At 45.3% G+C, this 72,089-nt stretch overlaps 1 long non-coding RNA gene across 1 annotated transcript; it reads right to left on the bottom strand.

Moving 5' to 3' along the window:
- Nucleotides 1-32,350: 32,350 nt before the first annotated feature.
- Nucleotides 32,351-53,383, bottom strand: LOC115896956. Its single transcript, XR_004056906.1, has 3 exons — nucleotides 53,318-53,383; nucleotides 37,635-37,693; nucleotides 32,351-33,364 (listed from the first exon to the last, which is right to left on the bottom strand). It is a non-coding gene; the product is annotated as an uncharacterized LOC115896956 (long non-coding RNA).
- Between the last annotated feature and the right edge of the window lie 18,706 nt (nucleotides 53,384-72,089).

The following is a 72,089-nucleotide window of genomic DNA, read 5'->3' as shown; positions in this document are numbered from 1 at the left end:
TCAATCCAAGCTTCCTGATTACAAATTTACTTTTTTTTTTTAACCACAGCTATATGTACATTAAATAATTGTTGGGTTTTTTGCTTATACAAAGTTACACTTGTATATCTGAATTATGATAAAAGTCCTCAAAGTCTTCTCAATTCTTTTTTTCTCCTCTTTGCCAAATTAAATTTTATTCTTATGCACCTCCGTGAACCTACTGGCTGGAGTGCAGTGGCACAGTCTCGGCTCACTGCAACCTCTACCTCCTGGGTTCATGCAATGCTCCTACCTCAACTTCCTGAGTAGCTGGGATTACAGGCGTGCACCACCACACCCAGCTAATTTTTGTATTTTTAGTAGAGATGGGGTTTCACCCTCTTGGCCAGGCTGGTCTCAAACTCCTGACCTCAAGGGATCAACCCACTTTGGCCTCCCAAAGTGCTGGGATTAGAGGTGAGCCACCACATCTGACCCAAATTCTTTAAGTAAGAAGACATTTTCTGCGAGACAGTGTGGGGAAAGGAGAATTTTATTCAAGGGATAAAATGTAAGAGCCCTCTTCCTAAAATGAAAACAAGACCCAGTCAATGAGGAAATGGAAGTCCACAGAATTCTGCCAACAAAGACGGAGAATGACCCTTATTGGATTCCAACAATTTACACTAACTGTGTTTCTTCATTTTCCCTTCACTTGATTTCCTCAACTGTTTATCATTTTTCTAATGATGAACAGTTTTACAAGGCAGTCTCAAGTCCTTTGTGAAATGAGACAGTTTAACAAAATGTTTCCATAGACACCCACCCTGCACACATACTGAGGTCCAGAAAACATTCCCTGCCACCTGAGGTTGAGATCTGACCTGCCACCTAACTCTACGATCAATGCCAGGCCAAGAGCATCAGCCTCACCCAGGATTGTGTCAGAAACACACACTCTCAGGCCCTGCCCCAGGCCTGTGTTGGAAACTCTGGGGACTCTGGTGCACGCTCAAGTTGGAGAACCATCACTGTAGACATTTGACTCGAACCAGAAATACCTCCCCACCTACTTCCCCATTCACGGCCTCTATACCCACCATCCTAAGGCTGTATAAAAGCAAGGGAAACATCGAAATTAGACAGGACTGTGTTCAACTCCACCTTCTAGCATTCAGGGTGACCTTGTGCAAGACTGAGTCTGGTGTCTGAGGCTGGGCTTCCCAATCTGTACAACAGAAACCTCATGGTACTTAGTGAGGCTGCTGTAAGAATTAGTAGTAGTTCTCAATTGATGGCGGCAGCGATCCCTTCTGTGTCATAACACCCTTGCCTCTCTGCAGTAATATGAAGTCACACACTGGCTTTCAATTACACAGCCTGCATCTTTCCCTCCATGGGAATTGCAATCCATTTCAGCTGACAGATGAGTCAAGAAAAAAATGGCAATAAACATGAAGATACAGAAGGAGCATAGTGAAGAAAGCAAGCAAAAGAGTTTAAGAAGGGATGAGAAGAAAGCAAAAAATAGGTGACAAAAAAGAGGAACAGGAAAAGTTTAGGAAGAGTGAAGAAGGAAAACAGTGACCAGGAAGCAGGTGGGGAAAAATAGAAAAGAAAAAGTGGGGAAAGAGAAAACAAGATGAGAAGAGAGAAAGCGTCAGTGGAAGGGAGGGAAATGAAGGAGTCCAAGTTCCACTGGGAGCCAAGCTTTCTGTCCCTCCTAGCATGAGACTCTACCTAATTACCTTGTTCCCTCCAAGCTGCTTCTCAGGCTGGAAAGTGGTCTTCTGTCTGGAAAAAGCCGTAAGCATCTTATGTACCTATGTTCCACCTAATCCCTGGCATTGCAGCCTGGGTGCCTGCAGATGGGGTCATAGGTTTGTGCCAGCTGCCAGGTGGTGTGGGCAGCTCAGGCAACTCCAGTCCTGGATACCCAGAGGCCAGAAGCTCAAGTGGCACCCCTCATCTCCCCAGACCCTGGCCAGGAGAAGGAAGAGCTTCTTCCTTTACTAATTTAAGGGCTGGAAACTAAAGAGAGTCCAGATTCTATTTCCAGTCTCCTCCCATTGCTTCCTCCCTAAGCTTTTCCTCCCAAAGCCAGCTTGGTCTGGATGGGCAAACATCCAGTTCTTTCCAGTGAAAAGATGAGAGTGAGAGGAAGAGAGGGGGAGAGAACAGAGGGACCGGGAGGAAAGGAGGGAAGAATGGAGAAGAGGAAGAAGGGAAAAGAGGAGAGGAGAGGAGGGGAGGCGAGGGGAGAAGAATGGAACCAGAAGGGGAAACTGTCCTTGCTCACTCTCTCTCACTTAAAATGTAACTCCACCTGGAAACAAAGAATTTGCCCAGAAGAGCATCACCCCCAACACAGGATTTCTTTTTCCACAAATTTTGGTTTTCCTCTTTCTTTTCTTTCTTTCTTTTTTAAAAGCAGGAATGAATTCAATCCTAGAGTCTCATGAGAAGGGATCACTCAGCCTGCTGGAAGGACCATCCTGTCTGGAATCACAGGAATTAAGAGAAACCGCAACTTTGCTCGACTCTCAGTGCAACACAAAACATGTTAGCACTTGGGAAAAGGCAGGTGAGTGACAAAGCAAAGCCCTTGCAACGAACTCCTTCCTTCCCGGTTGTCCGTCCGGGTCTGCCTGCCTCCCACCTGCCCATCTAGAGACCTCTGTCTCCACACCATCCTCTCCAGAACCCACCCCACATCCTGACCACTCCGCAAAATGATAGGTGTGATTAACCTGCCACACAGCTGAACTTAGAAAATGTGTTAAGGGAACAGGAAAGGGAGGGGAAATAATGTGAACATCAAATGTATGGTATATACCAAGTAGGTTAGCAGGGCAAGCCTTAAGTGAAATGTTAGAAAGCAGCATTCGGCTGCACAGCTGCGCTTGGGGAGTTGAGAGTTAGGCTTCATTCACCCACATTTCATTCTGCAGCAATAAAGGCTGCTAAGAAGCACCTGGAGCTTTCAAAACTGCCCAAACAGTGATGGGACGGAATAGGATGGGGTGGCAGGGAATCTTAAGATGGGGTCGGTGGATGCTCCACAGAGCAGGTGGTCTGGCACCCAAGAACACCTTATGTGTAATTCACCAGGGTTAAGCAGGGCCCCTCTCAGAATTTCACCTTGGCCCCTCCTTCACAGCCAAGATTCTAGGGCAACACCTCCAATGAGAATGGAAATGGGCTCACCTTTTGCTTTTCCCCTGACACAGTATTCAACCACTAGTGCAATGTGTGGGGAACACAGACTTTCCAGGCTTCCTGTTTAAATCTCTCCAAGGAAAGGTATTTACAACACACCAGGCTGGGATGAGTCATTCAAAACACTCAAGAATTTTCAGCTCCATTTTAAAGGCAAACAAGCCCGATCCCTTCAAAAATTGCCTTTGGGAAGGGCCAAAGAGTAGTCAGGAGACTCTATCCTGACTTCATCTGGCCATCTATGTAACAAATGATTACTCTGGTATCTCTTTACTCAGGGCCCGCTCTGCCACACACCCCTCACTCCACCTCTCCATCCAGCTAATCCTCACCATGGTGCTCTCCAGCGCATGCCCAGGCCAGCTTCCGACACCTCTACCACCTCTGACTGAGGGGAGCAGTAATTTTTTTAAAAAGAAAAAAATCCCCACTTTCTTTTCTCCTTCCTTAGGGCAGAAAATCCAGAATTATTAGATAATGATAACCTAAAGCTATACAATATAAATTACTGACAGTTTCCCCCTGGAAGACTGAAAATAAAATTACCTTAAGCCAACGGAACTCCTCAGCATACAAAGGCAAACTCTAAAATAGCAAACATGTACTGGAGCTTTGCACATTTCCAGGTAACTTTCTGTACACAAATATGGAGCAGCCCATTCCTTACTAGCAAATATTCACTTCCAGATGGAAGCCTGGGTGAGCCTTGTCAGGAAATTCTCTGTTTCTTGGAAGCAAAGAAGTCCATGATGGTAGGTTGGAGATCTATTTTTTTTTTTTTTCAGATGACAGGATCTCGCTATGTTGCCCAGGCTGGTTGCAAACTCCTAGGCTGAAGAGATCCTCCTGCCTTGGCCTCCCAAAGTGCTGGGATTACAAGCATGAGCCATCGTGCCCAGCCAAGGCTGCAGGTCTAAAGAGAGGTCCCCAGAAGTTATTTTTGAGGTCACTCATGTTCCAGGAACTCCATCTTTGTGTACGGCTTCTGGAAGCCACAGAAGGACTGTCTGCCCGAAGGACTTGGGAAGGGCCCCAGACTCCAGTGCCCCGGTACTAACAATGTCTTTCTGGTGTGCATGCACACAAAAGCCCATAACTACATTTCTCTTGAACAAAACCAGGGATAACAAATTGTGATTGTAATTTTACAGGTGTCTTTTTAAAAAATAACATAATTCATGTTTCAGAACAGTCTTAGACCTACAGAAAATGTCACAAAATATTACATAGAGTGCCCATGTACCCTAATACCTATTTTCTTCTATTATTAACATCTCACATTAGGATGGTACACTTGATAACAATTAATGAACCAGTATTGATATGCTATTATCAACTGAAGTCCATACTTTGTTCAGATTTCCTAAATTTGTGCCTTACTTTCTGTTACATTTTTTTTTTTTCCTTTCTGGGCACTGCATTACATTTAGAGATCATATCTCCTTCAGCTCCTCTTGTCTGTGATGCCTTGTGTTTGATGACTTTGGCAGTTTTGAGGAACACTGTTCAGGAATTTTGCAGAACATTCCTTGACTGGGTTTGTCTGATGCTTTTCTGATGATTAGACTAGGTTATGGGCTTTTGGGAGAAAGAGCATAGAAGTGCAGCACTATTCTGCTCATATCATGCCAAGCTTACACGCTATCGATGTGACCTGTGACTTGGTGCTGACCTTGATCACCTCACTGAGGTACTGCTGGTCAGATTTCTCCACTGTGAAGTTACCCTTTTTCCCCTTTCGCCATAAGGAAGTCACTATGTGCAGTGGACACTTAAGGAATGGAGAGCTATGTCCCACCTGCTTGAGGGTGAAGTTATCTACATAAATTCATATCTGGAATTCTTGTCTATGAGAGATTTGTAGACCTGTCCCATTTATTTAATTATAACAGTATAGACTCATGGACATTGATTTTATACTTTGCATTATAATCCAATGCTACTTTGTTTTATTGCTCATATTGTTCCGAGTTTGGCCATCGGGAGCTCTTTCCAGGCACTCTTGTGCCCCTTTGACATATTCCCATCAATTTGGGGGAAGGAAGAGAACACTTCCTTACTTTCTGGCACTACAGTATGCCTCAGACTCATTTTGTATATTTTTTTTGCCTCAGTCCTATTTCTCCAAGGAGCTCTGGGTCCTTTTAGGTGAGAATGGTGCTAGAAACCAAGATCTGGGTGCTAGGTGTACTCCTTGCTACTAGGGTGTCTTTTTATTGTTTGTTTGTTTGGTTGGTTTTTTAGGCCCTGTCAGCTGGAAGAGAAAAGAAATATTTGTTTGTATACTAACCTATATACATACATACCACATATATACACACACACACACATACATACATTTATATATATATACAAACATGCATACACCGTTTTATATATATATAATATTTCTATATGTAACCATCTCTATATTAAGTTAAACATGAGTTTTTACTGATGTTTCCAACTGTAATCTGTTACCACATGGACCATTCTAGTTTCTTTCTCTTGATTATCTGTAAATTCCGACTCCAACAGTGTGAAATCTGTCTCCTACTATCCACTATCCATGTATTTAACGTTCATTCCAGTATAGCTATGGCAATGAAAAGAATTGTTAACCTGTAACACTGTGAGAAAGAACGTTATCAGCTAAAGTACAGTGCTTGTGTGCAGTCCTTTTGCCTTTAGTCTTACATACTCTACTCATTTCCGAGAGTACTTAGATCAGTACCTTTTCTCCCACCCTCTTCAGTGAGGTTGTTCCATCCATTTTTAATACAGTTAGCCTCTCTTATTATAGTCTGCATTTCTTCCTGAGATCCCACAACCTTCTAAATGACCTTTTCTTGTTATACACTGTGTATATTAAAATATTGAAATTAAAACATATATATTGACAAATTCATAATGTCATGTATCCGCCATTATCGTACCATCCAGAATAATGTCACCACTCTAAAAACCCCTGTGCGTCATCATCTGTTCGTCCCTCCCGACTAACCCCTGCCAACCACTGATCTTTTTACTGTCTCTATGGTTTTGTCTTCTTTGGATTGTCATATAGCTGGAATCATTCAGTATGTAGGCTTTTCAGACTTGTTTATTTTACTTAATAATATGCATTTAAGGTTCCTCCATGTCTTTTTGTATCTGGTTTGTTTTTTAATTGACTCCAGGAAAGAAAAAATAAGCAGCCCAAATCTGCCACTTCACCTAATCTTCTTTCCCACCCCAAGCCAAGCCATTTCCTACACATCTGGATTCAGATATCATATGAGAAAACACGTTCCTCGACACCCATATGAAACTACAGTCCCTGGCCCTCACTCTTTCCTGGCTTTATTTTTAGCACTTTCTCATACACCTTTACTTTTATTTATTTATACTGTTTAATGTCTGTCTCCACGAGGAAAGAGGTTATTGCTATTTTAGTTTTTGTTGTTTTTCCAGCCGTTGAAATAGTGTCTGCCACATAGGGTCCTTGGTAAATATCGCATGAATAAATCAAATGGACACCCCCCAAAAAATATTTATGTGCATTTGTGTGCTTGATTCCATGGCTTGCATGTCCCTTGGCTTGAGAGGAAATCAAGAAATTAGGATGGGAAGATGGAGTGAGGAGGTGTAAGGAAGTCGTGGCTGCTCTCAGTTCTTTATCCTATCTACATGCTTGCCATGGTGCCTGACATTTCTCTCTTAGAGACTAATTTAGTTGGGGTTCTTTTCCTCTATTAGAATTTTGATTTTTGTTTTTAAATGTTTAATAGAATGGTTTTGACTGGGCGTGGTGGCTCATGCCTGTAATCCCAGCACATTGGGAGGCCAAGGTGGGTAGATTATCTGAGGTCAGGAATTCGAGACCAGCCTGGCTGACATGGTGAAACTCCATTTCTACTTAAAAAAAAAAAAAAAATATATATATATATATATATATATATATATATATATATGTATATATACACACACACACACAAAAATTAGCTGGGCCTGGTGGCAGACACCTGTAATTCCAGCTACTGGGGAGGCTGAGGCACAAGAGAATCCCATGAATCCGGGAGGCAGAAGTTGCAGTGAGCTGAGATCGCGCCACTGCACTCCAGCCTGGGAGACAGAGTGAGACTATGTCTCAAAAAATAAAATAAAGTAAAATAAAATGGCTTTAAATGGTTTTTAAAATTTCTGAATGTTTATTATAATGAGTCAAATTTTAGAGATACCCAAAGACTATTAAAGAAGAATCTTAAATCTGTTCCCCACTCCCCTCAACTGCACTTAGAGCTGGGCAGCTGGGGCCCCTGCCCTGAGCCCTCTGCATTAGAAGGCCAAGCCTTACCCATGAAACAGGAGTCTTCAGGGTCAAGAAGATATGCCCATCTGCAGTCAGTGACTCTCCTTCTAGATCACATTCCAGGTGCCCAGGATGCTAGAAGTCCCTGTCCGCCTGGCCTCAAGCCCTCTTCCAAGACCAAAGTGGGCCTCCCACTGGGTCTGTCCTCCCAATGGCAGACTGACTCAGGATGAGTGCACCCCTAGACTCCAGGAGCATTTGTATGGAGTGAATGAACTGGGGTAAGCAGTGCGGGATGCCAACAATTGTATGCACAAGGTCTCCTCAGGTGCACAAGGGACTAGAGTAAAAGGCAGGGGAGACAGGGTCCAAGTTTCCATTTGATTTTTTGCCTTAGGCGCACCACCTGCCTCACAATGTTGAGACCAGGCCAGCCTCCCCGACTATAAGTCCATCCTCCTGAGGTGACAATGGTAATGGTTTTGGTATGTAACCTTCACACCCTTCTATATGGGTTCATAAACATGTAGAAATATAAACACATATGGAAGGGGTTTTCTCTCTCAATCACTTATTTATGAAAACGGTATCCTAACACACAATATAACGTATATCATGATTCTCTCCACTGTACACTGTCTTCTTTTTATAATGTGCCACAGAATGAATGCATGTTTCCTCATGATGAGATATTCAGTGTTTCTCCTCCCACCCAGCTTCCCACCTTAAAAAACACTGAAATAGGCCGGGCGCGGTGGCTCAAGCCTGTAATCCCAGCACTTTGGGAGGCCGAAACGGGCGGATCACGAGGTCAGGAGATCGAGACCATCCTGGCTAACACGGTGAAACCCCATCTCTACTAAAAAATACAAAAAAAAAACTAGCCGGGCGACGTGGCGGGCGCCTGTAGTCCCAGCTACTTGGGAGGCTGAGGCAGGAGAATGGCGTAAACCCGGGAGGCGGAGCTTGCAGTGAGCTGAGATCCGGCCACTGCACTCCAGCCCGGGCGGCAGAGCGAGACTCCGTCTCAAAAAAAAAAAAAAAAAAAACAACACTGAAATAATCTTCATACCTACAGTCTTACGTCCTGGTGCTTTTATTTTGTTAGCTATAACTTGGATTCCTAGAAATGGGATTAGTGGTTCAGTTGAAGAATATAACATTTATTTTATAGATGCATCCAAACTACTTTGGTAAATACAGCAATCCGTACCCCCACCGGCAACGGATAACATGCCCTTTTCACCAAACCTCCCCACTTTGGATACCATAAATTGTTTTAAATTTTGAACATTGGCTAGGTAGAAACTGATGTCTGGTTAATTTCACTTCTGTTTCGCTGACTGCAGTGAGGCTCAGCAACTTTTCATATACTCTAGCCATTTGTATTTCCTCTTCTATAAATTGCCTATTGTTAGCCTTTGCACATTTTTCTGTTGAGATGTTAGCTTTCTCATATCAAATTGTAAACTTTTATTAATTAATAAACTTCTGTAGTTATAAGATTATCAACTTTTTTCCTGGCATTTATCAAATTTAAGGTACATTCTCATGTAGATAGTTCTCATTTTGGGGGAGTAGTCAAATCTGCAATCTTTTATCTTTTTAAATGTTTCCTGGGTCTCCTAGCTTATTTAACAAGGAATCTCTACCTATCCTCCTAAATGTTATTCTACTCTTTTTATTATCATGTGCTTCTGTCCTCACGTCATAATAGAACCCATTCAGGAAACAAAGGAGTCCACAGAAAGGAGAGAGTCCCTGAATTCTGTAATTGTGTATTCTTAGGTCTTTTCTTCTGCTCTGTCCATCATTAAGACTAAAATTTCTTTCTTTCTTTTTTTTTTTCTTTTTTTTTTTTGTTGTTGTTGAGACAGGATATTGCTCTGTCACCCAGACTGGAATGCAGTGGTGGGATCTCAGCTCACTGCAACCTCTGCCTCCCAGGTTCAAGTGATTCTCATGCCTCAGCCTCCCAAATAACTGGGATTACAGGCATGTGCCACCATGCCTGGCTAAATTTTGCATTTTTAGTAGAGATGGAGTTTTGTCATGTTGGCCAGGCTAGTTTCAAACTCCTGGCTTCACGTGATCTGCCCGCCTTGGCCTCCCAAAAATGCTGGAATTACAGGCATGAGCCACGGCGCCCAGCCATAAGACTAAAATTTCTTGTCTTCTAACAACCTCTTCTTAAAATGTAAGAAATCCTGCAAAAGTAACACCTCAGATACTCATCAGCAAATTAGGCTGGAATTTATGAGAGCTTTCCAAGGCAGACATGTTGGGAAAAATAAAAGGCGAAAAACAGAAAGAAGGGGGAAGAAAGCAGAGTTGTGAGGGTTCTCTGCACTCACATATTCATGTACACAGCAGGAATAAATTGAGTGTCTCCTCCACATAAGTGGGGCCTATGGAGAAAAAAGACTCAAGGGACAACATGGACCCTGTCACCCAGGGGTTTATCATTAGAGGGGAAATGAACACTACCGTCCAAGGTGGAGTATACAAGGTATGGACAAGGGCAGAGAAGATCACTTCTGGCTGGGTGACCAGGGAAGAATTCAAAGAAGTGAGTATGCGGCTGGGTGGAAGGATCATTTGAGCCCAAGAGTTAGAGGCCACTGTGTGCTATGATCGTGCCACCGCACTCTACCCCGGGCAACACAGTGAGACTTGTCTCAAAAAAAAAAAAAAAAAAAAAGGGAGTGAATATTTATTTATTTATCTATTTTTGAGACAGGGTCTCACTCTGTCACCAGATTGGAGTGCAGTGGCTCAATCTCGGCTCCCTGCAACCTCCGCCTCCTGGGTTTAAGCAAGTGTCCTGCCTCAGCCTCCCTAGTAGCTGGGATTACAGGTGCGGGACATCACACCCAGCTAATTTTTGTATTTTTAGTAGAGATGGGGTTTCACCATGTTGGCCAGGTTAGGGAGTGAATTTTAGATGAGGTTTCAAGAATGGCTAAGATTTCAACAGGCAGAAGAGGAGGACTTTCAGAAGAAAATAGCATGAGCAAGGACACAAAAGTGGGAGGGGGCAGAGCATTCTGGGGTAAGCAGCTTATCCAGACAAACAAAAGGTGCTGGTAGAAGAGCCATGAGAGATCTGCTGGAAAGGTCCATGAGTCCAGACCTCAGGAGGCAGAGCAATGGGGAACCAAGTGGCCTGCTTGGCCTCTGTGCTGGAGCTGGCCCTGAAAACAGCAGGGGTACCTCCCAGGATCCCTACTTCCCCGATCTTCAGAATCACCTGAAGCATCTTAAAAATAAAGACTGGGCGCGGTGGCTCACGCCTGTAATCCCAGCACTTTGGGAGGCCGAGACGGGCAGATCACGAGGTCAAGAGATCGAGACCATCCTGGCCAACATGCTGAAATCCCGTCTCCACTAAATATACTCATATTAGCTGGGCGTGGTGGCGGGCACCTGCAGTCCCAGCTACTTGGGAGGTTGAGGCAGGACAATCCTTTGAACCTTGGAGGTGGAGCTTGCAGTGAGCGGAGGCCGTTGCACTCCAGTCTGGTGACAGAGCGAGACTCCGTCTCAACAACAACAACAACAACAACAACAACAACAACAAAAATTCATTACACTCAGTGTGTCCCCACTCAAACCTATTAAATCTAAATGCGTCAGTAATTTTGATGGTATACCGGCTGGAAACTTCTACTTCTGGCTAAATCTGCCCCCAAGGAAGTGTCATCATATTTGTAGGATTCCTTAGAAATTATGTGTTCCTCCACTTCCTCTAGTCTGGTTTCCCTATGAAAACGCAGTGGGGTTGGTAGCAAAGGCCAGCTGCTTTGGCTGTTCAGCTTCATTATCTCGGCTTTTTCCCTGGTAACCGTCCCCGGATTCTCCGTAGGTGTTTACTTTGTGTGAGTTAACTGGCTCTGGTGTAAAGCACGTGACCTGGGTCTAAGCCAATCAGCATCTCATAAGCCCCCTGCCATGACTGGTTCAGGGATAGGACCTTGGTCCAATCAGAGACCATGAAATGCAATGAGGCTTTGCCTAGAAATGCTGAGCCAAAGAGCTTCACTTTTTATGCAGTGTTTGAAGCCAGGAGCCCCTCTTCCTGAGATCTCTTGGCAACCATCTTGCGAAAGAAGAGCCCATTGTGTAGGAAGCAGATGCTAGAGAAAAAGAGACAGCAGGGCTGGGTTTTATCATTTGAGATTTGAGTAAAGTCATCCCGAAAGCCACACTCCAGTCTGCCCTGGAAAGCTTGGTTACAACGGCCAGTAAATTCCCTTTTCTTGTATTTATTTATTTTTTTAAAGAGATGGGGGTCTTACTCTGTTTCCCAGGCTACTCTCAAACTCCTGGCCTGAAGCCCCCTGTCTCTGCCTCCCAAAGTGCTGGGATTACAGGCGTGAGCTACTGTGCTTGAATAAATTACCTTTTTGATTAAGCCTGTTTAGATTAGGTTTCTTGCCAACCTACAACTGAAAGAATTATCACTAATACAAGGTATAAAGTCCTGAAAGGTAAGCTCTTTGAAGCACAAGAAAAGCAGGAACCCTCAGTCTTCTTTATAAAGGAGATGTCCTCATGAGAGAGACACGGGCCACTGGCAACTTGAATTAATCTGGAATATTCATAAGCTTCTAGAAATGGCAAAGAAAGTGGTTGATTTGCTTGGCCAAAGGACTCTCCTGATGATGTAATAATTTCATCTCCTTGCTTCCTTGGCTGTATTGAAGATTTGACGAAGCATTAAAATGGCACATTGTAAAAAAATCTTTATATTAGGTAAGCATAAAGTGTTCTGCAAAATCAGGAAGAATTGTGCTGGTTTGGTGATTGCTGAGTCATAAAAGTAAAACATAAAAAAATAAAGTTTGTCACAAATAGCACTATAAAGGATTTAGTGAACCTAACATGAATATAAATTACCAAAAGTACAGATAGTACACAGGAAAAAAGTAAGGTTACTAGTGTATTTTAGTAAAGGAGTCAGTAAATTCATATAAGATACAAGCTGGAATGGCCCACAAAATAACTTCAGGGAAGAAAGTTTAAAAATAATGAGAAAAAAATTAAAATAACAATTGATTGCATTTGGGGGAGAAGAGGGAAGTCTTTAAAAAAAAAAATGTAACTTGCAGCCCTTTCTTGCTGTTTTTCATTTATGCATCTGTACCAGGCAGCTGATCAGAAGGACCCATTTTATCTGCCACCACATGTTTTTGGACAGTGTGGTCAGTTTGGGATGTAACTTTGGTAGGTCATGCTCAGTTGCCCTTACTTTATCATGAAATTATTAAAGGGACAACTGTCTGATTTCTATCCTAGCTGGTGGAGGGATCGCTTTCTTGTTTTACCCACATTGTATATATATTTTATTTCAGAATAGATAGATGGGAGAGAGCGTTTAAAATTCGTGTAAGTACTCATTTTAGAGATGAGAAAACAGATCTAAAGAATGATAATCAATGTGTTGCACCTTCCTCAGTACAGTAGTCTGTTAGTATACATGGGGAATTGGTTCTAGGACCCCCACGTATGCCCCAAATCTGCAGACACTCAAGTCCCACAGTCAACCCTGCAGAACCTGAGTATATGAAAAGTCAACCCTCCTTATACATGGGTTTAGCATTCCACCAATACTGTATTTTCCATCTACCTTTGGTTGAAAAAAGTTCGCATAAGTGGACCCCTGCAGTTCAAACTGCTGTTGTTCAAGAATCAACTTGGAGAACAACCATGCCCATTTCTTTATGTATTGTCTGCGACTGCTTACATGCTACAAAGGCAGAATTGTAGTAGCTTCAACAGAGACTGTATACAGCCTGCAAAGCCAAAAGTATTTACTGTGTGGCCCATTACAGAAAAAGTTTTTAAATCCCTGCTCTAGAACTCAAGTCTCCCAATTCTATGATGAATTTACTCATTTCACCCAGTATTTACAACACCTGCTGTGAGCTGGGCCTTCCAAATGGGTAAGACAGCCCCAGTACCTGCACTCCTGGAGCGCCGCTGGTATTCTTTCTACTACGCCACTAGCCTTCTCAGTTAACAATGGGAAGTGGAAAACTCGAAGTTCATTTATTTAGCAAATAGTATTAAGCACTACCATATCCCAGGCACTGTTCCAGGCTTTGGAAATCCATCCGTAAGCCATAAACATATAAATCCCTGTCTTGGTCAGGCACAGTGCCTCACGCCTGTAATCCCAGCACTCTGGGAGGCCCAGGAGGGTGGATCACCTGAGGTAAGGAGTTCGAGACCGGTCTGACCAATATAGGGAGACCCTGTCTCTACTAAAAATACAAAAACTAACCAGATGTGGTGGTGCACACCTGTAATCCCAGCTACTCAGGAGGCTGAGGCAGGAGAATTGCTTGAACTTGGGAGGCAGAGGTTGTAGTGAGCTGAGACAGCACCATTGCACTCCAGCCTGGGCAACAAGAGCAAAACTTCATCTCGAAAAATAAATAAATAAAATAAATCCCTGTCTTCATGGACTACACATTCCAGTGAGAAGAGACATAGACAGTATTTGTAATTTCTATCCCTTAGATAAATAACTGCCCAAGGTGACAGCTCATAAGGACAGAGCTGGAATTGGAGCCCAGGGCTAACTGACTAACACAGAGGTGTTTCCAAAAGATGCTTTTGCCTCTACACAGAAGAGCATGTTGTTTTTGTGGATCTCTGTCCTTCAATTCAAAATCTTGATCTGTCAGGAGAGCTGGGCCAACCCATCAGGTGGCAGGCAGGGGTCCCTGGGGATGAAGGGATGGAAAAATTCACTCCTGACCTCCCTCTCAAGGTTTGGCCTCTCATGCACCAAATTCCTCAGCACAGAACCGGGAAGTAAGATCCTCGGCGGCCCTTCCTACAGGACAGTCCTGCAGGTCCATCAGTGTATTTGATTGTTTAAATGAACATCTGTCTAGGACAGAAACTGCAAATAGGATAGGAGAAGTTTGTTTGAATTTCCCTTTAGCACCTCAAAGCAGCAGGTGAAGAGAAGGAACATTTTAAATTTTCATGTTACCAGTGAGGAAAAGTGGAAGGAGGGAAGAGAAAATCAAAAGGAGGGCTCACAAGAGCTTGTCAGAGTCAAAATCAGAAATGGACGTGAGAGTCTCTAGAATCATTTCCTTTTTTCTGGCTTCAGATAGAGACCCTACCTCTCTCTGCAGACCACCCTCCAGGAAAGCCAGCATAATAAGGTAGGTGCATAGCAACACTTTACTCCGTAAGAATTCTTCTGTCAAAAAGACTTTCATCTTTGCATTTTGATTTTAGGGTCAAGAAGTCTGATGCTTTATTAAACTGGAAAACTCACCTGCCCAAACCATTGCTTTCTTCAGTGGTTCTTCGCTACTGAAATCTCTCAGTACTTTCTGACAAACAACTAAAATGAACCCATCCTGTACTACTGTCTGACCTTTAAAGAATGTGTAGAAACCTTTTAAAGTAGTATCTGGGCCAGGATCGTGGCTCACGCCTGTAATCCCAGCACTTTGGGAGGCCAAGGGGGGCTGATCACCTGAGGTCAGGAGTTCGAGACCTGCTCTGGCCAACATGGCGAAACCTGTCTCTACTAAAAATACAAAAAATTAGCCAGGCGTGGTAGCACAGACCTGTAATCCCAGCTACTGGGGAGACTGAGGCACAGGAGAATCACTTGAACCCAGGAAGCAGAGGTTGCAGTGAGCCATGATTGTGCCACTGCACTCCAGCCTGAGCAACAGAGTGAGACTCTGTCTCAAAAAAAAAAGAAAAAGAAAAAATAGTATCTGTACTGTAAGAAAATTACCAGTGAATGTTTATTACTCCCAGGCTAATATTCAATAGCAAATTTTCCTTAAATCTATTTTCTGACATCCTGAAGGACGTCTACTAGAGCCAGAAAGTATCATTAGGTTTCCATCATTGACATCCTGACAAATCTTAGGGACTAAGGAGTCACATTTGCAGCCTGCTGGCCGTTTCAAAAGCTTCTGCCTCTACTGAGGGAGCGGAAGAAAGAAGACCACAGGACCAAAATTTAGTGAGATATTCTATAAACTCCAAATCCAACCATTTTCCATTCATTCATTCAACATATATTTATTGAGGTCCTCGTGGGTGCCAGCCACCATCTAGGCCTTGGAGACAGAGTGGAGAACAAGCCAATCAAGTCTCTGCTTCCATGGAACTTGTAGGTTCTAGGGAAGAAGAGAAATCAGTAAACAAATACATATGTAAGACAATAGTCATCAAAGAGAATTTTAGGCAGGGATAAATACTACTAAGAAAACTAAGGCAGGCCAGTCATGGTGGTTGACACATGTAATCCCAACACTTTGGCAGATCACTTAGCCCAGAAGTTCAAGACAGACAAGCCTGGGCAACATAGTGAAACCAGGTCTCTACAAAAAAAAATACAAAAATTAGCCAGTCTGGCTGGGTGCAGTGGCTCATGCCTGTAATCCCAGCACTTTGGGAGGCTGAGGTGGATCACTTGAGGTCAGGAGTTCAAGACCAGCCTGGTCAACCTGAGGAAACCCTGTCTCTACCAAAGAATACAAAAATTAGGCCAGGCATGGTGTCTCATGCCTGTAATCCCAGCACCTTGAGAGGCCGAGGTAGGTGGATCACCTGAGGTCAAGAGTTCAAGACCAGACTGGCCAACATGACAAAACTCCATCTCTACTAAAAATGCAAAAGTTAGCCAGGCGTACTGGTGTGCACCTGTCATCCCAACTACTTGGGAGACTGAGGCAGAAGAATTGCTTGAACCCAGAAGGTAGAGGTTGCAGTGAGTGGAGATTGCACTGCTACACTCCAGCCTGGGCAACAGAGTGAGACTCAGTCTCAAACAAAAGCAAAAGCAAAAACAAAAACAAAAAAAATTAGCCGGGCATAGTGGCACGTGCCTGTAGTCCCAGATACTCGGGAGGCTCAGATGGGAGGATCACTTGAACCTGAAGAGCGACAGAGTGAGACCCTTTCTCAGAAAAGCAAACAACAACAAAAATTAGCTGGGTTTGCTGACTTACACCTGTGGTCCCAGCTACCTGGGAGGCTGAGGCGGGAGGATCAAGGATCAAGGAGGTCGAGGCTGCAGTCGGCATGATTGCACTACTGAACACCAGCCTGGGCAACAGAGCAAGACCTTGTCAAAAAGAGAAGGAAAGAACGAAGGAAGAAACTAAGGCAGAATGGAAGATAGTGATGATGGGTGGGAGGGGTTGCATTCCACAGAGCAGTCAGATAATGGGAGGAAGGAGCTAGACATGGAGGGTCTGGGAAAAGCATCCCAGGATGAGGAGCCCACAGAGATCCTGTGTCGCAGGACCAGGTTTGGAAGCTGCTGGCACCATGAGGACATGAGGGCTGTGAGCTCCTAGAGTAAGCGTGCTGAGCGCTACAGGTCATGGGTCGGAGCGCGGGTTCTATTCTACTGTGGCAGGAAGCCATGCCATGAGAGGATTTCCCACAGTGAAGTCAGGTGATTTGTGTTCTTAAATGCTGCCCAGGGACTTCTGAGGAATGGAGCCTAGGGAGGGAGAGCAGAGGCAAGGGGGCCAGTCGAGCCCTGCTGGTGGGATGAGTCAGCCGGGATGAGGGGTGCTAGCTGTGGTCCTCGTCTGCCTTATTCTCAGTTGTATCCTGGCCCCCAGATGAAGCCTGGCCACAGTGTACTTGGTAAATAGTGGTTGCAGGAATGACTGAAATCCTGGCCCGAGGGAGCTCACAACTTTCCATATGAGGCAAATACGCAGATCTGTTGGTTATGACCCAGATACGTGGTGACCAGGGCAAATGTTTGTCAGAGGAGTGATGGGTGGGGACTAGAGTGTCTTCCTGGTACAGCCCTGGAGGAAAGCAGGCAGTGCAGCTGGGACATGCAGCCACTGTCCCCTGGGGCTGGCGGAAGGGTGTGGAGTGAGGGGGAGGGAGAACTGCTGATCTGGGAGCAGTGCATCCCGTTGCAGCCTTACTGGGAAGCTTGCATCCTAGAACCGACTTGCCTCACCTTTATTCAGGGATTCAGGCCCTTCCCCCTTCCCCAAAGGCTTGCTTAATTCCCCTGGCTTCCTTGAGGCATACTCAGAAATTCCTTTCAGTTCCCCTTTCTGCTGGCTGTGTGCTTGAGGCAGGGATGGGCCAAATACCCTCCCCGCCCTTGGTCCATCCAGAAGTACTGAGTCAACAGCCCTTTCCCAGAATCTCCCTCCATCTCCTTCCACACCTGCAGCCGGACTGTCCCTAGGAATGAGGTGGGGCAGGACCCCAGAGCAAAGTGTGAGCTCGTGTGTAGAACCACTCAGAGGTGGAAGGAAGCTAGAATCTAGAGTAGAGCGCCTCTGACACTTGTCCCGAACATAGATCTCCCAGGGACGACTGTGTGGGTCCGAGGTGGGATGGAAAACTTGCATTTCTTGCAGGCTGCTGGGGATGCTGGTGTTGAGGCTTCCAATCACCCTGGAGGCACGGCTCTGTATGAAGGCAGGGTGAGGCTGGCAGAGGAGAGATACATACAGTCACAATTTACTGAGTGCCAGACTCCAGGCTAAGGGCATTATGTGAATAATCTCTTTTAATCCTCACCAGCCCTGTGAGTTGGCACCATTATTATGCCTATTTAACAGATGAGATTTAGAAAGACTGGTGAACTTGCCCAAGGTCACATAGCTTGCAAGTGAGACTTGAACTCAACTGTCTGACTCCAGCACCTGAACTATTAAGAGAAATTCCAAGGGGATAAATCTTGATCATCTGACTATGATGTGTTGTAAGTGACAACTAGAGAAAAGATCAAGAAATAAAAAAAGATCCCCATACATCCAAACATGTAGCAGCAAAGAGAAGGGTATATATTGTATATGCAGCTATGACTGGACCCAGTAGAAATGCAGGATGCCTCAACTTCTGAACCAATCAAGATTAAAAATAGCTGTGACAAAAGATAAAAGATAGTGTGACATATTATCCTTTCTGCTTCAAATCTATCTCAAAATCTATATTTCAGGATAAAATTCCCTTCAGATTAAAAATTTCTCTTTTGGCCGGGCGCGGTGGTTCAAGTCTATAATCCCAGCACTTTGGGAGGCCGAGGCGGGCGGATCACGAGGTCAGGAGATCGAGACCATCCTGGCTAACACGGTGAAACCCTGTCTCTACTAAAAAATACAAAAAACTAGCCGGGCGAGGTGGCGGGCGCCTGTAGTCCCAGCTACTCGGGAGACTGAGGCAGGAGAATGGCATGAACCCGGGAGGCAGAGCTTGCAGTGAGCTGAGATCCAGCCACTGCACTCCCGCCTGGGCCACAGAGCGAGACTCCGTCTCAAAAAAAAAAAATTCTCTTTTATTTCTGTTGTTCCACTCCACCACATCCCAGGGTGTTTCATTCAAAAAATGTAGGAAGTTATTTGTCTAAATTGTCTTTGGTTTTTATTTATAAAGCATAATAGATAGGCACCTAGTATACATTATTTGAAATTACTATACCACTGTACAAGGTAAACAGGAGATATGCTGAAATGCAGTCGTGGAGTTACTGCCTGACTTGGTATGAACAGCCTTTAGGTGTTGGACAGGGAAAAAAATGTTGGACAGAATTCTCCTTGCTGGACATCGTACACACTGAAAATTAAATTACGTTGTGGAATTTAAGTATTTATAATCAGCACAACTCAAGTAAAAGCAACAATCTGGTTTAAACCCTTCACAAAAGGAAACTCAACGTTGGAACATCTGAAGGTCTTACTAGCCCAATTCTTTTCTTTCCTAGGGAGAAAGTCCCTTGGATGTTACACAGGCTTAAAGCATGACCCTGCATTTTCATCCCTTGGCTTCCTCATTTTTGTAGGTTTCAAATCAGACCCAAAAGACCATTTCATGTGGTTAAATAATGTGGTGTCTGGGTTAATGACTCCAAAATGAGACTGGAGAGAGAACAGACTGTTTCTCCTATAGACTGCCCTAACTCTCAGCCTCTGGGTCCTCCAGGCACCCCATAAACATAATCTTGTGCGCTTCTGCTCATCACACCTTGTATAAGTACTCCACGGGCTTACCGTACACATAGGCTCTTGGTGGGGAGACAGCAGTGAAACTGATAGGTTGTAATTCATGTTCCAGTGAATCCTATGCAGTAGGGGAGGAGTCTTACCGCAATAATGAGGCATTCTTTGTCTTGGCTTTGCTTTTTTAACAAGTTTCCTAAACCTTGGTGAGCTCCATGCTCAAAGGAGTTCAGGGGCATTCTATTGAAATTCTGTTTTTCCTTATAAAATCGGAATTAAAATGCTCTCATCTGCACTTGCTCCCCCAGGCCTTGGAGACTTGGTCCTGGGGACTCCCATATGTGCAGACCTTGCATGGTAACTGGTGGTACTTTTTCTCAGCTCTTCTTCTGAGTGGCAGAAGCAACGCTAAAACTCAGATTTCTTGCTTGCACTGCAGGCCTTTCTTCAGATGCTGAATGCCTTTCTACATTCACTCTGGAATTATTAATGTCTGACTGACACCCCCCTGCTTCCATCCTCAATTCTTGTACTTATGTGCCTGATGTTATCTAATGTTTTACCTTCGGGGGAAAACAAATTCTAGCTTTCCAACAGAAAGCCCGAGATTTATCAACTCTTTAAGGCGCTCTTGTATACAGCGTTTTGAATCTAGACAAAATACAGAAAGAGTTGATACCTTAATTTCCAAGAAAATTGATTATGAAAATAAGCTCTAAATGTACAGCCCAGCCCTGTCCAATAGAAATAGGATTCAAGTCATGCACATGATTTTAAATTTTCTAGTAGCCATGTTCGAAGAAAAGTAACAGATAAAATTAATTTCAACAATATATTTTATTTACCTCAATGTAACCAAAATAGCATTTGAACATATAGTCAATATTAAAACAATTGCTAATGAGCAATTTTGCCTTCCTTTTTCACTCTAAATCCTCAAAATCCAGGGTGTTAGTTACAACCACAGCATATCTCGATTGTGACAAGGCACATTTCAGGTGCTCGAGAGCCTGGCATGGCCAGTGGCTGTAGCGTTGGACAGAACTGGAGTGACCACTCACATAATAGCTGGAAAAATCTTCAATGAGTGCTTTAACTTCTCTGCCCCTTCCATGTTTTCCTTCTTGAAGATAGGCCACTGGCTCTGCCTCTCTCTGGATAGCCTACCTGTTACACATTCAATAGAAGGAAGGGAGGGAGGGAGGGAGGGAGGAAAGAAAGAAGGAAGGAAGGAAAGAAGGAAGGAAGGAAGGAAGGAAGGAAGGAAGGAAGGAAGGAAGGAAGGAAGGAAGGAAGGAAGGAAGTTTCTTTTTATGCCTCTTACATCATCCCATCTAAAAATATTAAGTATAAAGTCTATCAACACTAACATGAATTTTTTAACCAGGCATGGCACCATGCACCTGTAGTCCCAGCTATTCAGGAGGCTGTGACAGGAGGATCACTTGAACCCAGGAGTTCTAGGCTGCAGTGAGCTATGATCACACCACTGCACTCCAGCCTGGGCTAGACAGTGGGACTCTTGTCTCTTTAAAAAATAATAAGAATAATGACATGTATTTTTTTAACCTGAAATTAAACTTTCTTTCTTTCTTTTTCTTTTTTTTTTTTTTTTTTTTTTTTGGTACAGAATTTGAAGAAGGCAAAAGGAGTTTACTTTGGCAGAAGTTTCCATATGACCTTGGTCCTGCAGGATCTCGCTGAAAGCTAATGCTGCAAACTTGTCATACTTTGACTTCAAAAAGTCAATGTCAGACTGGGCTTGGTGCCTCATGCGTGTAGTCCCAGCACTTTGGGAGGCCGAGGCAGGCGGATCGCATGAGGTCAGGAGTTCAAGACCAGCCTGGAGGACGTGGTGAAACCCCGTCCCTTTTAGAAATACAAAAATTAGCAAGGCGTGGTGATGGGCGCCTGTAATCCCAGCTACTCGGGAGGCTAAGGTAGGAGGATCGTTTGAACCCGGGAGGCGGAGGTTGCAGTGAGCCGAGATTGTATCACTGCACTCCAGCCTGGGCAACAAAGTGAGACTTCATCTCAAAAAGGCAAAAAAAACAGAAAGTAAATATCACCAAGCACCCACCTGCAGCTGAAGCTAAGTTGGTTGTTCAGTAATATTTGAGACAGAGGCCTAAACTTCACAAACTCCACAAGGCGCTGACCCAGCCGCATGCCTCTGAGCAAGAGCAGGAACAGGAAGAGATTGCCCTGCAGACACAGCCCTGGGGCTACCACTCTCACACGCAGCACTGGGCCACTTTGTCTCCTTCATCGCACCAGCCTCTGAGGTGAGCAGGTGGGTCCAGCCCCTGCCCTGAGGCCACAAGTCTGAGCCCCTATCTACTTTCTGGGGATACTCTCCCCTCCCTCCTTCCCAGCCTTGCCTCAACTGCAGCTCCCACCTCCAGGACTGTTTCCCCAGTACAAGAGCCCTGCTGTTTAAATCATCAACTGAAGCCTCGTGCACTACTTCTCTGAGTGGTGTGTGCTAGGGAGGCCTTCCAGGATTTTTCTTCTTCTTCTTTTTTTTTTTTTTTTTTTTTAATATAATGATGTCCTGATCCCCTCCTAAAGGCTGAGCTGGACGATTGCGCCGCTGAACACATGGTTGTTACCTAGGTTCTGACTCACCTTCATTTGCGTGGGACTTTGAGTTCAGCCTGGATGATCTACTGCCTCCATCACTGAAATCATCCAGATCCCTTTCAGTCTGGAGAGCTGCTACCACCTCTCTACAATTAGCAATAGGAGCAGAATGAGGAGGGCAAGGCTCACACAGTCCCACCCAAACCATCCAGACACAACCCAGGGGGAGTCCAGGTCACTCATTCATTCATTCATTCATTCTAATCTGCTCTCACGGAGCTTCCAATGTAGAAGTGCTCACAGAGAAGTGAACAAGCACTTAAAAATGAAGCAACATAAGTGCCAAGTCGGGGGAAATTTTCACTGACCTTTGCTATCCGACTTTGTGAGCAGTGAGGATGGTACAGTTTGAGACAATTCACTCATTCCCTCAGTAGTCATGTGTCAGACAAGAAAGATAAAACAAGTAAAACATTATAGAATGTTAGAAATAAGGACCGTGGGGTGAATAAATTGGAGAAGGGGAATTTGCTATCTAAAGGTAAATTCTCAAAGACACTCTTTTTTCATAGTAATAATTGTAAAATACAGTTTGACCAAACAGAGCCCACCTGTAAAAGTGCTTCCTATCTTGATGAGTGTGTACAGGCAGAGAGAGGTGGCTCCAATAGAATTCTATAAAGTGAGCCTCATCTTCCTCATCTGTGAAATGGGTGCAAGTAGGGAGGACAAACTTACTGAGCGCATTAGCCCAGGTCTTTTAAGAAGTAGACTCAGAGGGCAGACTGACCCTGCAAGAGATGTCTTTAGGAAAAAAATTGTGAGAGAAAGTGAAGAGGGAACTAGAGGAGGTTGGGAGAGCCAGGAGACCAGGCAGCAGCCTGGGGACCTTGTGCAGGAGGGGGAAGGGAGGAAGGTTTGGTAGGAAGAGTCTGACGCCGCAGTACAGTTTCAGCCAAGCTGATGTAGAGCCAAAGATGTAGAGCTCTAGGGAACAGGCCTGCCTCAGTATCCCTGCTGTACTCTTCCTTGGCTGGGAGCGGCCTGTGGGAAGCCTGGCCTCACCCACCCAGAGTTACAGGGTAGATTTCAGAGCATGGGAGCCAGGGCAGGTCAGCTGGAGAAGTGACAGGTACATTTTTCTGGGCACGAAGGTCCACTCCTTGTGCCCTTGTGTATTAGTCTGCTAGGGCTGCCATGACAAAATTCCGTAACTTGGGTGCCTTCAACACCAGAAGTTCATTTTCTCACAGTTCCAGGGGCTGGAAGTCCAAGATCCAGGTGTCACAGGGTTGGTTTCTTCTGAGGCCTCTGTCCCAGGCATACAGATGCCACCTTCTCCCTGTGTCTTCACATGGCCTTCTTTCTGTGTGTGCCCGTGTCCTCACCTCCTCTTCCTATAAGGATACCAGTTCTATAGGACTAGGCCCCACCCTAATGACATCTTTTCATCTTAGTCCCCTCTTTACAGGCCCTGCCTCCAAATACAGTCACATTCTGAGGTGCTTGGGTTAGGACTTCAACATGGAAATTTTGGGGGACACAGTTCAATCCATAACATGCCATGTAACTGCTTCTCCCCACAGTTGCAAGTTGCAGCCCCCGTGGTCCCATGTATCCCTCTTCCCTAAAGAAAACCCAGAAGAAGAAAGTTAGTGAGACAAGTTACAGCCCCAAAGCTGTGGCTGACCTTGGGGCCAAACCCGTATCTGTCGTCTCCCTCCTCCACTCTCCGGTTTGAGTTCCCTTCCCCCTCAGCTCTCACCCTGGCAGGTCCTGGTTGTTTACCTGGTAGTGTGACCTTATCCGCATTCATGAATGGTCCTGATACGCTTCCTATTCTGGGGTTGCAAGGAGTGTCTAGTCATAGTTGCTATGAGGCAGAAGGTCCCAAGAAGCACCCAGGTGGATCCCTGGGTCCCACATGAATCTCTCCTTCCCATTGTTTAAAAGGAGCCCTTCCTCCTCCTGCCAATCAGGGTGGCTAATGCTTGCCTGGATGGTGACTCTTCTCACTCACTGATCCCTGGACACAAATCCAAGGTGTCCTAGTGGCAGCCATAACTTACAGTTCCTCGCTATCACCAGGACTTCTAAGCCTGTAGAGAGCTCATAGTTGTGAGAACCAGGAACACAAAATCTCCCAGTGAGTCACCAGGAGAGATGATGAGGCATTCCTGTTTCTACTCCTTCGTCCCTGGATCTGTGTTTCCGGGTCCCAAGTTTTGCCCATCAGAGCTCATAAGTTCACAGGACCTGAGCTTTCCAATGACTCTGGAGCTCAGTGACTCTAACAATCAGATTGTCAGTCTGCCCCTCAGCTGTGTCTGCTGTTCCACTGCAGGAGATCTTTGACTGGGAGCAGCCTGTGAGAAGCATGACCTCCGCACAGTCATGGTGACAGATTCCACCATGCGGTGGTGAGGACTGTCCCATCAGCCACACTCCTTCCCAGTTGAAGATCTGAAATCATGGTTGCCATGCACAGAGTCTGTGATTGCTCACTCATCATTGTTTCTATAGCATTTAAATGTGTCTGGGAACATGTTTTGGAGTCTTTTAACTCCATTGTTAACTCCATAAAATTGATTACATTTTAAGACTTACTGACTACATTTTATTCTTCTATACGATACTGAAAGCTACTGTATTAGACATTACTTTTCCAAGCTTCAGTTTCCTCATCTACAGTGCTTACATCATCAGGTCAGTGTGAGAATGAAGGAAATGATGCATGACTTTTTGTTATGGACTGAATGTGTGTGTCTCCCCAAGATTCCCACAAATTGAAACCCTAACCCTCAGCATGATGGTATTTGGAAGGGGAGCCTTTGGGAGGTTATTAGGTCATGAGAGCAGAGCCTTCATGAATGGAATTAGTGCCCTTATGGAAAAGCAATTCTAGAGCTTGCTCCTGACCTCTGCTGTCTTGGCCATATTAAGATACAATGAAGATGGCTATTTGCACACCAGGAAGTGGGCCCTCCCCAGACACCAGGTCTGCCAGCACTTTGATCTCGGGCTTCCTAGCCTTCAGAATGGTGAGAAATAAATGTTTGTTGCTTAAGTCACTCAGACTGTGCTATTCTGTTACAGCAGCCTGAGCTAAGACACGTTTTAAAAGTTAGTTTAAAAACTGGTGGAATGGGTCAAAATGATTCTAAAATTCATACAAAAGAATAGATTTTCAACAATTGCCCAGAAGTTATATAAAAAAGGTTAGTATGCAATAAGATCTTGCCCTATTGTATATTAAAATGCACTATAAAGCTGTTACAACCAAAACAATATGGTTCTTGCATAGTAAATATAAATGGATTAATGTAATAAAATAAAGAACCCCCAATAAGCTCAAGTATATATAAGAATTTAATACAGAATAAGGTTCTATTTTGGTTCAGTAGGGAAAGGATAAACAATTCAATAAATAGGAATAACTTAGGGGAAGATTAGAACCCTAGTTCTGTCCATCTATTTCTAAGCAAGCTTGCAACACAGTAGGTAATAGGACCAGGACTAAGGTGAAATAGGAGAGAGAGGCCTCCAGGGCAAAATGTGAGAAGGCGTTCATTTTCAGGGTTGTGCAAGTGTCCCAGGTGTGCCTGAGATGCTCATCCGCCTTATCCTAGCCCTAGTCCTGGTAGGTAAAGGTACCTCTCAGAGGAGGTGCTTGGAAACAACCTACATCCCCATCATTAGGGAAATGAAAGAGTAAATTATATTGAATGTATGTCATGGACTTATGCTACACACATGTATGTGCCTGGCATACAGGTTCCTGAGAGTGATGGAAAACACCCACCAGACGGTTAATCATGGCCCCGTTTAGGGAGTGGGCTGGGATGAGAAGAGAGAGATTTTTTTCTTTATTCCATAACTTTGTTAACGGGTGAAATATCGAATCGTGTGTCCTTTTTGCTTTGGACTGTGTGGAATTTTTCAGGGGGTAAAAAGCTGGTGGCAAATTCCTCTCAAAGAAACCATCCAGTTTAGCAACACATCAGATATCTTGGTTGTGCTAAGGCTGGTGTGGTGAGGGTGGGATGGGAGAGCCATCGAGTTCTGCATGACAGAACGGGAAGAACTGTGAGTCCTTGAGCATGGGTCGAGGGTCCAGAAACGAATGACAGTGGAGGGAGAGAGGGCACCAGCACGGGGAAGGAGGCCACGCTTCTGAAGAGGAAAACTGGCCAGCGAGACAAGTCCCCGTGTCTGCAATGGCAAGAAACTTGAAAGAAGTGAGCGCTTGAAGTTGTTCCTATGCTGCACAGGAATGACTCTCCCCAGCCACCCCCACTGTCAGCCCCAAATCATCTGGCAAAGTCTACCACATGTGACTGTCTCTAGGGACAAGATAAAAAATTGGACTCTGTTGACTTAATGTGAATTAGAAAGTAGAGAAGAGACATGAGGGGCAAGATGTGAGATTCAGAACTCAGCAGAACTTTTTTTAATGTAGCAGGAAGTAATCAGAAGTAACTAAAATTTAAAAAAGACAGATAACAGCAAGTGTTTGCCACGATACGGAGGAATTAGAACCCTTGCTCATTGCTGGCGGGAGTGCAGAATGGTGCAGATGCTTTAGAAATCAGCCTAGTTGTTCCTCAACAGGTTACATCATATGACCCAGCAATTCCACTCCTAGGTAAATAAATAAAAACATACTCCACACAAAAACTTACACATAAATATTCAGAGTGGCTTTATTCATTCATAACAGCCAAAAAGTGAAAAACAACCCAAGTGTTTATCAACTGCTGTATGGATCAATAAAATGTGCCATATCGATATAATGAACTATATTTGGCAAGAAAAGAAAAAGAAGACGAAAAAAGTAATGATGTTTGTAGACATGTCATAACATGGATGAGCCTTGAAAACATTAAGTGAAAGAAACCAGCCACAAAATACTACATAGTATATTACTCCATTTACATGAAGTGCCCAGAATAGGCAAATCCACAGAGACAGAAAGTAATTAGTGGTTGCTGGGGCTGGGGGAGGAGGGAACAGGAGTGACTGCTCATAGGCATGGGATCTCTCTTCTTTTTAAAGACTGTTTTTTAGAGCAGCTTTTGGCTCACAGAGAAACCGAGAGGAAGGTACAGAGATACCCGCTGTCCCTCGCCCCACAGAGCCTTCCCCATAATCAGCATCCCCCAGCACAGTGGTCCATTTGTTACAATCGATGGACCTACATTGCCAATCTTCAGCACCACAGTTCGTCATTGACATCAGGGTGTACTCTTGGTGCGGTTCGTTCTGTGGGCTCTGACACGTGTGTCATGACATGGATCCAGCACCGTGATGTCATGCACAGTAGTTTCACCCCCTAAAAAGCCCTGTACTGTGTGTCATCATCACTCCCTCCCGCCAAGCCCTGGCAAGCACCACCCACCCTTACACTGCGGAGGTTTGCCTTTTCCAGAATGCCATACAGTTGAAATCATACTGGAATTTCTTTTTAGGGTGATGAAGATGCTCTAAAGTCAACTGCAGTGACAGTTACACAACTCTGTGACTCTGCTAATAACCCGTTGAATTGTACAGTTTAAATTGGGGAATCGAATGGTATGTGAATTATATCTCAATAAAGCTGTTAAAAATAAATAAATGACAAGAAGACATGTAAGCCCCACCTCATCCCAATATTCTATGTAAATGGTAGACAGTGCCCCCAGGGAAGGTGTTCCCATCCTCCAGGTAAGTAATTAGTAGTTACATATTCAAGTGGAGTGTGGCCTGTGAGCTACAAAACTTTGGCCACCAGGCTGCTGACATCAGAAATATGCCTGGTGTGTTCAGCCCAGGGCTTGAGATGCAGTGAGGACTTGATAGATACCAGCTCTGCTAAACTCTTGTTATAACTTCGTCCGTTCCACCCAGAAGCATCTTCCCTCTATCTTTCTAGCTCCTTGACCGTAACGCAGCAGAGGCCCACACTATGGAAGTCTGTGAATAGAATTTTAACTCTATTAATTAGAGTATAAAAAATATATATCTTGTTAAAGGAGTTTTTTATTTTTATATTTTTTGAGACAGGGTGTCTCTCTGTTGCCCAGGCTGGAGTGCAGTGGCGCGATCACAGCTCACTGCAGCCTCAACCTCCTGGGCTCAAGCAATCCACTGGCCTCAGCCTCCTGAATAACTGGGACTACAGACATGTAGACCTAAACCCAGCTAATTTTTGTAATTTTTGGTAGAGATGGGGGTCTCATTACATTGCCCAGGCTGGTCTTGAACTCCTGGGTTCGAGCAATCCTCCTGCCTCAACCTCCCAAGTAGCTGGGATTACAGGTACACACCACCAAACCTGTCTAATGTTAAAGGAGTTTTCAAACTGTCAGGGACACCTCATCTGATGGTGGGTGGAGAATGGGCAGGGCACCTTCTCTTTCTCCAGCAGAAATCAGGATAGCTCTAAAGAAGAGTTTCTCGACCTCAGTCTAGATGAATCTTTATGATGGGGGTTGTCCTGGGCACTGTGGGGTGTTTGGCAGCACCCCTAGCCTTACCTACTAGATGCGACCCTCCCCCTGTTGTGATAACCAAAGTTGTCATGACCAAATATGTCTCCAGACATTGCTCAATATCCCCTGAGGGGAAACGTCTCTCTCACTCTCTTTCTTCTCCCGCTGCCACACACCTGCTGAGAGCCATGGTGAATTTTCTTTTACTTCTTTAAGATCAGAAGGCAGCAGAAGGTTCTCAGGCAGGTTCCAGGCATAACAGTGACTGCCTCTGTGTTTCCCGCATCTGCTGGGCACCCGTTCACACGGGGCTCGTAGACCCCACTCTTAATATTCTTTTCTGTGCCCCTCCTTGTATCTGCCCCATCATCAAGGACCCCCAAACAAGCGTACAGCCTCTAGCTGTGATATTCAGAATTCATGTCATCCGTCCCCATCTTTAGACCTCTGAGACCTCCACAAAGTCTTGGGCATGTGTGTGCCTGGGAGGTAGAGACCGGTTGCAGGATAGAAGCCCAGCAGGCGGCCGCATCTGAGTAGCACCCAAAGAAAGGGGAGGGAGGGGAAGCGACCATGTATTGAGCACCTATTTCATGTATCAGGTTTATGTCAGTAGTTTCTTACACATTATTTCATTGAATTTTCACAATAACTTTGCAAAATATGTATTTTCTCCTTTTCAAAAATAAAGATATTGAGATTCAAAGGAGTTATCATAAGTTGCCTGAAAATATAGCTGCCAAAAATTCCTCTCATCTCTGACGTGCAGAGCTCCTGCCACCTGAGATGGGGCCTATTTCTCCTCCCTGTGAATATTTGACTTGCTGTGACCACACAATGAGGCAGGAGCAAGTACTCTGGGACTTCTGAGCTCTAGCTTTCAGTAGACCAGCAGCTTCTGCTTTCTCTCTCTTGAAATCCTGAGGCCACCAGGCTATAAGGAAGCTCAAGATTTACATAGAAAAGGCGCGTGGAAGGCCAGGTGCGGTGGCTCATGCCTTTAATCCCAGCACTTTGGGAGGCCAAGGCGGGTGGATCACGAGGTCAGGAGATCGAGATTATCCTGGCTAACACGGTGAAACCCCGTCTCTGCTAAAAACACTAAAAATTAGCTGGGTGTAGTGGTGGGCGCCTGGAGTCCCAGTTACTCGGGAGGCTGAGGCAGGAGAATGGCATGAACCTGGGAGGCAGAGGTTAAAGTGAGCCAAGATCATGCCACTGCACTCTAGCCTGGGTGACGGAGCGAGACTCTGTCTCAAAAAAAGAAAAGGAAAAGAAAAGAAAAGGCGCTTGGAAGGAAACCAAGACTCTGTGGTTAACAGTTCCATCCCAGCCACTAGCTGAATGCAGGGACCTCAGTGAGCCCAGGCAAGACCAGCAGAAAAATCAGTCAGTCAAGCCCCAGAATCATGAGAAATAATAAACAGCTGTTTGAAGTCACTAAGTTTTGAGATCATTTGTTATGCAGCAATAGATAACTGATACAGTAGTTAAATAAGTTACTGTAAAGTTAGGCAGCTGCAAGCATACAGAAACCAGTTTTAACACAACTCGTCTATGCCAAAGCCTCTGCTGTCCCATGAAGGTACACTAATCCATCCCCTAATATGTGGAACTGTCTCCCTGGGTTGAGGTGAAACCATGCATGAACATTAACTGAACAGACAGGATACCAAAGCAAATGGTTAACCATTTGACAGTGATTATACCTGACAACTTTATACCTACAGAAATGTAAGAAAAAGAATCATTAAAAATAAGATCTGACTATGGAAAAGTTAAATTCATTAGTTTAATTTATATGAGGGGTTTACATTTGTGCTTAATCAATATGCAGCTTATATTGTTTAAATATAATTAATTGTGCTGTAGCAGTAAATTCTGAGCATGGGCATATCTATTCCCAAGTTATCTGCTTCCACCTTTTAAAAGGAAAAAGAAAAACTGGTTGGCAAGTTAATTATTTGTATATGAGCTTCAGTACTTCTCACACCTGATGGCAAAGTCAGAATGCTAATTTCCCATCCCCTCATCATTATCCCCTCAGCGAGGGGTGACCAGGCTCTTTTACTACTGACCTCTTGGACACTGTCCACAGCAGACCTATAAGCAACATTCAAGCTTCCTCCATTCGAGATCAGAACTAGACAATATGGAAGTCTAAGCCCGATATAGTCCCTGACTTCGAATTTGAACAAATTGAGGGTAAATGAAGAGGTCAGATCACCTCTCTACATTAGCCAATTTTAGTAGATAAAATATTTTAATCCCACAGTGATCTGATGATAAATAGTAAGTAGTCAATAACTAGATCTCTTGGAGAAAATATAGCCCTGATGTGTATGTAGCATTTGCCAATTCCTGTGGTGTAAATACTCCCACCATGGCCAATTTCAAGCTACCAACGTGACATTCACCAGCATGCAAAATTCATGAAAACTTAACAGTCAGTTCTAACCTGAATGGCAGCCCCAGCTCACCACTGACAGCCCACCTACCATGTGCACAATATTGTATCCAACAGATTTCTATTCACCTGCAAGTGACAGAAAATCCTAAAAGGTAGTGGCTTCACAGAGAAGTATATTTCTCCCTATGTAAAAGAAGTCTAGAGATAGGTAGTCCTGGACCACTATTGCAGTTCCAAATGATTCTTGAGAACTTAGCCTTTTCTGGCTCTTAGTTCTACCAAGGACAGCCTTCATCTTTATGGTTTGAGATAGCTGCCCTCCCATTCAAGTCTAAGTAAGCAGAATGGAGGAAGTTGCAGAATCACATGGCTTCTCTTTCGTAAGGGGGATTCTCAGAAACCTCACCAAATATATTTTTAAATGTATTTTCTTTTTTTGGAGACAAGGTCTCACTATGTTGTTTAGGCTGGAGTGCAGTGGCGTGATCATAGAACATAGCTCACTGCAGCCTCAAACTCCTGGGTTCAAGCAATCCTCCTGCCTCAGCCTCCAGAGTATCTGGGACTAAAGGCAAACCCCACCATGCCCAGCTTTACTAAATGTTTTGTTTAGTCCAAGCATAGTCCAAAATATTATGTTTACATTTATGTTACAAAGTTACATGTTTCTATCTAGCTGCAAAGAATCCTGGGAAATGTTTTCAGTTGTATGCCCAGCTGAAAGTCGGCATGTTACTATGTTGAAAAGAGAATGTTGAGGTAGGAACCTAGCTATTTCTGCCTCAGCTACCATTGATGACTGCTAGGGCTGGGCCTTATACCAAGCTCCCATGCACATCATTGAAGGTTTTTGTATCACATTCTCAAAGTGCAGCAGGACCTGAGAGAATTTCAAGTGAATACGAACGAGCACCTTAAAAAAATTTTAAGAGTCATGCATTTCTTTTAATATGCAAGAAAAAAGAGTACAACAAACATGTAGTTTCACAGAGATTTTTGCTTAGGACTAGGCCAAGGTAGATCATGCCAGTTTAAGTTGAAAAGTTTTAAATTCCAGAAAAATATGAAGAAGTAGAATAAATGACATGAGAAGATGGCAAAAATGCTAAAGATGACATCAGCTGCCTCAGGTGAGGGAAACACTAAGATTTGGTGTCGTTTCCCTCAGTTTCCAGAGGAAGAAACTGAGGCTCCAGGGGAGTGGCACAACTTGCCCAAGCTCACATGTAATTACGCAGGTAGGTTTGATAACATTGTTCTTGAACCGATGATTAATATCTAATATTGGTTGGGCATGGTGGCTCACGCCTGTAATCCTAGCACTTTGGGAGGCCAAGGTGGGAGGATCACTTGAGCCGAGGTGTTTGAGATCAGCCTGGGCAACATGGTGAAACCTTGTCTCTACAAAAAATACAAAAAATTAGCCAGGCATGGTGGAGTGTGCCTGTAATCCCAGCTACTTGGGAGGCTGAGGTGGGAGGATCACCTGAGCCCAGGAGGTGGAGGCTGCAGTGGGCCGAGAGATCACACCACTGCACTCCAGCCTGGGCAGAGCGAGACCCTGTCTCAAATATATGTAAATATAAATCCCTAATATTACATTTGAGAGTAACTATAATGCATCTTCCAGTACTTTTGGTAAAATCCTTTTTATACACAGTTATAATGCTTAGAGATAATCTCTTTTCTATACATACAAGCATAATATCATAATTCATATAAATACAATTGAAGGCCCAAGTTAATAATGAATACTTTTGGACAGCTCCATGGGATGTTTCCAGGAGACCCGATGTCTCTACAGACAACACCTAACAATAGCTACCAGCTAAAAAGAGACCTTTTGATGTCCTTCAAGGCTGGATTTCCCAGCACACAATAGTGATATTTAATAAGCATTTCCTGAAAATTAGAACAAATTCTAGGAAATGGAGGACAAACTGGTGAAATCAGTACATTAGTAAGAGCCAGTGACATGGGTCTAAGGGGAACGATACGAATGTTAATGCCATAAACGTGAGGTTCTCGTGTAACTGTATTTGGAAGTAGAGACTTAGGAACTTAGTATGCAAATTTGTGCCAAAATATATGTAAATTTATGCCAAAAAAGCCTCTTCCCCTGGGGTAGGGGAATATATATATGTGCATATGTATATTTTCTTTTTTAACCAGACTGTAATTCTGTTGTTCGTCATGGTTTCCTGCTACGTGGCCTCACCAGCATGCCTTCCACAGAGATCTAAAGGCAGTTCAAACATCAGCAAGATCCAGTCACTGAAGCCACCGGTAGGGTCTGCGTGACCAGGAGACCACAGGCTGTTGGAGGCCCCAGAAACTCTGGACAAGGTTCCTGGCAGTGAAGCCGCTAAACTCAGAGATGAGTAACAAAGCAAGGTCGCAGAATCAATCAGCCGTGTCTGTGAGCTTCTTTAAATGCAGATAGAGGCCTTCTATCTGTCCAGGTTGTCTGCAGGCCATTCTGTTGGGAGGAGAGAAAGGGATGAGATAAGGTTCAAGGTTCCCTGGCCTCCAAGAGTGGCTGAAGCCTCCAGACAGACTTGTTCTTCACTGGGATAGATATGCTAGCAGGGCATCCCCCGGCGGGTAGAGGAAGGTGATGTGGTGGGGGTAAGGGTGGGACAGAGGAAGAGGCAAATATTTCTGTTTCTAGTCAACACTTTGTGTCTACTATATCATTATAGAAAAATAAATGCAGACTTAAAGCAGCCTAAACTAATTATGAGTGGGGAATTTGTAAAATGATATGATGCCTCTGAATAGTGCCCTGCTGGATTTCTCCATGTGACAAGTTATAAATAAAGCCCAAACCTAACCATAAAACTTGAAGAAAAAGTGGGGAGGAGAAAAGCTGCTGTTCATCTCTAAAACCCACCCTTGTGCACATGCAACACAGATGAGTTCAGAGAGCCCCAACTCAACATCATCTCTTCACAATGCAAATCCGAAAATGGCTTCCAGATGGAATCCGAGATACACAGCTTATCATTATACCAGGGAGCAGGTCCACTTTTGACCACATTCAAATGAACCACTGATCCACAGCGTCTATGCATGGGCACGTTTGGCTTTTTCAGTTTGCCTGGAACATTCTTAGACCTGCCACTGTGGTTCCTGGGCTCTCCCCCTGGGTTCGTTGCTGAGATTACATTGACCGATATGGGACCAGGCAGTGTTTCAGGGAGGCCCATGACAACCCCTAACCTTCCTCAGTCCCGTGGCAACATTCCTCCTGTTCACCTTCCTCATTTTATTTTTTCCAGGCTGGCCAAATGGGACAGGCAATGACATCAAAACATGACGGGGTCTCCCACGTGTTAGGCTTCCTCCCTTCCTCTCCAAGCCTGAAGCTGCAGTACGCTGTGTGTGGCGGTAGCCTTGGCTGTTAAGTAGAGCTGAAAATTTAAGAGGGTGAGTACTGGAAAGCATGTAAGTTAGGAATAGATTTGACTGCAAGTGACAAAAAATCCAAAATGATAGTGGCCTAAACAATACCAGCATTTATCGACCTCTCAAATGAAACCACACTGGAGGTACATGGGTCACAAGGAGGCTACACAAAATGTCAGGGACTCTTTCCAAGTTGTTTCTCCAATTTTCATAGCACAAGGCCTCCAGAGCTTGTCCAAGACAGCTGCTTAAATTATATTTAATAGCATCGTGTCCATATTCCAGCCAATGAGTGCGGCAGATTGTTTTTAATAATGGTCCTCGAACGAATCATGCCTCCTTGTTCTAAACCCCTTTGCAGTGTCAATGACACTGTCTATTCTTCCATCAAGATGTGGAGTCTAGTTCCTCACCCTTGAATTCAGGTTGGCCAGTAGAATTTGACAGAAAAGCATTGTATAAATTACAGAGCCTAGTCCTTAAGCAATCTCGAAGCTCCCTCTCTCTCTCTCTTGAAACTCTGAGGTTGCCATGTTGTGATAAGGTGCATGTGGTTTTGGGAGAAGGAGACACTTCGCAGAGAAGAAGTGAGGAGCCCCCGCTGGCAGACATGTGGATGAGGCCACCTTAGATCCAACAGCAGCTGGGGTATCAGGCAAGATTGGCATGAGAAACCTCCCAGATTTCCCAGCTACAGAATCACAGAAAGTAATAAATTGTAGTGATTTTAGCCACTAATTGTGGAAGTGATTTGGTACACAGCAACAGATAACTGAAAGCAAGCAACTAGCGGGAGAGGCAAAGAAAAGACAAAAAGCACTGTCTTTTAAGCAGCTCTCCATTTGGCTGTCATGTAACATGGCTGTTGACATCTTTGGGGCTACAATCAGCTGCGAGGGAAATGCAGTCTTTTTCCTTGGCAGCCTGGTGCCCAGTTACCACCAAGGGCATGGAGGATAAGAAAGAGCTGATGTTAGGTTATGCAGCTATCACTCAATGAGAGAGGGGGAAGATCAGGAAATAACAATTCCCATGACTAGCACAGATGTTAAGTTAGAAAGAGCTGTGGCCGGGCACAGTGGCTCACACTTGTAATTCCAGCATTTTGGGAGGCCAAGGTGGGTGGATCACCTGAGGTCAGGAGTTCAAGACCAGACTGGCCAACATGGTGAAACCCTGTCTCTACTAAAAATATAGAAATTAGCTGAGTGTGGTGGCGCACTTTTGTAATCCTAGCTACTTGGGAGGCTGAGGCAGGAGAATGGCTTGAACGCGGGAGGCAGAGGTTGCAGTGAGCCAAGATCGTACCACTGCACTCTAGCCTGGGCAACAGAGCAAAACTCCATCTCAAAAAAGAAAGAAGAAAGCAAGAAAGCAAGGAAGGAAGGAAGGAAGGAAGGGAAGAAGGAAGGAAGGAAGGAAAGAAGGAAGGAAAGGAAAGAAAGAAAGAAAGGCAGGCAGCCAGCCTGGGCAACAGAGCAAAACTCCATCTCAAAAAAGAAAGAAAGAAGGAAGGAAGGAAGGAGGAAGAAGGAAGAAAGGAAGGAAGGAAGGAAGGAAGGAAGGAAGGAAGGAAGGAAGGAAGGAAGGTAGGAAGGAAGGAAGGAAGGAAGGAAGGGAGGGAAAGAAAGAAAGAAGAAAGAAAGGAAGGAAGAAAGAAAAGAAGGAAGGGAAGGGGAGGAAGGAGGGAAGGAAGGAAAGAAAGAGCTGTAACCATCTTCTTTTTTTTTTTTTTTTTTTTAAACATTTTTTAAATAGAGACAAGGTCTCACTATGTTGCCTAGGCTATCCTTGAACTCTTGGCCTCAAGCAATCCTCCCACCCCAGCCTCACAAAATACTGGGATTACAGGAATGAGCTGCTGTGCCTGGCCTTTATCATGATTATATTATTATTATAGTTTGTTTAAATCTTTTTCTTCTTAAACTTGAATTCTCCCAGCTCAAAATAAGAGAAGGTAAATGAGAACACCTCCCAAAAATATGCTACACCTCTGAGACATAAAAGTAACTAAGATTTTCCAGCCTGAGGAAGGGAGGGTGGAGGAAAGATGTAACAGACCTGTGGAGGTCAAGGACACTGGTAATGGGACCAACCTCCTCAGTCTACAGTGAAATCACGAGGGCACTTAAGTTACTCATAAGGAAGCATCTCTGTACTGTAGTCTGGTAGACTCTGAAATGGGGTAACAAGTGATACTGCTAGAATCCTTCTCTTGCTTGTTAAAACTCTGATGAACTCTCAGCTGTCTTTAAGGGTTTGGATTTCATTCACAGTGCACGAGAGAGTGAACTGGAAGAACTCTAGAGGTCTCTTCAAGTCCTTCACTTCCATGAAACAGAAAAGGCCTTTTGCTGTGTGTTTGTGCAGGACTCCCACATGCCTGGCACACTCCTGGGCCCTCTGGGGAAATAGGAAAGAAGGATATGACAAAGTATCTGCCCTCCACGGGTGAGGCTCTCTCCTTTATTAAGAAATGCCAGCCAAGGCCAGGCACGGTGGCTCATGCCTGTAATCCCAGCACTCAGGGAGGTCAAGGCAGAAGGATAGCTTGAGGCTGGCCTGGACAACATAGTGAGTCCTCATCTCTAAAAAAAAAAAAAAAAAAGTCTCCAACAATATATGTAAATTTTAAGAACTTTTTTTTATCTTAAAAAGGGAAAATGAGACAAACGAAAAAAAAAGAAATGCCTTCCCTCTTCATGATTCCTCTTTACTCTAATAATCTTCCAACTCACTGGGCAGCCCCTAACTTTGGGTTCTTGAAGACTTTCCAGGAGGCACAGCTTGGTTAGTCTTAAGAGCATCAACTTGCAGATTTTCATCTTCCACATGCACTCTTCCTTAAAGCGGTTGGACTGGGAAAGTCCTTCACGATAGCCTGTCTCCCGCTTCAGACAAGAGAGGCCCCCTTTCTGCTCTCCCATGTCTGACTCCAATTCATCATCCCATGATGGGAAAACTCCAGGGCAGCAAACAAAAGGGAAGCCCTCTTTGATGATAACAGCCCCACCAACTCAGAGTGTTCTGGAGATTTCCCTGGCATTATATATTTGCTTATTTATTTGTTAAAGGAACACCCATTATTAAAACTGTATATTTGGCTCGTGTTGGGAATCATCTAAATTCAGTTACTATGGTAGAGGGAAGTGAAAAACAGCTTTTCATCCACAAAGTCACCTCTTATTCTTCCTGTGTGTGTGTGTGTGTGTGTGATAGAGACACAGAAAGGAATGGAGGAAGAAAGAAAAATTATCACTCACTAGGGTTAGTATTATGATAGCAAATTAAGGGAAACATTTGTAAGAATTATTGAATGCTAAAAAAGACTCTTTCCTCACCTTTTTAAATATAAAACATTATTTTCAGCTCTTCTACGATCCCTAGGAGGTGTCGTTAGCTGCAAAGAAAAGCACATTCAAATAGTTAAAGCCTGATATTTACTAATGCTGGTCATTTTTACCGTAACTCAAACTTTTTCACAACTTCTAAAATGTTCAGGATACATTAGCTAAAGCCCCAGATTAAAGATTCATGTGATTTCTTGAAAAAATGCTCATTATCACTGGTCATGAGAGAAATGCAAATCAAAACTACAGTGAGATTCCATCTCATACCAGTTAGAATGGTGATCACTAAAAAGTCAGGAAACAACAGATGCTGGAGAGGATGTGGAGAAAAAGGAACACTTTTACACTGTTGGTGGCAGTGTGTAAATTAGTTCAACCATTGTGGAAGACAATGTGGGGACTCCTCAAGGATCTAGAACTAGAAATACCATATGACCCAGCCATCCCATTACTGGGTATATACCCAGAGGATTATAAATCATGCTACTATAAAGACACATGCACACATATGTTTATTGTGGCACTATACACAATAGCAAACCCAAATGTCCATCAATGATAGACTGGATTAAGAAAATGTGGCACATATACACCACGGAATACTATGCAGCCATAAAAAAGGATAAGTTCATGTCCTTTGCAGGGACATGGATGAAGCTGGAAACCATCCTTCTGAGCAAACTATCACAAGGACAGAAAACCAAACACTGCATGTTCTCATTCACGGGTGGGAATTGAACAATGAGAACACTTGGACACAGAGAGACAGGACACACTGGGGTCTGTCGGGGGGTGGGGGGCTGGGGGAGGGATACCGTTAGGTGGTATACCTAATGTAAATGATGAGTTAATGGGTGCAGCAAACCAACATGGCACACATGTATACCTATGTAACAAACCTGCACATTGTGCACATGTACCCTAGAACTTAAAGTATAATAATAAAAAAAATTCATGTGACTTCTTTCAGATTTGATGTGTTGTTGAATAAGATAATTATCAAATTATAACTCAAAACCTTATTCTGAGGTGGGCGGATCATTTGAGGTCAGGAGTTTGAGACCAGCCTAACCAACATGGTGAAACCCCAACTCTACTAAAAATACAACATAATTAGCCAGACGTGGTGGTGCATGCCTGTAGTCCCAGCTACTCAGGAGGCTAAGGCAGGAAAATCACTTGAACCCAGGAGGTGGAGGTTGCAGTGAGCCAAGATCACACCACTGCACTCCAGCCTAAGCGACAGAGTGAGACTCCATCTCAAACAAACAAACAAAAAACTTATTCCACTTAGAGTTACCCTTTATCTTACTTAGTTCTCTGAGGTCACTGATATCTTTCTAGTCTTTCTGAAAATACAAGCAAATACGGACACAGATGCTATTTTCTTACACAAAATATAACCAACTATATGTACTCAACGCTTTTTGCTTCTGTCTCTTCACAGCATTTTCTGGAAAGCTTGCCGAGTCTGTGCACAGTCAGCAGCCCGGCTCCTTTGCCCTGCTGTATAGTATTCAAGTGGAGATATTCACAGATTACCCAGTCCTCTAAAGATGACACCTGGGTTGCCTCCAGGCTTCTGCTCCTACAAGCGATGCTGCCATGAATAACTGCTCACTTACATCCTTCCATACATGTGCAGACGCCTCTGGAGTATCAGTTCCCAGAAGCGCCACCCCACCTTTTATTGCTGGCAAACTCTTAATCACCCACTGACAACCACGGCTCAGAGAGCCAGACATGAGAAGAGGCATGTCCAGAGAGGCACAGGAAATGCAGCTGCATCTGCCGTCTTTACTCAACTGTGAGCTTCTTAGGAGTCTGGACCCCTTCTTACCCAACTTTGTATCCCCATGAATAACTCAATAAATAAACAAATGAACAGATGGTATTCAAACTTAGACTTCTTAAGAAACTCAGAAAGACAACCTCTAAGCAGAGAAGGGTACTCTTTCTCTAGGTACTGATTACTGCTTACTGCTATGAAATTTATGTTTCTATACAATCTGAGAAATCATAACCAGAACAGGGAAGTTATTCAGAACACAGAGCAAACCCCAGCGGCCCATTCTTCTAGACACAATTCATTCCTCAACCCCATGCCTTACAGCAGATTGTCTTAAGAAAATAACTTGGCTGCTTATGCATAAACTGCATTTTGACTACTCGTACATGGTTTCTTTTTGTGTTCTGGGACGTTAATGGAAGTCATCAAATGAAAACGAAATAAGGGAAAACATATTTGGTAAAACCCTGTGGTTTTGTAGAGGCAGAGTATGAGGAAATGAAAGTGTAAATGGTTTGCCAAGGGGCGTGGTGACTCACGTCTGTAATCCCAGCACTTTGGGAGGTCGAGGTGGGTGGATCACTTGAGGTCAGGAGTTCGAGATCAGCCTGGCCAACATGGTGAAACCTCGTCTCGACTAAAAATACAAAAATTAGCTGGGCAAGGGCGCCCGTAATCCCAACAACTGGGAAGGCTGAGGGAGGAGAATCGCTTGAACCCAGGAAGCAGAGGTTGCAGTGAGCCAAGATCGTGCCACTGCACTCCAGCCTGGGCAATAGAGTGAAAATCTGTCTCAAGAAAAAGAAAGTATCGATGGTGCCTACATGATGATTGTAGCTAACATGTATCAAATCTTTACTATGTATAGACCACTGTTCTATGTCTTTAAATAAATTTATTCTCTCGTTTAATCTGCTTCTCAAAAAAAAAAAAAACCCAGACAAACAAAAACTACACAGTTGTTATTATTATTATTCCCAGTTTCTCAGTTTGGAAACTGAAGCACAGAAATGTTAAGAAACGTGTCCAAAGACACACAGCACTTAGTAAGTAGTACAGCTGGGATTTGAAGCCAAGCGATGCTGTTTCTTCTCGTGTGTGTGTGTGTGTGTGTGTGTGTATTTACTTTCCATGGTATATTAGATAGAAATGGGTTCATTTGTAAGTTTCAGAAAACCCAAAATAACTATAGTCCGTCAGAAATGCAAGTTTGTGGCCGGGCATGGTGGCTCACGCTTATAATCCCTGCACTTTGGGAGGCCAAGGCGGGCAGATCACAAGGTCAGAAGTTCGAGACCAGCCTGGCCAACACAGTGAAACCACGTCTCTACTAAAAATACAAAAATTAGTTGGGCATGGTGGTGTGCGCCTGTAGTCCTAGCTACTTGGGAGGCTGAGGCAGGAGAATCACTTGAACCCAGGAGGCAGAGGTTACAGTGAGCCGAGATCATGCCACTGCACTCCAGCCTGGGTGACAGAGTGAGACTCCATCTCAAAAAAAAAAAAAAAAAGTAAGTTTATATAGCTTTCACATAAATAAATAGTAAAGGTCAGCAGTCCAGGGCTGCAACACTGGCCAAGATCATCAGGAACCCAGGCTTCTTATCAACACAGAGCTTCTACCTCATGGCCCAAAATGGCTGCTGAGCTCCAGCTACCACATCCACATTCTAGCCTGCAGCAATTAGGAAAGAGACATAAGGACACACCCACTTTCTTTGATACTACTTCCCAGAAGTTGAACATGATACTTCTACTTTTAGTCCATTAGCCGTAGCTTTCCCCCTGACCACACCTAGTTCCAAGCGAGACCGAGGAAAGAAGCCCTTGCTCTTGAAAAGCATTCTAAAAATGTGGGTTATCATTACAGAGGAAGCAGTGAAGAATGGATATTAAGGAGTAACGAGCACAGTCGGCCGCACAGTAATAGAGGAGATGCATTCATGGAACCCCAGTGTGAAAAGGCATTTTGAAGAACTCTAGTCAAAGTTCTTATCTGATGCTTAAGTCAATTCCACAGCATTCCTCCCTACCGATGGTCCTCCCCTCCCTACTAAAAAGAGAGAGAGGCTTAAAGCAACCCATCTGATGTCTGGACAGTGCTTCCATCCGTTGAGCTGATCTCCAGTTGGTCTTATTTAAGCCCCTTGAGGCCATTCACATCAACTCTCAAATCTAAGTTCTCTCAGACCTAATAATTCAGAACTAATAATATTTGGAGACAGTTATCAAGTCCCACCCCCAGACTCCTCTTCTCCAAACTAACCACCCCACTGTGCTCTCAAATACCCCTCCCTGTCATCCTCCCAGTGTGCTCACAGTTCCCTGGAGGTGTCCTACCTGGAACCCTGTGAGTGGCTTTACACAATCAGAGGCAGCTTACAGCTCTCAGATAAGACTCATCTACTCATCTACATCTACGGTGGCTTCTCAGAGAGCTTTGAGACTTTTGACAGTTGCTTCACACTTGTAACTCAGAGTGTTTGACATCTGCCAAAGCTACAAATGCCCCCAGTGGCCTTTTTTACTGTTGATTTGGGGCTCCGATGCAGAGGCTGACATCTCCCTATCTTACCTTCTCCAGCTGATGGGGCCTCTTTATAGGCTCGAACCTATAAAGATGGCTGTAAATCCTGAGTCCATCCGTCAACAAACCCTCTGTTCCTCCTACCTCCATCTGCAAGTTTGGTAATAACCCTGTGACTTCCTCCAGCAGAAGCTTGTGAAGGACAGGGTCAACCCTGAAATCCTCCCTCCGGATGAAATTGATTAATTAAGCAGCTGCTCTGTGGCAACAGTGCAAACTGGTTTGGATGTATGTTGCTGCCCTAGCGACATCCAAGCAAGCAGCTAAGAACCCCGAGGCCTTAGCTGTTGGCAGCATCTTCTACCAGAGCTTTCCTTCCACAGGGAGAAGATTCCCAGAGCCCTTAGGAGCCAGGATCTGGCAGTTGGGAGATAGCAGTCATTCATGCATTTATTCATTCTTTCATTCATTCATTGTTCATTTGTTAAACATATATTGAGGTCTTCTACAAGCTAGATGTGTTATGTCCTGAGAATAAAGGCGAATAAGACACAATGCTTCCCCTCAAGGAGCTTGTCTGTCTAACAGAGAGTACAACTGCAGACAAAAGGACTCTGTGGAAAGCTCCAGACAGGTTATGTCACTCTCCTGCTCAATACCCTACAATGGCTCCCATGTTCCTCAGAGTAAAGGTCAAAGTCCTTCCCATAGGCCTATAGGACCTGGCCACCCCACAGCATTTGTCCATCCTCCTGCTCTTTTCCTCCTTTTGTCCTCTCTAGCCACACTGGCCTCATTTCTCCTGCCTTCAGGACTTCGTACCATACCTTTAGATGCCGTAACATACCCTACCTCTAGAAGCTCTTCCCCAAATAGTTAGATGGCTCACTCCCTCCCATCCTGCAAGTCTTTCCCCAGAAGATGTCTTCTCAGGGAGGCCTTGTCTAGCCACCCCATCTAAAATGTCAATGCCCCCAGTATTTCATATCCTCTTCCTGATTTATTTCTTCTTCTCAAGACATCTTCTTCTCTCATATTCTCTATTCTACTTCCTAATCTTGCTTAATTTCTATCTCCGCCCACCAGCATGCAAGCCTCTGAAAGCAGCAGGGAGCTTTGGATTATTTTGGATTTGTTTTGTTTTGTTGTATTTAGAGCAATTAGTGACTAATACAATATATAAAAGAGGGGGGAAGAGAGGAAGGAAGGAAAGAAGGAAGGAAGCAAATGAATTTTTCAATATAACCCAATACGTCCTGTAATGGAAGAAGAATCCATCACCTTGGAAGCACACAGAAAAGCCTCCTAGCCCAGCCTTGGGAAGTCAAGAGGCTTTGCTGAGAGAAATGAGAATGAGTCAGAGTTGGCCAGGGAAGGAGCAGACAGAAAGGTAATTCCAGGAAGAGGAAGCAGCACACACCAATGGCTACACCTGCAGGGAGACCTAGGTGCCATGGGAACTCGGTGCCTGGAAGCTGCACACAGCTGAACGTGGCACAGTGGCGAAAGGAGGGCTGGGGCTGAGTGGAAGAATCCTGCAGACCATGAGAAGGTGTTTGGAATCCATCAAGAGAGCAGAAGGAGGCAGTGAAGCAAGCAGCCAAGCATCATAACCAGATTTTCCCTTTACAAAGGGCAGAGTGAGAAAAATGGATGGGAGGAGAACAAGACTGGAGACATAGACATCAGTTAGAAAGATGCTTCACTCACTCCACCAAAAGAAGCTAACGGACGAATTAGGGCAGGAGTCAGCAAATATTTTCTGTAAAGGGCCAGGTAACAAATGTCTGGGGCATGTTCGGCTCTGTCTTTTTAGCAAGAAAGAAGCCACGGGCCGGAGCAGTGGCGTAGGCCTGTAATCCCAGCAATTTGGGAGGCTGAGGTGAGAGGATCACTTGAGCCCAGGAGTTCAAGACCAGCCTGGGCAACAGAACAAGACCCCATCTCTACAAAAAAATTAAAAACTAGCCAGGTGTGATAGTGCGTGCCTATAGTCCCAGCTACTCAGGAGACTGAGGTGGGAGAACAGCTTGAGCCCAGGAGTTGGAGGCTGCAGTGAGCTGTGGTTGTACCACTATACTCCAGCCTGGGCAACAGAGTGAGACCCTGTCTCGAAAAGAAAAGAAAACAATAAAGAAATCAGCCATGGCCTGGGCACTGTGGCTCACGCCTGTAATCATCACACTTTGGGAGGCTGCAGCAGGTGGATCACTTGAGCCCAGGAGTTTGAGACCAGCTTGGGAAACATGGTGAGACACCATCTCTATAAAAACTACAAAAAAAAAAAAAAAAAAGCCAGGCATGGTGGCGCATGCCTGTGGTCCCACCTACTCAGGAAGCTGAAGTGGGAGGATCGCATGAGATCCGAGAGATTGAGGCTACAGTGAGCCGAGATCACACCACTGCATTCCAGCCTGGGTGAAACAGTGAGAGCCCATCTCAAAAAAGAAATCAGCCATGGATGGTATACAAATGAAAGAACATAGCCGTGTTCCAATAAAACTTTATTTACAAACCAGTCAGCAGACAGATCAGGCCTAAAAGCCATAGTTTACTGACTCCTCAATTAAGGGGTCATAGAGAGAAATCAATGTATGGAAAGAATGTTTAAGAGCTACAACTGGCCGGGCGCGGTGGCTCAAGCCTGTAATCCCAGCACTTTGGGAGGCCGAGACGGGCAGATCACGAGGTCAGGAGATCGAGACCATCCTGGCTAACACGGTGAAACCCCGTCTCTACTAAAAAAAATACAAAAAGCTAGCCGGGCAAGGTGGCGGGCGCCTGTAGTCCCAGCTCCTCGGGAGGCTGAGGCAGGAGAATGGCATGAACCCGGGAGGCGGAGCTTGCAGTGAGCTGAGATCCGGCCACTGCACTCCAGCCGGGGCGACAGAGCGAGACTCTGTCTCAAAAAAATAAATAAATAAAAAAGAGCTACAACTACTAGAACTTGGTGATTAATTGGCTTTGCGAAGCAGTCAGGGAGGTATCAGAGGCTGAAACAATCAGTGCCCGTGCCCGTGAGTAGAGGCTGACCATGAGTCACTCGGAGAATCTCTGTATCTTCCTATTGGCAAGAAATCAGTGAAAAGCTGTGCAACTTTTTTAGTCTGATGTTTAAAAAAAAAACTATTCTATATGTGGGATAAAATTGTCACAACGCATAAGAGGATGCATAATAAAATCTCAATTTTCTTCTCCCTTGATCCCTCTTCCCAGTTCCCCTGCTTGCCACCGTGCCACATTGAACTTCATGCAGCCTCCAAGGGCACCGAATTTCCATGGCGTCCACATCTCCTCCAGGTGCAGGAATTGCCTTTCTCTCTGCCCCTTACATGGCCGACTCTGAGTCGTGTGTTCCAGGGAAGAACGGCCTAAATTGCCATAAGGGAGAGAAAAGGATCCCCCCGTGGCCCTTCGGCCCATGTGTGTCTAGGGCCTGCCTTGGATTATAGGGATCACACCCCTCTAGGCCTGAGAGCCGCTGAGCGGCACTATTAGTGTTTTACTGCCCGGAAATGTCTCCCTCCTCCACCCTCCTTCTGCCAGGTCTTGTACAAGGTGCCCTGTGCCTTTCCTTTCACCTGACTCCTCCCCAAGTCAGATAAGCTGGGAGCAGGACGTTCCTTGAGCCCCACTGAGAATCAGAAAATATCAGGGTGTGAGTGTGTGCTGGTGGGGGCAGTTGCCAAACTATGCCTGGAGGTGACAGCAGTGAGGCCAAGACCCGGGGGCCGATCTCGGGTCTTCACAGGGAGGGAGAAGTTGCAAATTCTCTAACAGCGTGCATCAGGCAGTGAGGTTACAAATAATAATAACATACATTCTAAAATAAATAGGCCAGGCATGGTGGCTCACACTTGTAATCCCAGCACTTTAGGAGCCTGAGGCAAGAGCATCACTTGAGCCCAAGAGTTCATGACCAGCCTGGGCAACAGAGCGAGACCCCATCTTAAAAATAGCATTAAATTAAATTAATAAAACAGGATAAAATAAATTCAAAAAATAAAAATAAAATTAAAAATGAAATGAAATGAAATGCCAAGTGGCCAGCGGTGGGCCTCAGTGTGTGGGGCAGGCAGGCAGGAGAGTGGCGGGAAGAGGGGCTGCTCCTTCTGAGCACAGTCTCCAGAAGTGGCTCCTTGTCAACAATTGTAAAGGTCACATGCTGACGTGACAGTTGCTGAGGCTGTGATGCAAACGCACGCAGGAAGCATTGTGCAAGCAGACTCTGGAGACCCGCAGGCTCCTGGGCAGAGGGCTGCCTTCTGTGTGGGCTTGCCCCTCGCCACACCTGGCCAGGAGCCTCCCCCAGCTCTGTGACCCTTGTGTCAGAGCCTGGCCAGATGACAGACAGCACGGCGTGCAGGTGAGACCCACTGAACTGGCAGCTGAGGACAGGTCCAGGTCCAGTGGCTGGGGGACTTGTCACAGTAGGTACCACAACAGCTATCCAAGGACTCAGGACTTTTCTCCCACAGCCAGACTTCGTGATTGCAAGAAGGAGCCCAGCCTTGAATGACCTTTCCCCGTGGCAAGGCACTAGGAGAGCACAGACCTCCCCACACAAACAGTAAGTCAGCATGCGGTTAAAAATGTAAATGTGCACTAGAGAGTTTAAAATATATCAACTGAAGGAGTAAAACCAGACTGTCTGCTTGTCTTGGATTCATTTTGTGCTGTACAAGGCTCAAAAGGAACCCAGATTCTGGCTGAAGAGGCCTTTTATGGGAGGCCCCGCCTTGACGGCGACAGGTTGAGACCTATTGCAAACCCGTGGTGGCCTCACCCACCAATTTCCTCTGCGGCTTCTTCCCCCTGCATGCTCCAGGCTGGCCAGCTAGCAGGCCGGGAGCTACTTCATGTGTACACTAGCTCCAGGCGTGACAGCCAGATGCTTCCTGCACACCAGGCCTGCTCCCAGGCTGCATCCCAGAGGCCGATCCAGGCAGGCAGGGCTTCTTCCCAACATCTTGGGAAACAGAACTTACACATTAACCCCAGGCCATACACAGTACCTAGAACACTCTGGCTTCAATGCCACGCCCATCTCTGTCTGTGTCTACACTGTTTGGGGTTGATTGATAAGGCCCCAAATGCATTCCCACCAAGAGCTCGTTTTGCAGACTTATCATATCACACCATGCCAGGGGCATGTGCACATTTTAGAACATGGTATCCTAGAGGTGACAGTGCCCTACCCCAGTGTTCATTCTTTGTTTATTTGTTCGAACTCCACGTGCATCCCATTGGCTTTCAGTAACACACAAGAGCTCAGGTAACAAGAAGAAAACTGTACCCGGATGATGAACTGGGACGTCCACCCCCATCTTCCCCTCCTCCACCCCAGGCCGTGTGCTTCCCAGTCATGCAGGGGAGCTTCTGGAATGGACAGTGTTCCTGATGTTGACTATAGCCATGGGCCTCTGAGAAGATGAAGCAGTGTTGGGTAGGGGCAGCTTCAGGGTCACCAGGCCCAGCTAGAACTCCAGGCTGACCTCAGAGCAAAGTCCAGCATCAAGATGAGCTCCTGGGGCATGAGGCTACGCAAGGCCTGAGACCCCACAGATGGAGGACGCTGGGCCACCTCGTGGAGCTCAGCAAGAGAGGAAAGCAGGCCAAGGCCAGAACCAGGCTGCTGTCTGAAGATGGGAGGGGCGGGGCGCAGGCCTGGCTCCAGCACACAGTGTGCAGCAAACTCCAGCCTGTTAGATGCAGATGCAACTGGAGTCTCCAGCCTGTTAGATGCAGATGCAATTGGAGCCAAGCACACCTTGATACCTCCAAGATGTAACCCCTTACCAGACCCTAAACAAACCTCGTTGACAGAGCCAGACCACCCCTATTTGAATCAGCTGTGTGGCCATGTGCCTGTCATTCGGTCTCTCTGTCCCCATTTCTACAATGTAAAACAGGAAGGTGAAACCCATGGGACAGCAGCTGCATGCAGGAGAGCTGGAACCGTCAGCCATGGCTGTGGTGACTCCCTTGGCCTTAAACAAGAAAGGGGCTCACACACCCAAATTCAGCACCTTCTTTCCTGTTCTCCTTTGAAGGAAACACTCTTCATATAAAAAGATGGGAAAAGAAACTCCAGACTTTTTCTTCTTTTGGTAGGGTCTCCAATTTAGAATCAGCCTATCAATATTCTCTCCAAACCAATGCTTCTATTAAGGCAGAGTAAATGGGAACAGAAATTCCATGGCCTGCATCTAGCTTGTCACTGTAAAGTGATTCACACTTTCACACACACATACTCACACTTCCACACACACATGTGCGCCTCCGGTTGAAGCACTACTGCTGAACTGATGAGACACCACTATGCAACCTCTGTTTTTCAATTAAGAGCAAAAAACCAACTATTAATCTATGCCATAAACTTAAGTACAAGTGTAGTTGAAAGCATTGATGCCACAGAAGACCATGTCACAGACTGACTGGGGGCCACTCTCAACTTGTAAGCTTCTTGCCTCACTCCTCTGGCAGCTACAAGTCCTAAAAAATGTCAGATCTGCATTGTCCACTCGTTAGTACTGACTAAGCAGTCAAATACACTGCCACAGTGTGTGAGACTCCAACAGCCACAAGGATGTACTCGCCCTTAGAGCATTAACATAAAACTTAATTAAGAATGTGTTGGGGCCGGACACGGTGGCTCACACCTGCAATCCCAGCACTTTGGGAGGCCGAGGTGGGCGGATCACGAGGTCAGGAAATCAAGACCATCCTAGCTAACATGGTGAAACCCCATCTCTACTAAAAACACACAAAAAAAATTAGCTGAACGTGGTGGCAGGCGCCTGTAGTCCCAGCCACTCGGGAGGCTGAGGCAGGAGAATGGCGTGAACCTGGGACACGGAGTTTGCAGTGAGTCAAGATCATGCCCAGTTCTCTCCAGCCTGGGCGACAGAGCGAGACGCCATCTCAAAAAATAAATAAATAAATAAATAAAATTAAAAAAAGAACGCCTTGGCTGGGCGTGGTGGCTCACACCTGTAAACCCAGCACTTTGGGAGGCTGAGGGGGCAGATCATGAGGTCAGGAGTTCAAGACCAGCCTGGTAAACATGGTGAAACCCCATCTCTGCTAAAAATACCAAAAAAAAAAAATTAGCTGGGCATGATAGTGGGTGCCTGTAGTCCCAGCTACTCGGGAAGCTGAGGCAGGAAAATCGTTTGAACCCAGGAGGTGGATGTTGCAGTGAGCTGAGATCGCAATATTGCACTCCAGCCTGGGAGACAGGGTGAGACTCCATCTCAAAAAAAAAAAAAAAGAACTCCTTAGAAGGAAGAAAATTTTGACTACAACATGGATGGACCTTGAGAATATTATGCTAAGATAAGCCAGACACAAAAGGACAGACACTGAATGATTCTGCTTACAGGAGATACCTAGAGTCATCAAATTCACAGAAACGAAGTAGAAGTGTGGTCATCAGGTGCTGCAAGGAGAATGGAAGAGGGACTTGCTGTTCAGTTGGCACAAAGTTCCAGTCTTGCAAAATGAAAAGAATTCTGGAGATGGATGGTGGTGGTTTTGGCACGACAGTGTGAGTGTGCTGAATGCTGCCAAACTGCCAGTGCTCACGCCTGCAGTCCCAGCAACTCGGGAGGCTGAGGTGGAAGGATCTCTTAAGTGCAGGAGGTCAAGGCTGCAGTGAGCTACGAGCGTGCCACCGCACTTGAGCCAGTAAGACTCTGTCTCTAAAAAAACAAACTGCTACACTGTACACTTAAAAATGGTTAAGACAGTAAGTGGGTTTTTTTTTTAATTTTATTTTTGAGAAGGAGTCTCACCCAGGCCGGAGTGCAGTGATGCAATCTCGACTCACTGCAACCTCCGCCTCCCAGGCTCAAGGGGTTCTCCTGCCTCCCAAGTAACTGGGATTACAGGTGCCCACCACCACATCCGGCTAATTTTTGTATTTTTAGTAGAGACAGGGTTTCGCCATGTTGGCCAGGCTGGTCTCTAACTCCTGACCTCAGGTGATCCACCCGCCTCGGCCTCCCAAAGTGCTGGGATTACAGGCGTGAGCCACCATGCCTGGCCAATAAGTTTTGTGTTATATGCACTTTACCATAGTTTTTAAAAGAGAAAATAAATTAGAACAAATAATCCCATGAAGTTAAGAGGTAAGCAGTGCAGCATGGACCAGGAGATCCTGGGGGTTGTGGAAGTCAGGGAAGGCTCCCTGGAAAAGGGAAAGCTCATGCAGCTGTCCACACCCCCAGTAATAAGCCAGGAAGAACTATCTACCAAAGTGTGAAGGCTGTCCTTGAACCTAATGATGTCTATGGGAATGGAGGGCCAGGCCTCAACTATCAAGAAAGCTGCATCACCAAGGCTTGTCCATCACCAAGGCATAGCGTAGTATGGCCAGCATGATCACGTGACCCATATTCAGCGAGCAGGCTGAGAGTGAAGGGCACTGGTGATAATTACAGTGGACAACAGCATATGGTCTCCTGGGATCTAGCAGGAACAGCCCAGGCTCGGAACACAGGCAGACCTGGTTTCAAATCCTAGCTTAGGCACATACTTGGGCAAATTGCTTTCTGCCCCGGAGCCTCAGTTTCCCCTCCTGTAACATTTCTATCTCATGAGGTTATTGTGAGTAACAAAAACAAGATGAGAAAAACTTCCAGTCCAGGGCCTGACAAGTCCTAAATATTACAAGCCTGTAATCTCTTAACTGCAATTCTGGGAAACTAGGGTTCAGAGAGAGGAAAATTGAGGTTTTATTGTGCACCCTCTTATCTACCATGAATTTTTTTACTCCACTTATACATTTTTTAAGATTAAACCAAAAAGTGCCCCCCACCCGACAAGGAAGCACAGCCACAGGAGTCTCTAAAAGCTGGGTCCCGGGAAAGCTGAGTCCTGTCCCACTGCTAATGCAATTCACACAGGCAGGTCCAGGGCTTCTCCCAGTTTCAGGCTCCTCATGCGTACCACAGACGTGCCTTCAGAGATTCCAATTACAGATCAGTTGGGAAAACAGCGTCCAGTCTGGGTCTTCAACGGAGGGGATGGAACGTGAGGAACTGGTTACAAAGACGTTGGAGTTGTTGAAAAGTCAAATCGGGGTAGTGAGGCAACCCAGGAAGAAACAACGGGAAGAAGTTTAAAGTTTCTACCCACTCTGGGCTTGGAAAGGGGATGTTATCCGAACTCGAATCCTGCACTGTCTGGTAGGAATTGGAAGGATGGAGGGAAGGGCCACCTAGCCACAGAGGACCAGTGTCAGGGACCCTGACCAGGCCACCGAGAGACAGAGAAACGCCCTGGATCTCCCGTCCCCTAGCCCTTCAGTTTATCCTCACTGACCCCCTGGGCTGAGGCCAGCCAGAAGTCAGGAGCAAGGGGACGTGGGAAATGTAGTTCTCAGAAGACAGAGAACTGCAGTCCAAAGCAGAGCAGGGCAATCCGGAAAAACCACCACCGCAGTGCAGCCACGGCAGCTGGGGTCATCCCCCACTCAGAAGGGATTTTTCCACTTTTGTTTGGCATTTCTGCTTCCCCGGCATTTCTGTTTTAGATGCCCCATATGCAAACTAATTAAATTCAAAGTTTCACAGAAGAGAAACTTTTGAATTAACCTGGAAACCTAACACTTGGGGCCCGTCCGTCACTTCCGAATCCCCCAAGCAGGTTTGCGTCCTCTGACTCCCCTCGCCAGACTGAGCATCTCACGGCCAGCACCTGCTCTGCAAGGCAGGCTGTGCTAGGCAGGTGTGCGATGCTGGGAACACAGAGAGAACTGGGTTCCACCTGGTTGCTGAGGGAGGAGGCGGCGGCACAACAGGTTCCCACACCACCTGGAGAGCAGGCGCATTACTTCCTCCAACAGGGCTGGGCTTCCAAGTACAGAGACCAGAGGTCACTGTGGTCCAACGGACTGAGCCATAGATTAGGAACTCAATTGTTCTTTGTTTAAATCCAGCTGAGGCACCTAACCTTGCGTGACCTTGAGCCAAACACAACTCTTAGGATGCAACCTGCTTCACAAGATGAGAAAGATACAAGTAAAAACGTCAGCAGACTCTGGAAGGTAAATGAACAATCCTGATAATGCCCAGCACTCACACTGTGCCCTTCCCCCAGGCGGGCTTTTAAGCACGATCTTGCTTGTCCTTGAAATCATCCTTGTGAAGGCAGGGAGAGGAAGGACCATTATCTCCATCTCACAGAGAGAGAAACCAGGCACTGAAAATAGACAGCAACCCGCACAGCGGGTCATGCTGGCGTTAGACTCAAGGCCACACGAGTGTTGGCCCTGACCTGTTTCTTCTGCCCCGCAGAGGACCAGTTATTTCCTTAGCCCGGGGGCCCCAGTGACTCAACAAAGGTCTGGAGGGAGACACTGTTTTGAGGTCTAAAAGGGGAGAGGAAACAAGAGAGAAGAAGAGGGAGCAAAGGAAAAAGGGAAGGGAGGAAAGCAGAGATAAAGATGGGACCTGGAAGGGGCAGGGTTTAGACACTAACAGGTTGCCTGGACTCTTAATGATAGCACGTGTGAGAACCTGGCGTGGCAAGCTCAGTTTTACCAACCTTAAAGGCTTCCGTGCCCTTCCATCATCACCCAGCATTACTGGAAATTCACTAGGGTTATACATTCAGAAGAATACACAGCCACTCCCCTTCATTTCTGAGCAGGGGTAGCTCCCATATCCGCCAACCTTTTTCCTCCCCTCAGGGCCCAGTTTACGACACTTGAAGTTTTGTTCCCTGTTGTCAGGTGCTATTGTGTAAGGTGGGAGAACAGATACTCCTGTGGGTGTGCTAGAGCTGAAACACGTTTTTCTGAATCTGAGCAGTGGGTGCTTTCACACACAGGAAGAGTGGTATCTGGTACCTTCCTGTAGGGCTGCGAGGGTCCTTGCCTTTCCGCCCACAGCAGATCTGGGCCCATGTCGAAGACAAGCCCTCACTACACTTGGGCAGTTGTAATTTACCAGGCACGTCAAGGGTTGGGAAAGCTGTGACTAACGAGTCTAGCTTGTGCAAGACTCATCCTCTCACCTCTCTCTCACCATCACATTCCCAGCCCCAGTAAAGAGTAGGATTCTGGCTGAGTCTTTGGCTAAGATGACAAATAGCAGCCCCTCTTGTTGAGACATCCCAACTCAGACCACTGGATCCGGAAGATGCACACAAACTCCACTTTTGCTAGTTTGCAACCCCAAGGGTGTTCCAGAAAGTAGACATTTATAAAAGAATGGCTTCCTGGACTCCAGGCAGAGCAGTACCACTGCATCCCGGCCATAATTCTGATTGCCCCCTGTAAACCCGGAAACTCACTCCTCAGGATGCCCACCTTGCTGTCTGCCATCACGGAAATGCACTGACACCACTCACCTACATGGTTACAGATAAACCACAGGCCACAGTTGCAGCGCTCTTCTCAGGGTGCGTGTGGAGGGGAAATGACATTTATTCTTTGATTAATGTTGTCTCTCTCTGTCCCCAGAGTCAGTAAACAAACAAGCTGTCCTTGGAGCAAGCAAGCGCTTGCTTCCCTTTCGGCATCTGCCCGGCTCTGAGCGGCAGCCCTGCAAGTGAGGCCAATAGCCGTGCCTCAGCTGTGCACAGGACAGGCATTCTTGGATCTCAGAGTCCTGCAGTAGCATTTTGAGGACGCCAAGTTATTGATGGGGACAGGTGCTCACAATTCAGCATAACCCACCCAAGCCGTGTTTCCCTTTTTCTGGAAACCTCTTGATTTAGGAATGAAAGCCCCTGGCTCCCCCTGGGCTGGGCTGGCCAGTAAACATCTCAGTCTGAGTTTGCCGAGGTGGGTTGCTAAATTTAATTGCCAGTTTCCACACCATGTGATGGTGTGTGACAGGCCAGCTCACCCTGTGAGTTAGCCAAGGGGTTTTAAATAAATGCTTTCTGACGGAAAGGATGATAAAGATTCCTATTATTCACCAGTGAGCCTGGAGACTGAGCTGGTCCGGTTTTTACAACTGATCTACAGCAATGTCAATCTCATGCACTCTGTCACTACTTCCTACTGTGGCTTGACTGGGACAGCCTTTAGGGGACTGCAGAAAGAGCTCCAGCCGGGTAGTCAGGAGACCTTTGCCAGCCCGATCTGTCCAAGGTTTCTGTGACCTTGGAAGGCAAATAGCTCTGTGGGCCAGCGTCAGCCTCTGCGTCTGCAAAGAGGAGTGCTTAACAGGTCATGCTCGGAGCTTTCCGGAAGCATGTTTTCGATATGCAAAGGCATTGCTGTTGGTGAAACATCCACGGAACACCAGGCAACAAACCACTAAAAGCAGCACCCCATCCTTTAAATTATCGATGGAGATAAACTGATGCTGCTATTTGTGTTTTCCTTGACTTTTTTCTTACGAAGCCCTGCAGTCATTGAATGCTCACTCAACCTTCCTTCAAAAGTGATTCAACGTATGGCCTGAGAAACAGCAGCATCAGCCTCACCTGGGCGTTGGTGAGAACTGCAGCATCTTGGCCTCTCCTGCTGAATCAGAGTGTGCTGCTTAACACGCTCCCAGGTGACTCGAACGTAGTCAGTGCCGGGAAGCACTGGTCTGCAGTCATGTTTCTCAAGCTTGAATGCCCATCCGAATCTCCCGGAAGGCTTCCTAAAACCTTGCTGGGCCCCACCCCCACGTTTCTGATTCAGCAGGTGTGGGTCAGGGTCTGCAAACTTGCATTTCTAGAAAGTTTTCTGGTGATGGTGATGCCTCTGGTCCAGGACCACAATTTGAGAACGTCTCATCTTTCTTGAGCAGCTGTTTAGTGATACCTTCATTCCCAGGTCATTAAGGGTGCATGACATCTCTTCATTACATACTCTGGCTTCCTCAATCCCTGGAATTACTGTGGTATCCTCCTGATATGTCTTCATTTCTTCCTCTTTAATCATCCTTGATCTCCCCCTTGATTTCAGTTTGTGTTTCTTTACTCTCTTTCATTAGGAAGTTCTAGACACAGAAAACCAGACAGCTCGGTGCTGTGCAAAACTGGGAGGATTTCATGAAAATCCTCCTTTTTTCTCCCATGTAGTTGTTATAAAATTCCACTTGTTTTTTGTTTGTTTGTTTGTTTGTTTGAGATGGAGTCTCTCTTTGTCGCCCAGGCTGGAGTGCAGTGGCACAATCTCCGCTCACTGCAACCTCCACATCCCAGGTTCAAGTGACTCTCCTGCCTCAGCCTCCTGAGTAGCTGGGATTACAAGCGCCCACCACCATGCCCAGCTAATTTTTGTATTTTTAGTAGAGATGGAGTTTTGCCATGTTGGCCAGGCTGATCTCAAACTCCTGATCTCAGGTTATCCACCCACCTTGACCTCCAAAAATGCTGAGATTACAGGCGTGAGCACTGCTCCCGGCCCAAATTCCACTTGTTTCTTTTTTTCAGCCAGAGTTATACACTGCTGGCCCATAAGGAACTTGTTACGATGTGACTACTACAGAATAACCAAATTGATTTGCTGCAGTACCATTTTTATTATTTTTAAACCACACAAGCAATATAGTGACACATCTGATTAAAGCAATCAACACTGGGCCAGGAACTGTGACTCATGCTTATAATCCCAGCACTTTGAGACACCAAGACGGGTGGCTCACATGAGCCCAGGAGTTTGAGACTAGCCTGGGCAACATGGAAAAACCCCATCTCCACAATAAAATACAAAAATTAGCCTGGTGTGGTGGTATGCACCTGTGGTCTCAGCTACTCAGGAGGCTGAGGCTGGAGGATTTCTTAAACCCCTGAGATGGAGGTTGCAGTGAACTGAATTGGCACCACTGCACTCCAGCCTGGGTGACAGAGCAAGACCCTGTCTCCAAAAAAAACACTAAACACTGAAGAATCATGAACTAAACCTTTATGCCCCATACCCTCCCCATCTCCTAGTCCACGCTCCTCCTCAGAGTTAATAAACATTGGCAGCTAGATGTGTGTCTTCCATGCCTTTCTATATGCATATATACACCTACACATTTACGTACAGAAGTAGGTTTTGGATTTAGAAAAAAATTATAAGTACTGTTAATAAAACTTCCTTTTATTAATAAACAATATTTTTCAGAAATGATTTCAAATCAATAAATAGACTACATTCTTTTTCAGGCTGCATGGCAACCAGGTACAGTGGTTCAGTGCCTTGGGAAGCTGAGGCAGGAGGATTGAGGCCAGGAGTTTGAGACCAGCCTGGTCAACATAGAGAGACCCTATTTTTACAAAAAATTTAAAAACTGCCAGGCATGGTTGTGCATGCCTACAGACCCGGCTACTCAGAAGGCTAAGACGGGAGGATTGCTTGAGCCTAGGGGTTTGAGGGTACAGTGAGCCATGACCACACCACTGCACTCCAGTCTGGGCAACAGAGTGGGACCCTGTGTCTAAAAATAATAATCATCATCATAATAAATACATACGTTTTTAAAAAGCCTGTCAGAGGAAATGTAAGGAAAAAAGAAAAAAGGTTGTATGGCTATATTTTATATTATGGACATACTACAGTTTATTTAGGCATTTCCCTATTGATGGCCACTTACATTATTGCCAATAGTTCACCACTGCCAACAATATTAAATTAGCACTCTCATGAGATTCAACTAAGAAGTTGGCCTCCAAAAAAGCTGTATCAATTTATATTACTACCCCCCACAATGAACATGCTTATTTTACATGGAATCAACATAAATGCACATCAATGACAGATTGGATAAAGAAAATGTGGTACAGATACACCACGGAATACTATGCAGCCATGAAAAGAATGAGATCATGTATTTTGTGGGAACATGGATGGAGTTAGAGGCTATTATCCTCAGCAAACTAATGCAGGATCAGAAAACCATATACTGCATGTTCTCACTTATAAATGGGAGCCAAATGATAAGAACTTATGAACACACAGAAGAAACAACAGACACTGGGGTCTACTTGATGGGGGAGAGTAAGAGGAAGGAGACAAGCAGAAAAGATAACTATAGGATACTGGGCTTAATACCTGAGTGATGAAATAATCTATACAACAAACATTCCCGACATTTGTTTACTTATGTAACAAACCCTCACATGTACCCCAGAACCTAAAATGAAAGTTTAAAAAATTAAATTAAACAAACAAACAAACAAAGTGCTTATTTTAACCTTCTCACCAACACTGGCTATTACCAGTCTTTCACATCTTTATCAATATACTGAGGCTCTCTCGTCCTCTAAACTTGGTTTTATCTGAAGACTGCTTGAGATTAAACATTTCTCCATAAGATTTTCAGCCATTTTATTTCGCTTTCCGGAATTACTCATCCAGATCCTCTGTCCTTTCTTTATTGGCTTGTTGGTTTTTTTCTGTTTTTTTTGTTGTTGTTGTTTGGTTTTGGTTTTCTTTTGCAGTAGGGAACATAGGAGCAATCGTCTGTATATTAATCTTTGGTCTATTAAAAAAAAAAGTCAGCTGGGCGCATTGACTCACATCTGTAATCCCAGGACTTTGGGAGGCCGAGGCGGGCGGGTCACCAGGTCAGGAGATCAAGACCATCCTGGCTAACCCGGTGAAACCCCATCTCTACTAAAAATACAAAAAAATTAGCCAGGCATGGTGGTGGGCACCTGTGGTCCCAGCTACTCGGGAGGCTGAGGCAGGAGAATGGCGTAAACCCGGGAGGCAGAGCTTGCAGTGAGCTGAGATCCGGCCACTGCACTCCAGGCTGGGCGACAGAGTGAGACTCCGTCTCAGAAAAAAAAAAAAAAGTCATGAAGTTTTCTCCAAGTCTCTCACTTGACTTTTAATAACATGCTTTATTTTATCTTTTGTCATATAAAACTTCTAGTTTTCATATAGTTCATAATACGATTTCAGTTGAATTCATGCATTGCTAGAAATCAACTTCTAGAAATCTGCATTATATGGAGGAGAAACAGCCTCTTGGATGTGAATGAAAAGAACTTAACAGAGGAAGTTTTAAGTAAAACTTAGCAGGGAAATAATGAATTCATTCGGCTCCCACCTTCCCTTTTCTTCTTTCTAACCCCTGTATCTTTTGGCATAAAGTTTTGGTTTGGTAGAAGGTTTATAAAAATAAGTGTGCTGATGTAGATGATTTAAAGATTCATATGGAATAGTTGAAATGAAGTCAAAGGTGGCTGCTAACAGAAGGCAGTTCTCCAGGGCTCTCTCCTGTTTCTGATTCTCTTGCAAGCAGAAGCACTAACTCTGCTCCAACCTTTGCAAGGATGTTTGCATAGAGAACAGCCTTTGAAGACAGAGGTAGTGCTTTCCTCTGGAGCAAAGGGCTGATTTGTTTCCTGTCCAGTTATAATAAAGATAACGTCTTCCCCCAGGCAAAGATTGGCAGGTTTACTTACTGCCCATAAGAAAAGATTGGGGTTTCCTAAACTCAAGGCTCCTCTCCTGTAACACACCTTGTATGTGGAATTGACACCTGGCCCTGCTTGCCTGCCCTGTGGAAACTGGGGTTTAGGGAATCAGTGCAAGAAAATGATGATACTCAGGCTACTGCTATTGCTGTAAGTAGTAAACTGTCCTTTATCTCTAAACCAGGAGTCTCCTGTCTTCTGCCAGCATCCTGAAACTGTGGCAGGCTCACTTGTTAACTTTGAAAATAGGGTAAAATCTCAGAACCTTCACAGTTCCTGACAGTCACCACATAATGGAAGGTTAAAATACTTAAACTCAACTCTTGCTCCAGTAAGATTTAACCCTCTGCCTACAATACAAAAGTCACATTCTTCTCTTAAACTGAACAGTCCTTAAATGGTTAGGGAAAAGAGAAACTTGCTGTAAGAAATGTTTATATCTTGTATATAATTCCTGCAAGTCAAATATTTCAAAAGGTGTTCATGTGGGTGAAGTAGATTTACTCTGTTCATTTCTCTGGAGAAATGAACTTACAGACTGAAAATTTTCAACTCAATAAATAAAGAAAAACAAATTTTAACAATTACAGTTATCCCAAAGAGAATACAGTTTGAGGCCACAAGCTCACTGCTAGCTTAGGTGACCACTAGGTCCCACAGGACCTCTAATGGGGCAGGGATTAGACTAGATGATTACAAAGCTCTCTTCAAATGGAAAATGCTGGTGGGGAGGGTGTTGTTTCAGTGGACCCTCTAATCAGATGTCTTTTCATACCACATAATGAAGCAGGTGAGCTGGTGGATTCAACTGGAACTCAGAAGGCCGCACTTGAGAAGATCATCGTGAGTTGAAGATCTCTTGCTTAGTCTCGCAGAAACTCCATCAAGTCTAGCTCACCTGAGAGTCAGTTAGTGTTGGCGAATCAATTCGTGCCAATGAAATTCACCAAGAGGCCGGGCGCGGTGGCTCAAGCCTGTAATCCCAGCACTTTGGGAGGCCGAGACGGGCGGATCACGAGGTCAGGAGATCGAGACCATCCTGGCTAACACGGTGAAACCCCGTCTCTACTAAAAAACACAAAAAAACTAGCCGGGCGAGGTGGCGGGCGCCTGTAGTCCCAGCTACTCGGGAGGCTGAGGCAGGAGAATGGCGTAAACCCAGGAGGCGGAGCTTGCAGTGAGCTGAGATCCGGCCACTGCACTCCAGCCTGGGCGACAGAGCGAAACTCTGTCTCAAAAAAAAAAAAAAAAAAGAAATTCACCAAGAGCCTGATTTACAAACTAGAGAGCCATGGCCTTAATTTTAGAGCAAAAAAACAAACTTTTCCAATGACTATAGTTTTCTTGTCCAATAGCTAGGATACCCCCCTCCACCTGCTGTGTACTAATGAAGCAGATTTTTTTGTTTTGTTTTTTGAGGTGGAGTTTTGCTCTTGTTGCCCATCTAGAGTGCAGTGGCACCATCTTGGCTCACCGCAACCTCCACCTCCCGGGTTCAAGTGATTCTCCTGCCTCAGCCTCCCAAGTAGCTGGGATTACAGGCATGTGCCACCACGCCCGGCTAATTTTGTATTTTTAGTAGAGATGGGATGTCTCCATGTTGGCCAGACTGGTCTCGAACTCCCAACCTCAGGTGATCCACCCGCTTCGGCCGCCCAAAGTGCTGGGATTACAGGTGTGAGCCCCAGCGCCCGGCCAATGAAGCGGAATTTTTAGCCAGATATGTGTGATACACCAAACCCAAGTGAAAGGAATTGAGTGACCCTGAATGTGCTTCTTCTGTTGGGATGCATTAGATAGAGGCTAGTAGAATATCTCTTCCCAGGTGGTGAATAAACAGTTTTTAGTGACCATCATGTTCATGTTTGCTAAACACAATGTCTTTCTGTTTTGACAGTGCTGGAGGTAACTATTCTTAACTTTGTCCTCCCTTTCAGCACCCCGGAGGCTCAGGCCCCTGCTGTTTGCCCATGGTGATGCACTATTTGTGGTCGATCCCATTTAAGAAAGGCTGCTTCCTAAAGGTATCTAAGGAAAGACCTTAATTTCCTTAGTCCTAAAAGTGTGTGAAGCACCCAGGGGCTTAGTTTCTTGTCCCAGTTCTGCCACATCCCAGCTGGTGTCCTTGTAGAGAATTACTTCACTTCTATACGCCTCAGTTTCTTCATTTATAACCTACTTACTTCTGGTTAAAGGTTGAGCATCACGTACATAAAAAATATAAGGCTGGATATGGTGGTTCATGCCCATAATTCCAGCACTTTGGGAGGCCAAGGTGCGTGGATCACAAGATCAGGAGTTCGAGACCAGCCTGGCCAATACGGTGAAACCCTGTCTCTACTAAAAATACAAAAATTAGCCTGGTGTTGTGGTGGGCGCCTGTAGTTTCAGCTACTCAGAAGTCTGAGGCAGGAGAATCGCTTGAACCCAGAAGGCGGAGGTTGCAGTGAGCCGAGATCGCGCCACTGCACTCCAGCCTGGGGAGAAAGCAGACTCCATCTCAAAAAAAAAATTAACCCGGCCTGGTGGTGTGTGCCTGTGGTCCCAGCTACTTGGGAAGTTGAGGTAGGAGAATCACTAGAGCCTGGGAGGTTGAGGCTGTAGTGAGCTGTGTTCATGCCACTGTACTCCAGCCTGGGCAACAGAGCGAAACCCTGTTTCAAGAGAAATACTTTCTAGCAACAAAAGTGAACCCTCATGTACACTATGGACTTTGGGTGATAATGACAAATCTGTGTAGATTCACTGATTGTAACAAATGTGGCATTCCGGTAAGGGTTGTCGATAAGGGGTGCAGGGCAGGGGCAGGGGCAGGGGACAGTAAGTGGGGGCAGGGAACTCTCTCTTCCTTCCTCTGAATTCTGTGAACCTAAAATTCCTCTTAAAAAATTAAGTCTTTAATAGAAAGAAGCACATAATAAACTCTAAAAATACTTGCTAAGATCTGAATGTCCAAAGAATTTGTAATTGTCCTAATAACCATAGATAACAACAGCACGTAGGCCACGTTACAATCGGTGGTTTTCCCACATGCAGCTCGTCCCATTCGTGGTGTGAAAGTCTCATTAGCTTTGATTTTAAGCAGTGCCTTTTTTTTTTTAATCTTGCCCTACGTTCTAGTTCCCATCTTATTTTTGAGGCCCATAGCTGTCTAAGTCATGGGATGTGCAGAGAGAGATTTTTTCCTGCTGATTGTATGAAAAATTGTGCAAAAGGGGTTGTCATCCAAAAAAAGTGTGTGACACTGGGAGGGACCTTGTATAGTGAGCAGGGCTTCCCATGAGTTCATCCTGGATCTTTCACTGAGAACAGGATGTTTTGTCAAGGATGGGCAATGAGGGACACAGCAAAAAGACAAAAGGATATGCCAGCTACAAAAACCACGTGGGCCAAGGACAGGGGGCTGCAATGCAAAGACTGGAACTTCTAGCACAGCAAACTACAGCGTGGCGAGATTAGCGTTTCAGACTCCAGACAATGACACTTCCCTCTCCAGGAAAGATGATCGCCTCACCAACACAGGCACTGGGTGCTTCCCATTTCCATCCAGGCGTCCTGGCTGGAATGAGGAAACTCAAAAGTGCTGCAAAAGAACAAACGTAGCCCAAATTCTGAAAATTCTTAAAATTAAAAGACTTTAACTCAAAGGAAGATAAAGAGCATGACTTTTAATTTCTCCAAGCTAGTTCATTCATTTGCAATGCCAAAAACCCAGTTCCAGTCTTACATAGTAATCCACTTACTGTAGTTGAAACCTGAGGTGTGAAAAGTTCTGTGTTGACAAAGCTTTGCATCAGCTGCTGTCGCTAAACAACATGTAAAAACTTGTAGTTTAATTTTAGCTTCAGAACAAATAAGCGCTTTTTCAAACCCACCCAGGAGCCCAGGCTGTCACTAGGTCTACAGGTGTGCTCTGAAATCAGACACTATCAAGAAATTCTATCGCGCTAAAATGAACAAGGAGCTGGGACGGCACAATCCATCATTTTTTAATGTGTTTTGGGAACTGTCGTAACAAGTGTGGAAGTGTCCCAGCGAGACCTCTTATTCAGCTTCCCCTGTGCATATATTAAGCCAGCATGCATGTGTGTGCATGCACACGTGTTCATGTCTGCATTCTATATTAGAAGGTGTCAGGAAAAGAGTGATAAATAAGATGAAGCGGTAAGAGGGCACCAAAGACCATAATTAAAGGCGCTTGAGAGCAGTTAGCTGGCCTTAACTTATTCATTGAATCAGCCCCATTTATTTTGCTGCTCTGGTGTAGCAGACACTGTGCTGGGTCCCGGGGGAGACACAGGGGTCACGGAGACACAGGCCACTCTCAGGGAACCCCCAGTCTAATTAACATACGAATAGCAGTGACACCCAGCAGAAGTGCTACAAGGCAGGGCAGGTGACGTGCTTTGGTGGCTCTGGGTGACAGTTACTGCCACATACCATCTTCCAGGAGTCCTGGGACCATCTGAAAAAAAAAAAAAAAAGCCAGGGGCAGTGGGGGTACTTGATGAACAAATTTTTTCTTCCAGGGGTGAAAGTTGTTCAGTCTTTTGTGGCAAAGAAATATAAAATGCATGGAAAAAAGAAGAGGTTATATGGATGAATTATTAAATGTAAGGAGTGGGAAGATATTACATCTGTGTAAGGAATACACAAAGACTTTTCTAATTTTTAGTCAGAACATTTATAATGACAAATTACACACCATCCTTGTGAATCCTATGTGCAACACATAAGGCAGGAATGGGCCCCAGTGTTTTGGGGTTTTTGTTTTGTTTTGTTTTTTTAATAGAAACAAGGTCTCACTATGTTGCCCAGGCTAGATTCTAACTCCTAAGCTCAAGCTATCCTCCTACCTCAGCCTCCTTCGGAGTAGGGACTACAGGCACACACCATCACCAACCTCACTCTGTCACCAAGGTTGGAGAAAGTGACGCTATCACAGCTCACGACAGCCTCAACATCCCAGGCTCAAGGGATCCTCCCACCTCAGCCTTTTGAATTGCTGGAACAACAGGTGTGCACCGCCATGCCGAGCTAAATTTTTTACTTTTGTAAAGATGGAGTCTTACTATGTTGCCCAGACTGATCTCCAACCCCTAGGCTCCAGTGATCCTCCCACCTCTGCCTCCCAAAGTTCTGGGATTACAGGTGTGAGCCACCATGCCTGGTCTACACCAGTGTTTCCTTTTCCACTGATTTTGGACACAAATATTGCCGTCCTAGGAGATGGGTCATCTAAGTCACTCCTTGTCTAATTCATTCACAACTGCATGGTGATGTCTACAGACAAAAACCCACATACTGGACTTCCAGTTAACAAGTCACCTTCTCCAGGAAGCTACCCTGAATTTAATTCTTGAGTGCCTACTTTGTGCCCAGGACCATGTTAGAGGGTGGTTGGTGGTCAGAGTTAAATGAGACACCATCCAGCTCACACAGAGATGCCGGCTCACTCTGCCCCATGCCTGTGTTCTCACCAGCCTCTTCTCTGAGGGTTGAGTTGCTTGTCCAAATCCCCTGACAACCTGTAAAGTCCTTAGGCAGAGACGATAGCTTTTATTTTTGCATTCCCAAAGGCTGGCACATTCTAATTGGGAGGAGAAGCAGCTTACCTCACAGATATTTCTCATTTACTCAAGCTCATTATAGTATTTAAAAGTATAGGTTACATGTGCACACACATAAAGTTTGGTCCATATATATATATGTTTTTTGAGGTGGAGGCTCACTCTGTCACCCAGGCTGGAGTGCAGTGACGTGATCTCAGCTCACTGCAACCTCCGTCTTCCGGGTTCAAGCAATTCTCTTGTATTACTTTTCAAAAATTTCTTTTTGAATTAGTGTTAATATTTCTTCATTATTTCTGCTCATGAATGTATTTAAATCTTCCCACTCATCTTTAAACCGTGCAAGGACAATTTTAAATGCAAATTACTAGAACATTCAAATGGCATGCAGCACCACCACAAGTGTACAATTCATATTTTGCAGCTCATACATGTATGTATTTTGTTCTTTTCCAAACAGTGGAAACACTCCATAAAATTGGCCAAACTTTTAATTTCACTTCTTGATACGTGCACATTTCACGAACACTGCCTTCAGCTTACTGAGGTGTAACGAGACACAAAAGAGAGGGAATGAAAAGTTCCTATCTTTTCCTTGTCTTCTATGTCATTATTTCCAGCATAACTGGTTGACTAATACAGGAAAATAAGTAACATGCATGAGAAAGGACACGGTAACCTTCCTTGGTCATTAGTGTTTATTAGAATGCTGTTGCCTTTTTTGTGCATTTGAAGCACGTCCTGGTTCTAATGGAAAGCATCGCCACTCTCCTCCCTACCTACCTACTTTCTTACTTACTCTCCCTTCCCTGTGATTCAGTTGTGGCCTTCACGTCTTACCTTGTGCTTGCTTTGAGCCCCAGTGCTCTCACTGACTCCCCTGTATCCTGGAGCCCCTGGAATTCTGTGCTCATGGGGCATCCCAAGCACTGTGGATGGGCAGCAGGGAAGGAGGACGCACACACTGCGTAGATCTCCTCTGCACACATGGATCTCCATTGTCCCATGGCACTTCGCACATCAAGTACAAGTTCACAGGTAAAATTATTAAGAGGTCTAGTGCAGTGGTTCACGCCTGTAATCCCAGCACTTTGGGAGGCCGAGGTGGGCAGATCACCAGAGGTCAGTAGTTCGAGACCAGCCTGGCCAACATGGCGAAACCCATCTTCATTAAAAATACAAAAATTAGCCAGGTGTGGTGGGCACCTGTAATCCCTGCTACTTGGGAGGCTGAGGCGGGAGAATTGCTTGAACCCGGGAGGCAAATATTGCAGTGAGCCTTGATCATATCACTGCACTCCAACCTGGGTGGCAAAGCAAGACTCCATTTCAGAAAAAAAAATATATATATATTAAGAACATCAAGATGTCAACAGCAGAGCACTAAGCAAGTGCAGGGACCCTGCGGGGACAAGGCCCTGTGCAGCATCACAGGTGACATGCCCATGAGCTGGCGCCGACTGCCCTGAATGGACGCAACCAATTGCAACTCATTTTTAAGCAACAACTGGGCTGAAAATAGCTGAAAGAGAAAGCCTGAGTTCCAGGACCATAGCTATAAAGAATATCACTTTTCCAAGTTAGATGAGCTGTAAGTATTATGACGTGACTTAAAAGCTATCAGACGTGACTCTGACATTCTGTTAAATTCAGCAGACATTTATTGTGCTCAGCACTGTCCAAAAACCCAGTAGAGTCGGGGTAGGGCAGTGTTCCTGGAACGCACAGACACTGTGATCTCAAGAACACTAGTCTAGCTGGGGAGACAGATAGCTACAGAACCATATCTCGAGACAGACTATGGTCAGCTGCTGTGATGGCAAAAATAAGTGCTAGGGAAGCATGAGGGAGGGAATATTTTATTCTAACTGGGAAGATGGAAGTTTTGATATTTGAACTGATTCTTAAAAGGTTAAGAAAATGTTGATAAAGGCTAAGGAATGAACATTTCTCTTAGCTTGGTTTTCACCCCAAGAAATAAAGCCTGAAACAAGGGTTTTGCGTGAAGTAAGTTTATTTTGGGAAGTAATCCTAGGAAACAAAAATGAAGAAACTTGAAAAGGGGACAGACAATCTGAAAGGGTATTCCTGCACAGGTCAGTGCTTCGGGTAAATGGGGCTCAGTCCCACTGAGACCCTCTTTTTTTTTTTAAGAGGCAAGATCTTGCTCTATCACTCAGCCTGGAGTGCGGTGGTACAATCACAGCTCACTGCAGCCTCGAACTCCTGGGCTCCAGTGATCCCCTTGCCTCAGCCTTCTGAGTAGCTGGGATTACAGGGACACACCACAGTTGTAGAGATGGGGTCTCACTATGTTGCCCAGGATGGTCTCAAACGCCTAGCCTCAGGCGATCCTCCCACTTTGGCCTCCCAAAGTGCTGGGATTATAGGCATGAACCACTGCACCCATCCCTGACTGAGTCCCTCTGAAGAGCCACTTAGTATGCGCCTCCATCCCAGGAGCGTGGGGAGCAATCTATCCCCCGGCTCCCATCCTCCATGGGTCCAGGGCTGCCCTGGGCTGTTAATTCACTCCTCAGCCTTTCCAGGTTTGCCCAAGCTCGGAACAGCTGAGCAGGCCCCCTCAGTTACCCTCCACTGTTGGAGTAAAGGAGCCCAGGGGCAGAAAATAGAGATAGGGTGTAGCTGAGGTAAGGTTTACCCAGCTACACTGTGTGCTGCTGATTGCCACAGCAACACCTGGAGCAGAAAGCGGAGTGAGAGGCATCACAGAAGTTCTATACGGTATCTAGTCCAGTGCTTCTGAAACTTGAGCATGTGTCAGAGTCGTCTGGGGGGCTCATTGCCATCAATGTATGGGCCCCAGCCTCAGAGTTCCTGGTTCAGTAGATCTGGGATGGAGATTGAGAATGACCATTTCTAACAAATTCTCTCTTATGGGCATTAAGGCTTCTAAGATAGCCATTCACTTTGCACAGAGACACTAGGCTGATCAAGCAGAAGAAAGAGAAGTTTCCTAAACTGGAAAAAAAAAAAAAAAAAACATATTCCCAACAAATGCATAACATGGATTTTGTCACAAGAATAGAGCTGGCATGCACTGTCACACACTATCACCACTGATAATCTACTGAGAATTGCTCACCTATTAATAGCCTAATGAGAATTTCAACGATCAGGAATGAAGAAGAGGTTGATGTTGGTTATTCTGTTTGTGCCTTATCCCTGCCTCACTCCAGATCTGTTCTCTGTGAATCAGTGCAGTGTGGGAGATAGACAAATAAACTCATTCTCTGCCCTTCTCTGGGTCAGGGAGGCTAAACTCTCTGGACTGGACCATCCAGATTGGCCAAATGGAAGCACTATCAGGAAATCAAAAAGTGAGAGAGGAGAGCAGTAAGAGCGATTATTCTCCTGCTCCCTTGTGGCTCTCTAGGGACTGCTGGTGCCCGTGTCCCCATGTGGCTGCCCTCCTGCTGGAGGCTCATTTCTTATCAGATTCTGACAATTCTGTCCCCACCCCCCACGTTGGGCATGGGGAGTAGAGCTTCTCACTATTCCTGGTTCCGGGTGCGTCACCACCCCAGCCTCGTTCCCTTAACTCTGCTCAAAGTGCTTCATTAATAGTCTTTCTGGTTCAACTGTCTTTTTTTTTTGCCAGGATCCTAACTAATAACAGTATGTCCAGGGGAAAAAAAAAAAAAAAAAAGGCCTGGGTAAAGCCATACATCTGTATTTCTGAGCCTTTTGACATAAAAAGTAACGCTGATAACACTTAAGTTGACATTGAAATTGGAAGACTTAAATATAATATAAAATGAAATGTAAAATGAATAAATAGATGAGTAATATGTAAAAATAAAACAAGGCCTTGGGATGATTGTGTCCATTAAAGATATACCAAAAAAAAAAAAAAAAAAAGAACAAGGAGAACTTGATAGAGACTTTTTTCTTTCAACCCCTAAGGAATTTGCTACAGGCAAGGGAGAGGCCCCAAAAGTACTAATTTGTGCTATATAAAACTTTTCCCCATCTACACACGTTCTGGGAACATGGAATATTGGCAGGAGAAAAGATAATGTGATTTAGGCTGTGCACATGAAAACCTTCAGAAGCATCTTGGGAAACCTAAGATAAGATCAGACAGAAATTAAATAACCAGAGAACACACTGATAACACAACGTGTTGCAATCAATTTAAAGTTCACGTCTTGCTTGATCTATGCATCCATAATGAAATCAACCAAAAGCTGAGGGCTCTTCCATCAATTTCAACTCTATTTCCACAGCACTCCCCAGCCCCAGGCTCTGCCAGAGCTCTTGGGTCAACACCTTAGAGAACGCTATGATGCTTCTGCTTCTGTCCTCAAGGATCCTATGAAAGTCAGAACTTCCAGGAGGAGACCCAGTATTCTTCAGCAAAGATGGCCAGTCACTTCAGATCTTGCAGGCACTTTCTAAGAGAGGCGCTTAAGTGAGACAGCCGGGTTTTTTACAGCAAGGGAGGATTTTGCTTTAGGCTTGCAGCTCTTCTAAAAGGCCCTCTGTTCTTTTTTCGCTGTATACACTGTGCCCTGTTGTTTTCCAGATTTCTAAGGTTAAGTTCAGCACCCTTATTAAGGCTGTTTGAGTCCTTCAGAATTTGCAGAGCTTCTCTGCTAATCCGATGTGTGTAGTGCTTTTCTTTCAGCTGGGTGTGAATGTAGGGCAAACCAATGCTTTTGTCCCCATGTGATAATGTAAGATGTGGTGTGTGTCTTTAATCTTCTTATCAATGAGTCATTCTAGTTTATTGGTTCCAATATTTTACCTCAGGTGAGAGGACATCATGATCATGCCCAAAATAGTAGGTGTGGAACTCTTGTTATGTACTAAATGATGCATACTAAAGTACTTAATCCTACAGTAATCCTGTCAGGTATCCCCATCTTTGTAGATGAAGAAATTGAGCTCAAGAGAGACTAAGAGACTTTTTCAAGATCGTAGAGCTGGTCAGTGGCAGAGCTGGGGTGTGAATCCAGCCAGCCCTTTCTTTAATTCTGTAGTCTAATCCAGTTGATCTTGACCGAGAGTAACTTTGGCAATGTCTAGGGACACCGGGTTGTCACGACTGAGAAAATACTACTGGCATCCAGTGGGTTGAGGCAAGAGATGCTGTAAGCCTCCCACACCAGCCCCCACCACAAAGAATTACACAGCTTCCAATGGCCATAGTGCCAAAGCTGAGAGACCCTGGCCTACCCACTGTGCTATAGTAGGTTATAATCCTTTTTTTGTTTGCTTTAATGTCAAAGTCTTTGTTAGGATGTCTTTGTTGGAATAGGTTGTAGGCATGTTTCTTTAAGATTTACCCTTGATATATTAGAAAAAGAAAGTTCTGCTCCTTCCCCCAGTTTCCATCATCTCTCTTTCCTTTCCTGAGTTGGAATAAAAGAATGATTAACTGTTTGGTAGAACATTCATTCTGGGAGAACAGTATTGTTGAACTTGGATGTCCTGTGATGAGCTATCCGGTTCTGGGTTTGACTTGGTAGGGTACACCCAGGCAGATTTGCAGATATATATAAAATAATTATCACAGGAAGTTAGAGAGAAGAATTCTCATGATTTCCCTGGCTCTTCCTCTACAGTACACTGAAATATCATACCAATCCTATAGTAGTTTGAGAAAAGTACAGTGCAAGGCTGCAAGCTGCATTTTTAGCTTTTATAAAAGGTCTTTGGGCCGGGCGAGGTGGTAATCCCAGCACTTCGGGAGGCTGAGGTGGGAGGATCACTTAAGCCCAGGAGTTTGAGACCAGTCCGGGCAATATGGCAAAACCCCATCTCTACCAAAGGAAAAAAAAAAAAAGAAACAATTAGCTGGGCATTGTGGTGTGCACCTGCAGTCCCAGCTACTCAGGAGGCTGAGGTGGGAGGATCGCTTGAGTCCGGGAGGCAGAGGCTGTAGTCAGCCGAGATCGTGCCACTGCACTCCAGCCTGGGCAACAGCCAGACCCTGTCTCCAAAAAAAAGTCTTTTAAGCCTAGAGGCCTACTTATTTGGGGCAATACAATGGTTAGCTCTTATGCATTGGCCTTTGGGTGTGAGCCAGGGGAAAGCAGCACCCCAATATCAGGATGTGGATTTTCCTTCTCCCAAGATCCACAGTCTTGTTTCTCTGAGGTTAATATGCCTACATCCTAGACAAGGAGGAAGGCTTTCTTCTTGTTTGTTTATGAACTGCACGGGTGCTGGCAAATTAAAGAATTTTTTTAAAAGATCCTCCCCGCCCCCTAAAAAAGACCTAGAGGCAAGTTTGGAAACTTCTGGAAGGGTAGAGTAGAAATAGGCTTGGAAAATCAGGACCATGAGTGGGGCTGTTAATGTAATGCAGAAGTCCTGCCAGGATAGGAACTGCAGGAACAGCTTATAACTTTCCACGTGGCCTTAGGCTGGACATGAGAATCTGATAATGACGATTTTTAAGCACTCGATGAGCAGAGAAACATCTGGAAATACGTCTGCTGGTTGGCAGGTACGAATGCCCTGTCTGAGAGAAGCCGTGGGAGAAAGCCACAGATGAGCAGTCCCAACGTCGCAGGGGCCCAGCAACCCTCGGCCCAAAAGCCCTGTGCTCTGCTTATTCCTTCAACTCCACCTTCCAGCCACAGAGTGAGGGCCAAACACTCAGAACCTAAATGTGCCATGTGGCCCAGTCGCTTCGAGGGCCCTGGGGATTTTGTTGAAAGGCAGGTCTGGAGGGGGCCTGAGACGCTGCATCTCTGTCGGCTCGCAGGTGGTGCTGGCTCTGGCGAGCCCCACCACTCCACAGACCTCGCTTTGAGTAACGAGGATCTAAGCAGGAAGGGAAAGCGGCCCCACACTCTGACAGTGAAGGAGCCTCATGAGCGTTTGCTCGCCAGCCCCATTTTCTGCCCGGTTCTGACACATTCTCCGCATCGCCGTGAAGTCAGAGAAGTCTTCCCAGACGCTGCATCTGATCACATCTCGCCCCTGTCTTTTGCCCTTTGCCGTGAGTGTGAAGTCCCAACTCCCAGCTTGGCGTTTCAGGACTCTGGGCAGCCTGGTGCCAGCTGGCCTGTGGAGACATCACCTTCACCTGTCTCTGCTCCACTACAGGCAACTTTTCCCTCGGTTGAGCAGCCCAAGCTCTTCCACACCTTCTCTCCTTCTTCCCCTCTCCATCCTCCATCCGAGATGTCCTCCTCTCTCCCCACCGCTGAACTACTCCTCACCCTGTGACATCCTCCCTTTCAAAGCCTTCCCAGCCAGGCAGTTGCTTCCCATGGCCATCTTTAAAGACCTCGGATACAGCACATAGGCCACTGCATTGAGATGTTTTATGACGCTTGCATGTTCCCCCGCTAAACTGTGAAACCTCAGAAGCGGAGACTGTTTCATATTTGGGCAATCCCACATCTTCACACAGCACTGGGCACGTGACATCCACAAAAACTAGAAGAAGGGAAGGAATTCAGTATCACATCCATTCCTGTCTCTCTCCTCCCAGCACGTCCCCTTTTCTTCCCAGAAGTCTCTAAGGCCTTCCGTGCATCTTTTTTTTTTTTTTCTGACAGTCTCACTCTGTTGCCCAGGCTGGAGTGCAGTGGCATGATCTCGGCTCACTGCAACCTCTGCCTCCTGGGTTCAAGCGATTCTCCTGCCTCAGCCTCCCGAGTAGCTGGGATGACAGGCGCACACCACGATGTCCAGCTAATTTTTGTATTTAGTAGAGACAGGGTTTCACCTTGTTGGCCAGGCTGGTCTCGAACTCCTGGCCTCAAGTGATCCACCCGCTTCAGCCTTCCAAAGTGCTGGGATTAGAGGCATTAGCCACTGCACCTGACCAGGGTTGTATCTTTATGTGACTTTAAAATATTCATGGTAAGAGTTAACTTTTCTAGCATGTTAGACCTCATTCTGAGCACTCTAGTCTTAAGACATTTAACCTTCCTAATGATTTCCACAGCTCTACCAAGTTATCATTGTCATTCATTACCGTTGCTGTTTTAAATGTGAGGAAACTGCAGCACAGAGAAGTCAAGTAACTTGACCAAAGCCACACGGCTAGGAAATGCTTATGCATTCACCCAGGCAGTGTGATGTTAGAAAGCAGGATGTGTCTTTGGCAGGGCCTGATAATAAGAGAAAATGAATCACAATTCTGGCCCGTGCTCCCTGCTATACTTCATCCTTACCCAGCTTCTGAAACAAACAGCCCTCAGGCAAGCTTT

Source organism: Rhinopithecus roxellana, chromosome 4 (genome assembly GCF_007565055.1).
Source record: "Rhinopithecus roxellana isolate Shanxi Qingling chromosome 4, ASM756505v1, whole genome shotgun sequence".
Taxonomy (NCBI): domain Eukaryota; kingdom Metazoa; phylum Chordata; class Mammalia; order Primates; family Cercopithecidae; genus Rhinopithecus; species Rhinopithecus roxellana.
This window is presented reverse-complemented; position numbering and strand designations above follow the sequence as displayed.